Source organism: Psittacula echo, assembly GCF_963264785.1.
Source record: "Psittacula echo genome assembly, chromosome: 17".
NCBI lineage: Eukaryota > Metazoa > Chordata > Aves > Psittaciformes > Psittacidae > Psittacula > Psittacula echo.
In genome coordinates, this window is record NC_137753.1 from 4,565,244 (window position 1) to 4,626,191 (window position 60,948).

At 46.3% G+C, this 60,948-nt stretch overlaps 2 protein-coding genes across 2 annotated transcripts in view; both read left to right on the plus strand.

The window, feature by feature from the left end:
• LOC308228124 (solute carrier family 2, facilitated glucose transporter member 5-like) overlaps positions 1-2,128 on the plus strand; it is a gene marked incomplete at both ends in the record, with an annotated part of 9,269 nt that extends 7,141 nt beyond the window's left edge. The window contains 3 exons of the mRNA XM_080631246.1: positions 24-99; positions 1,113-1,240; positions 1,895-2,128. Coding sequence (XP_080487372.1) covers positions 24-99; positions 1,113-1,240; positions 1,895-2,128 — 438 coding nt within the window. The remainder of the gene's footprint in view (positions 1-23; positions 100-1,112; positions 1,241-1,894) is intronic.
• Positions 2,129-28,004: 25,876 nt separating this feature from the next.
• Positions 28,005-42,284, plus strand: ENO1 (enolase 1). The gene is made up of 12 exons (XM_080631283.1): positions 28,005-28,071; positions 32,231-32,324; positions 33,658-33,753; positions 36,317-36,375; positions 37,257-37,326; positions 37,507-37,640; positions 37,800-38,022; positions 39,568-39,765; positions 39,996-40,197; positions 40,562-40,670; positions 41,390-41,448; positions 41,832-42,284. Exons 2-12 carry the CDS (start codon positions 32,240-32,242, stop codon positions 41,899-41,901), a joined length of 1,305 nt encoding a protein of 434 aa, XP_080487409.1. The 5' UTR covers positions 28,005-28,071; positions 32,231-32,239; the 3' UTR covers positions 41,902-42,284.
• The last annotated feature ends 18,664 nt before the right edge of the window (positions 42,285-60,948 follow it).

Genomic DNA, 60,948 nt, shown 5'->3' on the forward strand with positions numbered 1-60,948 from the left:
ATCCGTAATTAATTTCTTCACAGGCCACTATCCCATGGATGTCTTACCTCAGCATAGTGTGTGTCATCATTTACATCACTGGACATGCTATTGGAGCCAGTAAGTATGCACAGTCTGGTCCTGTCTCCTCCACAAGATGGGGAAAGCCAAGTGTTACGTTCAGTTTCAAACCAAAAGCTCTTTGGAGCTAATCTAAGCAGATGGAGATAGAATTTCTTCTCTGTGTGGCCATGCACTGTGTGGCTTGTCAGCTAGGCTTATTTATGTTCCAGAGAGTAGCTGCCTGTGTCTGTGGGGCAAGGGAGGATCTGGCTGTCAAGAGGAAGAGCAAAGGCACAACAGTGCTTGTGTCTGATATTCCCCAAGTAAAACCTGGAGCAAAACTATGCCCAGCTAGTGAGCCCACAGCTGGGCAGGGATGTGGCATGCTTGCATCTGTGGGCAACCCATCAAATGAGAAGCAAAGCAAATTATACCCATGGCCCTGCAGATGGCTTTGCAGAAAGGAGATGTGCAGATAGATGTGGATATTGGGAAGGCTTTGTCCTGACTCAGCTCCTCAGCGTGGTGGAGTGGTCTGGTTAGCTTGGAAAGCCCTGCTCGGGAAGGATGCAGCAATGCAGTATTGAAACTCCTGTAGAGGTTTTATAGCAGAGGGAATTGCATACAACCTTTCCTTCTCCATTTATGCCACCAGGCAGATTGAAGCATGGAGGGCAGGGACATTGCTGGAGGGAGAGCACCAGGTCGTCTGGACCTGTTAAGGAGAACACAGTCTGTTTCATGCTCAAAAAGCAAGTCTTGCTTAGTTGCTGCTCATGGGGTGCTCTCTGGAGAGACAGTTTGCGTTCATCAACCTTATTTTACACCTTAGGCTGGAGATGGGTTCATGGCTGAGGTGCAGCCATAGGAGAGAAGAGGTTGGTTGCTGTGTGTGAGCTCGTTTAAATGCCTTGTATTTTCTTAGTCTCATCCCTTATTTGATGTATTGGGTGTTTCTGAACACTAGGACTTTAAAAGCTATTGCCTGCCAGTGAAATGCACGGTGTCATCTGGGAATTCAAAGCACGGGAGTTCCCTTTGTGATTTCCAAATGTGCAACTCCCTTCCAGGTCCCATTCCCTTTGTGATGATCACCGAGATGTTCCTGCAGTCATCCCGGCCTGCTGCGTTCATGGTGGGTGGGTCTGTGCACTGGCTGTCCAACTTCACTGTGGGGCTTGTGTTCCTCTACATGGAGGTAAGCTGCAATCACAACAGGGCAAGACTTCAGCTTAAAATCAGTATCTTCACCCTTGTGTTCTTACAGAGAGCCCTTTAATCCTGACAGCCATAAATGTCCTAGTGGGTTCCCAGTACCTTTATGCAGGATTACATATTAAGCACAAGAAGGTGATGTTAGTCAGCATTTTCTTATCACATCTGTCTGTTGCACGTGGTTTAAAAGAAAGCAGTTACTTTTCCACGTGAATGTCTGATCTGGAATTCAGGAGCATGCACAAGACTGTAAATTCCCAGTCTTAGCTTTTGCTCTCAAGGTCACCAGTTCAATCAGATCCCCAGCAGTAGTGACCCATACACTGCTGTAGTTGGTGATTTTAGCTTGTGCAAAGGGTGAGTTTAGCTTGACTTCTCTAACAGACCCTCACCTGCCTTTTCCAGTAAACCAATAGTGGTTTCCAATGAATCCATGGTGGCAACATGAGAAGACAGAATCTAGAACCACTCCTAACTTCAAGTTAATTCAATTGTTTAAGTCATTCAACATAAAATACGTGCACATCACTGTGGCTGCTTTTTTTCTAGCTATTGCAGAGCTCAGCATGTCTAAATCATGTGAAGTACACCACTGGAATGTTGTCCTGATCCATGCTCTCTTCTTTCCCTGCCCTAGGCTGGACTGGGGCCCTACAGCTTCCTCATCTTCTGTGCTATCTGCCTGGCCACTATAGTTTACATCTTCTTCATTGTTCCTGAGACTAAGAACAAAACCTTCATGGAAATCAACAGGATCATGGCCAAGAGGAACAAGGTGGAGATTCAGGAAGACAAAGAAGAGCTTAAGGATTTCCAGGCTGTCCCAGGTGGGCAGGCAGAGAAGAAGGAAATCTCCAGCCATGAGCTGTGACCCAGCCCACTGTTGGCCTGGACATTTTCCAAGATCCATTCAGTGGGAGAACAAATACATGGATTAGTTTTTTGATACTGATCTTCATTCAGACCTTCTGCAAGCTTCCCACAGCAGGAGTTTCCACATAACCCATTGTGTCTTGAGAATGTTCTCATTAGGAGTAATCCAGCCCAAACCATGGAATGGTTTGGGTTGGAAGGGACCTTAAAGCTCATCCCGTTCCAACCCCTGCCACGGGCAGGGACACCTTCCACTAGAGCAGCTTGCTCCAAGCCCCTGTGTCCAACCTGGCCTTGAACACTGCCAGGGATGGGGCAGCCACAGCTTCTCTGGGCACCCTGGGCCAGCGCCTCAGCACCCTCACAGGGAAGAGCTTCTGCCTAAGAGCTCATCTCAGTCTCCCCTCTGGCAGGTTAAAGCCATTCCCCTTGGCCTGTCCCTACAGGCCCTTGTCCCAAGCCCCTCTCCAGGTTTCCTGCAGCCCCTTTAGGCACTGGAGCTGCTCTCAGGTCTCCCCTTCAGGAGCCTTCTCTTGTCCAGGCTGACCCAGCCCAGCTCTCTCAGCCTGGCTCCAGAGCAGAGCTGCTGCAGCCCTCGCAGCATCTTTGTGGCGTCCTCTGGACTCACTCCAACAGGTCTATTAGCAAGACCATCCTGCTTCATGGTATAGGCACTGCCAAAGCAAATTACCCATTGAGAGTATTTGTAACATGGAAAGGGCAGTATCCTTAGCCAGCTCTGTTTCTGTGATCAAATAACCTGTGCCATATGGTGATATATGTTCCTGGTGTTCTGATACATCTCAAGTGACGCAAGCCAGCTCTTGGACCAGCTCTTGGGTTTTGGTCAGTTGTGTGCAAGGGTTGTACTATATTTCTGTGAGGAACCACCAGGCCTTTGCTCTGGGGTAGAGAAAGTGTCAGTTGTTCTCAGGTACTTTGTTAGGTGGGCTGCTAATGGCATTTACCCTGTCAACACTTGTCCTTTGTGTGCTTCAAAGAACCACTACTTGGGAAATGCGTATCACTATAGCCTCACACCCACCCTGCTCACCCAGCTCCCTCCTTCAAATCAAACCTAGTCCTCAGCTGTTGCTGATGAGTCCCTCCAAAGCCTTATTCTTGAGGTTAGGAACCATCCACCTGGCTGGTGCTTATTCAGGACCAGTTTATACCTGTTTGTTCCAGTGGCACTCAAGTCTTTGGGCTCTTTAGCTCATTGCAGTCCCTAGTGTTTACACTTCAGTTGCCAAAGAGTGATCCTTTAATAACCCCCATATCACTACTCTGTATGTATGAGTCAGCTGAAGCTCAGTCAGCCCCACAAAGAGATGACATTGAACTTCCCTGCTGCAGGAGTCAAATTCAGGTTGATTCCTGTGCAGTGAGCTACAGGTTGCAGCCTGTGCTTGCAAACAAGTCCAAGCTTGTCTTTAGCTTCTCACATCGAGTTGCTTAAGTCTAGTTTTTGAAATAACTCAGCTGTCAGGTACTTGAAACCACTTGAAAAAGTCTTCAGGTGGTTTAGAGCTTGGTCCTTCTACTGGTTTCTGGTTATGTTCCCTAAGGCACCATTCCACTTGGAAAAGCTTTGAGTCTAAGGACTAGTGCTGACTGAGAAGAAAGTAAAGTGCACACAGATGAAAACTGCATGCTTCTTGAAGTATTTCAGTGTAAGGGGGTTTGGGGTTAACTGGGGCATAATTTACCATGGGAAATGAATTATTACATGTGATGGCTGCCCTCCGTTGTGAAAAAAGCAGAATAGTTGAACAGGCTGGCATGGATTTTGTGGTGTTGATGGAGAGTCCTTCACATGATTGACTTAGAAGATGAGTTTTATACCTGCCCTCCAGCTTGTGATGTATTCCTGTTGAAGCAGCTGTTTCCATGCTTTGTCTCTACATCCATTTACAGAAAAGAAGGCATGCCACTGACCAAAGCTCAGTGAGCGCAGGAGCCACATTCTGTCCTGTGAGGGCTTTACTTGCTTTTTCCTATGTGATGTCTGCCGGGGAAGGGGTGGTGATTTGGTGGTGAGAAATGGGAAGGAAGGATCCATGCGGGCAAGATGGTGAGAAACTGAGACTGGGTGAAGGATGAGAGAAACTTTATTTGATAAAGTGGCTCCTTTGACCCAAGAGAGCAGCTCTTTGGTAGGTAGGAAGATGTGTATGGGGAGCCTAAATCTAACTCCTGGGAGGGACGTGACAATGCAAGGTGTTTGACTGTGCCAAGTTCTGTCTGTTCTTTGCCTCTATCCCACTGCTGGAGGCTTTGCTCTCTTGGAAAACCAACCTGGAACACCAGCAGGGGCATAGTGAGCCTATGCAAAGCACAAGGAGAAACAAGCAAAATCATCCAGGTTTTAACGTTTCCTCAGCCAGAAGTTTGGATTTTTCTGCTGCTTTAATAAAAAAGGGAAAAAAAACCCCAAATTTGGGGTCATTGACAGCTGGTGTCAGGCTCCAGAACCACCCCCCCCAAGAGGGTCATGGGGGTTTCTCCCCATGCTATGATGTCTCCCTTCAGGTGCCCTGGTTTGCACAGTGCAAGTGCCCGAATATCTGCAGGACTGAGAACTTGGCTCCACAGGTTCACGTGAGTCATCCACCCTGCAAAGCCATTGGAGAATGTCCCAAGAAGAGTGTCTCTGTCTTTCCCAAGGACAAGTGTCCCTCCAGCCTGGTTCACGTACCCCTTCTGGATACTCTTTGCTTTACCAGCTGCTCCATTGAGCCATAAATTCGCTGTTCCAGACCAGGAAGCCCATGTCATGCAATAGTGCAGCCAACCTTGTGCCTTGTGGTACAGGGGGAAGCTGACGAAATGGCCTCCTATCCACAGTCCCACATCTGTGCCCACGGTCAGCACTAGCTCATTATCCCTCTCTTGTGTGGAGTAGGAAAGAACAGTCTGGCTGCCAGCATGCTGGGCTTTGATCCAGAAGCATAAGGTGAAGGCTTGGAGAGACATATCATGGAGGGGATGAATGTTCACAAAACTCTCAATGTTTTCCACAGGGAAGTAGAAAGATGGAAAAGTGCTGGATTTAATACCTGAAATGACCAAAAAGCCAGATGTTACATCTCCAGCTGTGCCTTTAAATAAGCCTGGATCCTAAAGAATACACCCATAGGAACTGGCACTTTTAGCTGTCTTGAGCCACAGTTACTGGTGTGTGTCTTACCAACATGGAATGGGCTTGAAATGATGAAGAACTTAACAACTTCACCCAACTATTTGGGAAAATAACTTCTTTTTTTTCCCCTTCTTCCTTTTTTCTCATCTTTGTGTAAAATAGAGCTGATGATTATTTATCCCAGGGGAACTGTCAGCTTAAAATCTTCAGTGTTTGTAAAAGTGTGCTTACATGTTGCAGGAGAAAGCTGCAGTTACTGTGACAGTAGCTAGATTAGGGCCTAGAAATTGGACAAAATCCTGCCTGCACATACCAGAACCAAACCTGTTAATGATTTAGGCCATCATGGACAGGAGAGTGTGGATTCTTCATTCTTGCAAGGTAAGCTCGGCTCAAGAACACATGTGTGTTTCTTACCTATGTGGCTCCCTCCATTCAGCAACTCTCTTTTCATGTCTTGGAGCTGCATCTGGATTTGTTCCAGCCTGAGGTTGAATTCTTCTAGATGGCATTGTTCTAGAGCAATCAGACAGCTGAATTTACAGGAGGCCAGTACCTGCACATGGTAGAATTTTCCTGCTTTCTAGTTTGCAGGAGGTTTGGGGAAACCCTTTGTTTTAAAATGCAATGTCTCACCTCTATGTGGTGCCTGGTTAACCAGCCATGCCAGGGCTGTTTCTGCACCCACCTGGGTGCAGACACACTGAACCTAGTATGCCATTTAGCACCACTTCTCCTGGGAGATGTGTGACACCTTTGTGGTCAAAATAAAGGGCGGGCACACAACCTGCAGCCACCACTGCACCATTAGGAACAAGATGTGTTAGCAGGGGGCAAAGAGACGCTGGACCTGTGTCTGGACACTGAACCATTAGAAACAAGATGTGTTAGCAGGGGGCAAAGAGACGCTGGACATCTGCTGTGCAGGGATGCTGCTACTCCTGGGAAAGGTGAGCTCCAGCATGCTTAGCTTGAGTGATTTGCAACTTAACTCCCTCCACACTGACTTCTTGCTCCTCCCTGGGTAATGCCTGAGTCCTGCCCCTTGACTCCTTTTACCTTGGGTGGGTTTGGACCTGAAGGAGGCCTCCACCACGCGCCCATGGAGGGGCTGAGCGTGCCGGTAGTCGTTGCGCAGTGTCCTATTCTGCCAGTCCAGCAAGGTGTTCTCCAGGAGGCTGATCTGTGAGCAACATAGGCTTATTATGGAGGGCAATGGGGACCATGGTTTTACCAAGAAGGGCAGTGCAGATCCTGCAGCTCAGGAGTAAACCTAGGGAATAGTTACAGGGGAACCCACAGGGTCTCTTGCTATGTATTAGCAAGGGAAAGGAACAAAACATGAGGGGCTCTTATCAGTTAATTCATGGTAAAGGTATTTGCCCGAAGGAAGTTTTTAACACCTGATGGTATGCATGGATGGAGATTTTGCTGCTATTCCATAGCATACTGTGTTCTCACAAGTGCCTATTACCCTTTCTCCTGCCAAAAAGAATGTTTCTTTTTCAAATGAGAACACACTGTGATCCTCCGCTACTGTAATCTCCATTTTATCTTGTTCTTCTCCTAGAAGAAAATGTTTCTAATGCTTCTCTTTCATTAAGGAGGAGGAACCACTCTGCAAGTCACCGGGAAGATAATTTTCCCTGCTAAAGCCTTTGTCCCGACAAGGCAGACAGAAAAAAGGGGATCCTGCCATGGGATGGTAATCAACTGCTGGGAGAAGTGGGGTTACTGCCCAGTGCTCCTGTGCACTCAACAAGGTCCTCTGTAATGCCTGCACTGGAGCCTGGATGAACCCTCTCCTATCACAGAGCCAAAACTCACAACAGGCTGCTCCTGAAATGACCCAATCTAGCTGCACAATGTAAGTGTAGACAAGAAAAAACCTGAAATGCTCTTTAAAAATGTGCCAATTATTCAGTAGTTATTTTAATGTTATGGATGGCTCTTTCAGGGGTTTTGGGGGAGGGCTGGACTTTCTTTCATTAGTTTTTGCCTTGTTGATTCTGACTTTTTTGTCCTTTTGGTAGTGCTTCAGTATGGTTGAGCTTAACTGAGCAGAGAGCTTTCTTATTGCTCACCAGACCTCAGGTAAACTGCTGCTATACAGAAACTGGCTCTTGCTCTGATGTAGCATTGCAGTGTCATTCCAGCCACCTGCAATTCCAGTTACTTAGGAGTCAATCCTCAAAAGCCTTGTAGGAGAAGTGCCCCATTAGCCTTTCTGTCAGGCTGTTCCCCAAATCACTGGAGAACAGAAAAGCAAGCTTGTATGAAAAGGTGAAGTGTGGAGGAAAGAGAAGCTGCTCTGTCTGGTGAAGCTGTCACTTACCTGTGTGTGTGACAGGAGAATTGGAGAATGAAAGATGGTCCAGATCACACTCTCAGAGCAAGGTGGGGTTGTCAGTGAGCCCTGGTACCTGTAGAAGTGCGAGAGGTTTTCTGGCAGCATGGCTTGGACATCCAGAGAAAGGAGCTTTGTCGATTGACCTCAAAAGGAAACCGAGAGGGAATATTAACAACTAATGGGGAACAAAGAGAAAGGTGAAAGCAGGGTTAGAGCTGGGGCTGGCAAATCACTCTGCCCAGAGCACCGGTATATTAGACTGTTGGCAGAAGTGGATGAAGGAGGGAAATAAATGGTCCTTTCAATAGATCTGTCATTCAGAACTACGTAGGGTCCTGGATGTGGTGGGGAACTGCACCTCAGTGCTCTGCCAGTAGCTGTTAGTCCTCCCAGGAAGCAGAGTGTATTAGTGCAGCAGAGCATCTGCTATCTGGGCTTATGGATTGAAGGATCATAAGAAGTTATTTGATGGTGCTGCAGTGTGATGCGTAGACCTACCAGGAGGATGTTTATTGCTGCCTTAAGCATCTTCCACACCACCCTGCTGTGCGGGCTGATGTTTGAGCTGCATGGGCAGGGACAGTGTGATGTTGTGCTTGGCTATGTAACAGCAAACAAAGCAGCAGTAAAATTTTCCCAGCCCCAGTACACATGTACAGGCTTTGAGAATATCAAGGATGGAGAAAAGCATTCCCGGGTCTTACCTGCAAACCTGATTTTTGCCAGTTTGGAAATGAATTCACTGTAGTAGGTATTCTCAAAGTGTCCATCCTAAACACAGCATAGCAACTTGAACAGGTTAGTGACCTGCCTGTGCTTCCATACTATTAATCAGTTTGGGGGGACTAATTGAGGGATTGGAAGACAAAGAGAACAGATACTATTTCAGATATCTCGGTATGATATAAGGTATGTAAATGTAGATCTCAGGTAGAATGGCGAACTGTAAGGATCCCTTTTCACCACTTCTAAACAAAATGAAGTGCTCCCATTTGCAAATCAGAGCAAGGCCTTGAAGTGCAGCAGGGAAAACTCTGCTGTCACACCTGATATTCCATGTGTACTTCTTATGGGACAAATTTATCTGGGGCTCCAAAGTTGCATTGGCTGGTATTGTGGCATAAGGGAAGAATAGTCCTCCTAAAGCACAGCTTACTCAAGCTGGTGGCAGATATCATCTCTTAGGATAGACGTGCAGACCTAGCACAGGCTGTTTGTGTCTGGGCTGTGAATACAGTATGAACAGTGGTCACAGGCTGGACTTGCTCAGCAGCCTGGGCATCAAACCTACCGCGTACAGGAAGGCAAGCACAGCCAGTCCATTTGGTTTGTCTTTGGCTTCTTCAAAGCTCAAGTAGTCAGCTGAGTTGTAATGGACAATGTGCAGCTGTCAGAAGAGAGACAGGGTCAGCAAGAAGTGATAAATGGCTTCCTCTGTGCTTCAAAGGACCTAGTGCAGACTGAAGGGGGAGTCACCATCCCAATTCCTGCTGCTTGTGCCTTACGGCACAGCCAAGCAGACCTTTCTAGAGTTTTTTTTTTAATAGGTTTGTGATGAAATGTGGAGGAACAACTCCAGACTTGAAGGATATCAGTGCTATGGGGTTTCTTTTTGTCTTTTATAGCAGCACCATCAGGCTGAGCTGTTGCATTGCCCCAACACCTGCACTGGTGAGAGCCCTGTTTCTCCCACTTGCCTCTGCATTGCTTATGCAGGCTTTGTGGGCTGCAGCTTCCAATTTCCCAACTGGCAGACCCGCAATGCACCCTCCCTCCAGCTCACTCCATTCACATGCACCTCTGCAAAGTATCTCATCCCATCTATGGTGTGTTCAGAGCCGCTGGTCTCCAGGTCTAGGCCACCCCAGTGCAGATGCATCTGTACAGCTGTGTAGAGGCCAGGGAGCCCTCTGGAGATGTGCATGGTGGGTGGCAAGTCAATCTGAACTGAAAAAAACAGGATTGAAGACAGCAATGGGTGCAGCCATGCCCATTCTTGTAGTTATGCTTACAGTGCCCAATGCTTTCTGCCAATAACTCTTGAAATAAGCAGGAATAGGCACGTTCAGGGAACTAACTCCAGTATACAAGGAAAACTACTGAAGCATAAAGCTAAGTGTGCATAAAATCTTTCCTGACCTCAGGCTTGTGCACCTCAAAGGCTAAACCAGGCACCAAAATGACTGGACACTAGCTGTGCCTGCAATCTTTCCTATCTAAGCAGCTCTGGGTTTTTAATTAGGCACTAAAAGTGCTTTAATGCTCATCTCTTGCATAGTACATCACATCTTGCAGGGTTCTGCATAGATTTAACTGCTTTCTTTCCAAGGAAGAAAAGGAGAATGGAAATCAACAAAGTGACTGGCCTCCTCTAACCTGTCATCATCATTTCCGGTATTCTGGAATCTGCATCTTCTAGGAACAGGCATAATGGGCCAGAGCCCTCTAAGTTTGAAAAGGCTGTGTTAATGCTTGAAGGATTTGTAGAGACAAATCTCTTTGCTTCTCCTTGCCAAGGGGTATTCACAAAGAGACTATGAACCATTTGTCTTCCTGCTAATATACTGCTACAAATCATATATTATGTTAATAAATATGCCAAACCTAGGGGGGAAAATGGGAATTGCCTCATCCTAAAAAAGCCCACGGCATGTTATGAAAAATAGCAACTATCCTTGCAAAATGTGGCACATTATATGATTCATTAGCCACAGATTCTGTTAGTGAGAAGCTTCTTTTGTTTGTAAACTGTTTCCAGACAGCCAAGATGAAAACATCTTTCTTTGTAATATCCTGAAGAGCCTGGAGTGTGTGAGGAGGAAATCTACCTTTTTATACAAGATCCCTGCTGACTGCCTTCCAGAATTAGGCTTATTTGCCTCAAGTACCTCACTATGGTTTCTGCTTTCTACAAAACACAGCTAGGGAATTGTGCTCTGAGTTTATGACAAGCTCAAGTCTTCTGTAAGATATTTAAAGCAAATATTTGCTGACAGCATGAAGGCAGGTAACAGCCCACTTGTCTAGGTGTTATCAGGTGGGATTTAGCCTGGTAATTATACAACTAGAGAGAAAGTGTAGCTGGTTTCTTAGGTGAAACAGTTGATCTTCAGCTTCTCAGAGCCTGTAAGGAGAATCTTGCTGATAAATCCATCTCCTGTCCTTTCAGATCTGCTGAATGGTTTCTGCTGTGGCCCAGTGGAATATTTTCCCTGAGAGATACTGCTACCATGTCCCATCCCACTGATGCCAGTAAGAAAACGCTGCCTGACTTCACAGGAACTGTGAATAAGGACAATCATTTGCCTTTGTGCTTTACCAAAATGCCCTGCATGGGAAAACCATTGTTTTGATGTTAACAAAAGAATAGGAAAATACACATGCTCAATCAGATCTGAAAGCTACACCTGCAGGAATTCATTTGTAGGCAGTCAGAGTAGCAATGATGACATGAGAGCTTTAACTGAACGCTGAGCTTGTGAGGGCGACAAACAGGAGTTAAGGTTTTAAGAAACACAACCACCACGGTCTTTCTCTGAAGGCATTATGTGTCTCATCACTTCATTTCCCTGCCCTCACACCATATTTCTCTCTGTCTCTGTTACAGAGAATAAGAAAGGACTGTCATGCAGGATTAAGGAGCTACCAGCTTTGTGTTCCAAACACCTTCCCAGAAACACTCATTCCCTCCCCACTGCAGCTATTAGAAAATCCTCTCATTGCTCATCTGTAGTCCAAAAGCATTATCCCAACAGTACCAGCTGATGAATTATTTAGGCAATGAATTACAGACTGCAGCAGGGGAATCCAGGACCTCTTAATTTATAAACCTTGCCCCAAGACTGTGTGGCCAAAGGCAAGGCTTTTAACCCATGCTGTGCTTCAGCTTTTCTTCCCGAGACCTGAAATATCAATTCTCTGACTAGAAGGGAGGGTTTCTCCTCTGTGTTGTACTTCGTGTGACCTGCATCTAACCAAACCTCAAACACAAACCTGCTACTGAACTATGGTTCTCCATTCCTATAATTTCTTAGTATTGCAAAAGGTGCATTTTCTAAATGCCGAGAGGAGTCAGTATGCCCCAAATACCACTCACTGCTGTAGACCTGCAGTCTTGTAATACACTGAATGAAAGGGTCAATCTATAATGCTCTATCTGCCTTTTATCCCTTTTTGATGTCTAACAGGGAGAATATCTTGCAGAAACATAACTGGCTTTTTATTTCTCTGGTTTATACATGTGTTTCTGGAGAGCCTTTCTGTGTGATTGGGGAAAACAGCAGAACTACGGGAGCAGAATGAAGCGAGATGCAAAGCAAAGTAAGGTGAGTTCAAAGAAAAAGGGCATTGTGTGTGAATAGCATTTCAAACAGCTAAAATGAATAATCTGTTCCTGCACTGTAACAAGCCTGACATCCCCCCAGGATATTTGAGCTAGGGAAGAAAATACTGCCTATTGCTATGGCAAAGCTGGCTCCTTCCACCCCACTTCAGCCTAGTGACACTGGCTGGCCAGAAAAGGCTTATGGCTGTGTTCTAGTTAGGGTAAAGTGCTGAGATGAACACACAGGAGCTCTTCCCATATCCTGTGTGTGCTAGGACTGCCAGGTGAAACCTCCAGAGGATATGTCTCGGCCTACTTTATAGCTTAAAAGTTGAAAGTTGTCAGGTTCAGGCATCTCTTCCATTAGGTGTCCCAGCAGGAAGGTATGTGCTTTCTCCCATCAAATGCACTGCAGGACTCAAACCGGTATGATGCAAACCTGAACTCATTGGGATGCTAACAAAGAGGTTTGGATAAAAGGGGTGAGTTTTCAGACCTACCATTAAAGACCTCTACCTTTTAAAAACGTAAGGCCTTTGCTTTGCTGCTGCTGACCTGCTCCCTGCGCTGTTGGCTGCCAGCATCACCCACTGTCATGGAAACAGTGCATGGGATGCCCCTGGATGCTGCGTGTGCAGTGGTGCATGCATGTACAAAGCGTCAGCCCATTTTGCTCAGGGGGCAAAATGGGACTGATGGGGGCAGGCAACACTTGCTTCTTTGGTGCTTTGCTTCTCTTTCTGACAGAAAGGTGACTGACAGCTCAAGCTGCTGCAGGACCAGCTAAATTCCTTGCGCTCTGTGCCCTGAGTTCTGTTTCAGGCTGTTTCTTTGCCAGCAATGACCTTTTGGCCAGCTCCTGATTTTTAGGCAGGTAATGAGAAAAATCCCCCTGGTCTTACCAGAGTGACCATTGTTGGTCATGGTGAAATCCCCCTGCAAAGGCCCATCGTAGCCACTCAGCTCCAGCTGCAGCAACTGAGGGTTGTACCTCACTTTTTTCCTCTGGATGTCAACTGGAGATTGGTGCTTGCCAGCACAGTCTGCAAAGTGCTTTCCCCAGTGCTCTTCATCCAGCTCTCCTTCTGTGTGGAGGAGAAGCAAACCAGGTTATTAGGACATGGTGAGAACTGTTGTTAGCTCAGAAGTCAGACGACTCTCCTCATTTGCCAGCAGGGCATGTCAATCTAATTATTATAACACCAGGAGCTGCAGCAATGAAAGGCTGCTGTGCCTTCCCTAGAGTGAAAATATACATTATTCTGTCTGCAGGACACCTGTGGTGCAAAATAAGAAGCCTGCATTGCAGTAATAGCTTGCTGATCACTGGGGACTGAACCTCCACCAAAAGAGAAGCAGTATTTATACAGAAACGGGGATTTAAATGGGTCTCAACTGCCAGAGATGTGGAATCAGGTTCTTAACGAATGCGAGAGTGAAGAGGACCAGGGCTATAGGTGGAAAGTCAGGAACCAACAGCAAATTTGCTGGTTTTAATTAAAGAGAGCTAATAAAAGAAGAATATAAAAGCAGAGTTCAAACCATTTCAGGTTTAAATACATTTAATCTTTTGTATGTTTTGGGGGATAGGAGTGGCCTGGGGTGGCTTTGATGTCCTGGGAGAGTTTTCATTGACAAACCCACCCCTCTCCTGAGCGCAGAGCTATGCCTCTTCCTGGGGCCACCTTTGCACACACAACAAATAATAAGTGATTCACTTAGATAGTGAATCTAGTATAATCTTACTATCTAGATAGTAAACCCCAGGATAGGCAGATCCTGGTGTGGAATATGACCTGGGTGTCCCATTGTCAAGACTCAGTTTGTTACTCTGAGCTCTTGGTACCACTTCATCCCCGAGGTCTAATAGCCCCTAAAGGTCATGCCAAGTGTTAATACCAACTCCTTTTGCTGCTCAGTGTCACTAGCTCAGACACAGACCTCTGACATGGGACTAAGAATTATAGGCCACAGCTTCACCTGCACATGCTCATCATCTCTGCAAGTATTTAATATTAAAAACCTCCTCTGGTCACTTTATAGAGGAAATAAATGGGTAGGAGACCTGGCATGCTGGATGCTATCCTTTTTCTGATGGCTCTAAGGTTTTTAGCCCTAATGTGACTCTTTCCTGTGGAGGACTGGGTGCTGTTGAAACTGAGCAAACACTTGAACCCTTCAAGGCTATTTGCCCTTTCCATAGTGCTATATTTAGGACCTTAAGTAGAAACGTTGATGCCATCTCTGTCATGGCTGTAACTGACAACCAGTAAGGAAACCTTTTCTTCTTCAGCTCAGAACTGAGATATATTGATTAATGTCAGAGTAATGTCTGTCTGAGACAAACAGAGCTACAGCTGAGGAATAATCCTCCTGTGACTGTGGAACTCACAGACTTCAAAACCTGCAAAGATGGGTTGGAAGGCAAGGTGATTGCTGTAAAAAGGGAAATAATTCAAAGCTACTTCCTCACCTCCCTAATTTTCAGTTACAATAAAAGCCACACCTGAGGAGTGGTTACTATTTGTTAATCCTTTTTATTTCATTGAAGCAATGCCAGTTTGCAGGTGTTTGTTTCCTGGCATTGATTAAATATGGGGGAGTTAGGACACACAGACAGCCCGGCCTAAAGAAAACCCAGAGAGAACTACTGCAAACAGCTTAGTGTCCTAATTGCACTATCTCATCTATTCAACAATATCCTTTGCTTTATCTCGATTCCCAGCCCACTGCAGATCATAAAAGGACTATCATTTACTTCAATGAGCTCTGCAAACAACCTCCTGAAATGGAAGAAAATCAGATAAAATTTCACAATGAATATAAATACATAAATAAGCACTTCCTAGTGATCTGCACTGCATGGGATATGACAATAAAACAATAAGTAGGCAGTATTTAAAGCTTTTCCTTCCAGGATCATCCAAAAGGCAGCTTTTATTTAAGCACATGTGAAAGTTTCCCTCATTGTTTGAACCTCCTTGATCTGCCAACTCTGACAATGTGTTCTATCCACACAAAGGAGTAAAAAGGAGTAACACTGAAGAGAATCACTTTCAAGACACACAGGCATCAATAAAGTGGATTAAATTAGGTGTTCTGTGAAGATGTTTCACTAATGGAAAGAGAGTCAAGCTGAGTGTTGCTTCTGCAGCACAAAAAGCATGGGAGTGTCTTAAGCAAGCAGTAGAGATCCCAAACCAGCCTCATTTTTCATTACCTTTGTATGTCCAATGCACTAGGTGAGAGCAGCTCGGATGTACCAGGAGCAGGTAGAACAAGGCAGCTGTGATGCACATCTCTCTCACTGTATCTGCTGTAAGAACCAAGGGGAGAGTGAGCTCTTTACAAATCCTCAGGAAGCACAGATACCAACTTAGTCCAGGTCTGGCCCTTCCAGCACCCATCTTGCCCTTCTACCCATCCAAAACAGTACTAGCAAACAATGCCCCAGAGAGATTTTATTTAGACAGTCAGCTTTAAAGACTGAGGGCACTTTATTGACCCTTTGAACCAAGCTCTGTGCAAATGGAACAAGTTTCCCTGCCAACAGCCAAAGCTGGTGGTCTCAGAGCTGGTGGTCAGTACACACTTCTGCCCACTTTTCCTGTCCATTCATTCCTCATGAGCAGGTTGAAAGGCTTCATTGCAAGTATCCGTAAAACAGTGCTTTGTAAGCAAAGATGCCTAATACAGAGCTCCAAACACTGTCCTGAGATGGCAAACTGTTTCCTTGTTATGCAAAGGAAGGAGCCAAGGCAGAAGGCATTTAAGGGACTGATTTTCACACTCTTTCTAGAAGTCAAAATCGTAGGCACTTAGCTCCTTTGAAATTACATTTCTGAGGCCAGGTTTACAAATGCTCACAGCTTAGTATTTCAAAGCATTTTGCTTTCAACACCATCTCTAGTCACTGAAAATCTAGTTTTGAATGGGAGAGATTTGCAACCTTTGGAGAATTCAGAGTTGTGAAAAAGCATTTAGGCTGCCGGAAGACACAGGCATGACACAAGATACTGAAACCCTGATGGCTTTTTAAAACCATACAGGAACTCAAATAAGAACTAGGGGGTATCAGATGTCCAGATGTTCTTCTGGACTTCAGGAGCTGCCCTGCACATCTTCAGGCACTTGATTTCCCTAAAAATGTGTCCTGAGCAAATAACTGCCCAAGATCCAGTGAAAGAGTAATTCAGCAGACCAGGGAACAGGCCGTGGATCTTCTGCCTGCCTTTTGTATCCTGTTACTAGGCAAATGTCATTCTCTTTGAATAGCCTTCTCTTCCCTCTAAGAATGACACACACTGAGCAACAGCCCTTTCTGTCCAACAGTGCTTCCCAACCCTTAAAGCCACCTTAAGAACAAAAGGGGAGCAGAAATCTCCCCAGAAATGGGATTTTCACCTGGTGCTGAGAAGAGCACAGGCAGTACAACTTTGCTGTTGATTGTGGGTGACAAGCAGCAATATTAAACACTTGGCAAGAAAGCTGACATCAGTGAAATCGCAGCACTTCTGATTGCAGTACCCCTGCCACTTGCAATGATATTTGCAGTTATTATTTTCAGCAATAGGGTATGTAATAACAGCAATTGAACAATAAGAGCTGCAGGTGAGTTGCAGATGTGAACTCGGGTTACTAGGATTAGGCCTTGCTGAAGAACAGAAGCAGGTTTTCTATTCAAAATCTGACTCTTTGCAAGGGAATTGTTAATATTAAAAGGCTTTGCTGGTTTGTGCTGTGCATATTTAATCTTTGGAATTATTACTGCTGTAATATTGGTGATTAACCAAATGTGTATTTTTTCCCCTCTCTCCCCTAAAGAAGTCATTTATCCTGACAGTTGTGCTGAACTGTGTAAGGACTAAACTAATCAAACATGCCCTGCAATGCTCTTCATAATCCTTGTGTATCCTATTGGGTAAATAGGCTTTGAAATTAGCTGAGGGAGAAGTTTTGGGGGTTTATACTGTTCATACTCCAGGATTCCACACAGCGGCACAGGAGAGTGTGAACAAGAGTCAAGAAGAGGAGGTCAGTCTTGCATCACAGCATCCCTCCTGTCACCCTTCCTGCCTGTGTGCCAAGAGTGTTTAAATGGAAGTCACTTAGGGACAAGCTGTGCTTTATCGATCAGCCAGCCCAGTCTGCACAAAGGGTTTGAAATAAAGCCCATTTGGGAATTTACTGGCGCCAGGAAACTGGAGATGACAGTGAATTAATTTTTAATGGAGCTTTTGCAACATGCTAGAATTGTGACATTTTAATTGCCATCAGCAGGAGCCCTGGGTGCTCAGCACAGCCAAAACCAACATCTCTGTTAGCTCAAGTTAGCTTCTTCCAGATTAGTGGTTACTCTGGAAGGCACAGCAATCTGGGGACAGGATTTACTAAGGGCACTAATTTACTAATTTGCTTAGGAGTTAGGACAGAATAATTGTAATTAAACTCATTAAATGGATTTTAATATTAAGCTTCTAACTACAAGTTGAATAATAAGGGAGGAGACCTTCTCCTGTATGAAGTATTGCACATATCTATCATTACTGGTTTTGGAGCTATAGCTTTTTTAGTGTCAGGGTGTTGGTCAATGAAAAAATGAACATGAGCCGGCTGCAGTGTGCGCTCGCAGCCCAGAAAGCAACCGTATCCTGGACTGCATCAAAAGGAGCGTGACCAGCAGGTCGAAGGAGGTGATCCTGCCCCTCTACCCTGCTCTCGTGAGACCTCACTTGGAGCATTGTGTGCAGTTCTGGTGTCCTCAACATAAAAAGGACATGGAACTGTTGGAACAAGTCCAGAGGAGGCCATGAGGATGATCAGGGGACTGGAGCACCTCCCGTATGGAGACAGGCTGAGAAAGTTGGGGCTGTTCAGCCTGGAGAAGAGAAGCTGCGTGGAGACCTCAGAGCAGCTTCCAGTATCTGAAGGGGGCCTACAAGGATGCTGGGGAGGGACTCTTCATCAGGGACTGTAGTGACAGGACAAGGGGTAACAGGTTCAAACTTAAACAGGGGAAGTTTAGATTGGATCTAAGGAAGAAATTCTTTACTGTGAGGGTGGTGAGGCACTGGAATGGGTTGCCCAGGGAGGTTGTGAATGCTCCATCCTTGGCAGTGTTCAAGGCCAGCTTGGATGAGGCCTTGGGTGCCATGGTTTAGTGTGAGGTGTCCCTGCCCATGGCAGGGGGTTTGGAACTGGATGATCTTAAGGTCCTTTCCAACCCTAACTATTCTATGATTCTATGATTCTATATTACACCTGGCTTGAAGCTTGTCTTTTTTAGTCATCTCTTTTGCTATCTCAATGTAATTGCTAGAGAGAAGTATGGATGCAGTGCCCAGGAACTCCAGATATCACAGCAGGACCATGCTTGAAGTAAACTGGTGTTTTACAGGTGAAGAAGACTGTAGGTCTAACAGGACTCCTCTCTACACCCAAATTTAGCTAGTGAGAAAATCTCATGTCAGGTTACCTCAGCTGTGAATATCCTTGGCATGGTTTCCTCACAAAGCCAGGCTGCTTTCACACAGATGCAGTTACACAGAGTTCAGCCTCCCCAACCCCGCCTTGACTACATTAGGAAATAAGCCTTTTATCCCACATCATTGGCTTCCATGCACTTCACTTTTATCTCTACAGTTTCCCCTGACTTTTTGCCATCTTTTAAACCCTGCTTCTCCCAGGCTTTTCCCTCTGTCCTCACTGGCCTAAACCTCAGCTCAAGTCTGACTTTCAGATCCACTCTGAGTATTGGTAGCCACATTAAAACCTTACCATTGCATTGAAGTAGCTGGCTCAATACCTCAATGCTCTTTTGACTCAGAATTTGAAAGGTTAACTCCTTTCCCTCTGAATCAGCAAGAATTCCATCAGGGGTTGCAGTAATAGCTGCATCACTCCCAAGCCAACAAATATGTGACCAGGAGCAGGCTGTTTGATGTAAGATGGATAGATTGCCTTCAATCAGGCTATCTAGGTTTTCATAAGTGAGTCCAAAACCTCTTCAAATAGAGCTCTCTTTGCTTAACTCAGGCTGGATGAATGAGCCTACACAAGTTTCATAAAGACAAAAAGCAGCTAGTGCTGCTACCCCCAAACCCATGAGTAAAGATGGCAATAGCTGTGCAGATTGGAACACGAAATCCTTTTATTCAGCAATTCCTGTAATGTTTTTACATCTCCCATCCAAAACTGGCCCTTGCTTCTTTGAATTTTGTCTATGCTTTATTTCCCCCCCAACCTCATTTTTGCCCCCTGGCTTCCAACTACATCCAGAGATCACAGAAGTCAAAGCACTCAAATTCATTTCTCCAGTTCACACAGTCCCTTTAGGCCTCCTTCCTCTTCTGTAGTATTTGGATGTGCTTGGCTAAATTTACCCACTCCCACCATAAATTCAGCCACATTTGTTGATTCTACAGAAGCTTTGTGATAGAAAGGGCTCTGAGGGAGTCAGGGATAGACACTGGAGGTTTACACCAGTGTTCCTAAAAGCAGGATTTGCCCATTTTAAAGCAAAGAGGTTCCCTCTGGAAATTCCATTTCACGGTCTAACAAATCTCAGCATTAGCTACCTGCAGTTCATTGTCAACCTAAATGTTCTTTTGCTCAGTTTCAGCCAATTACTCTTAGTCATAGGTATAGCTCTTGGATCATCTTAAAGCACTTTTCCTTCTTTAATGCTCACATCACTTCTGGGGTGGTTATCACCTCACTGCACCATGAGCAGCCTTTCACTCACCATTTCCCCAAGGTGGCAAAAAGGACAATGTGATGCTATAAAAAGAAGAGAACATGGTCGAATAATCCCTTTTCATTTTCATTTCCAGGAAATGTAATTACAGTTCTTGTAATGTCTTTATAGGTCTGCTCTACAGACTTTGCTGAAAGTGACTTACGTCACTTATGTGACTTACATGAAGTTATGTTCTGGATCTGTACTTGAGACTTTGGAAAATAAACCCAAAACATGCAGGAAGAATTAGGAAGGGCCCATCCTCCCCCTGTATTTAGTGTGAGGTACATAAGAACATGGCCTGAGTGCTGCTGAGAGCTGGCCTAGGAGAAGTTTTTCCATCATACCAGGGCTCTGTGCTGTGGAATAGATGGTGGTAGGAAAAAGAAGGAATAACTCAGTGACAAGACAGCTTGTCAGCCTGTGTAAATACTTGTCCACCTTCTCAGACACTGTGTTAGTAGTATTTTATACATATCTGCACGTCCTTCCATAAAAACTCATTTTTGATCCTGATCTCCTAGTGTGATAACACGCAGAAGAAGCACAGTTGCTGCTCAGTCTCTCTGACACTCAATATTAGCAGTGCCTAAACACAGGAGAAAACCCTAAGCCCCTCAACAAACAAACACTCCTCACAGAAAAAATAAGGGTTCTGGAAATGTGGCTGTTGCCCATTGCTGGGTGAGCACTTTTCCTTTCTTATTTCAGCTGCATTGTGCGTTGAGCAGCTGTGACATCCAGTGGCCAAACACAATACATTTGGGTCTAGTCGAGAACTCTTCATACATGGTAACAATAACAGAGCCCTTCCATTGCACTTTTCATCTTCAAAGAATTATATAAGCAGAATTTCATTAATCCCTACACAGCTCAGTGGGGCAGATGAATGTAGTGACCCTAAAAATACATATGAAAAAGGGTTACCACTTGCCAAGCACCGAAGGCAGCCCTCTAGGCAGGCAAAGAACCTGCCCTAGGGCCAGAATGCCAGACCATCACCACCACTGTAGGGAGCAGCTGCTGAGAGGCAAGGGATAAGAAAGGTGCAACTCCTTCAGCATCTGATGAAGATGCCATACCTGAGGAAAGGGTTGTGCTTGTTTTCCCTGGAGCAAGAGAGTTAATGCTAATGGACTGGGCAAAGCTCTATTAGAGGACATGGCAGGACCAGAGTTGTTTTCAAGAGGTGCTTTGTCAGGCGCCTGTTCAAAGGAAAAGGCTTCTGCAGTGATTTTCTGGAGACATCAGAGGGCTTTTCTGATAGATGTAGAAAAGAGGGAAAGGAGTGCAAACACGGATTTGGATTAAGAAATACGGTGGTGGAATCAAAGAAATGTGACTGTAATAATACCCCAGTGGTTAACTGGGATTCCTGTTGTGACAGGTAAATTGGAAGATGCAGAAAATAAGAAAACAAATCAGAGGAAAAGAGGAGCTGGGTCTTGCCCATGCAGCACAGCGTCCCAGTTCGCTGCTAAAAACATCTATTCCACAAAGAAAGAAAGAAAGAAAATGATGGACCAAGAGATGGGTTTTCATAGGCCTTTGTTAATGGGGAGGATTAGTGGATATAAAGACTCTGACAGAGGTTTAATGGTTGCTTTTAGACTTAGGCATTCCAGACTTTTCTTAACCCTTTGTCCGTGCTTGAGGTATGTGGTGAGGGAGCCGAGGGGGTTTGCTGAGCTGCTCACAGCCTACGAGTGTTAGCTTTCAGTGAGTTTTAATGGTGCAATTACTCCATATCCCGTGGAGTGCAAGATTCAGGAAGACAAGTAAAAGTTCTGTGTCTTAAGTATGAGTTTGCTACCTTAAGGTTCTTTTCTAGCCCGTGCAGAGAAACACCCTTAATACAGATGCTGTGTTTTATATGGGTATCTTTGAGGTCAATTCAGACATGACTGTTTCTTTTATCCCTGTTTCCTTTTGATTATAAAAGCACACTTGCATGACTCAGAGATCCAAACTATGGACAGATGTATTCAGTTTCAGAGCTCAAGAAATCAGTCCCTGCTTTCCCCAAGTTATCTGTGCCTCAGTGGTTGCTTGCTCAGACCTGCAGTGGATTTTTGCTGCAGGCAGTGTCCATGCAAGGACATTCAGCATGAGCAGAAGCTCCCACAGTCCCTCCTCTCTCGCTTATCACCACTCTCTGCCTGTGCAAGGAGAGGGAAGATGATAGGAGCTCAGATTCCCATGAGAAAAAAGGTCAATTTTTAAGGCAGGAAGACAACATAAAGGGAATTTAAATCCTACAGTCTGTGCTGTACCTGTTCCGTGGCAAGAGAATCCTGCTTGATAAGTCTTGTGCTTTACATTAAGTGCTACATGCTCATTAAGAAAACAAATGAGTTGTTACTGGTTTATTCATACTGGGTTTTGGGTTTTTTTCCAGGTTTCCACTCTAAAACCCCCTAAATATCAAATATAATTCCTTAATGGCTAATCGATTCCTAGTTTGCTTTCCCCTTTTTTGCAGAATGTATTTCAAAGTGAGAGGAAAAGACATGCTCAGCAAGGAGTCTCAAACCCCCTGTAAGAGGCAATGTGAGATTGCCCACTGGCTTCTATGAAGGGGATTACTTAATGGTTTCATCATGGTTTGAATGAGCAGCTGTGGCCTTTGGATGCACAGTCCTGACAATTAATATCCAGCTGGTTTAAAAGCTTTTGGTCTCACCTCAAATCACCATAACAAATCATTAGCTGCTGGGAAATGTACCCCATGGTATTAGCACCCTGATTTGTGCATTGGTTCACTTCCAAATACACTTCACCATCACCTGGAAATGCATGTAGTAGTTTCATAAGTAGGTTAGCATTTACAGAAGTTACAAAGTAGTATATTTTTCCTATCCCAGCCATCTTATCTGTATCTTTTGTAGTTGCCATAGTTGTTCCATCTTAAATAAAAACAAAGTACTCTGCTTAGTACATAGCTGTCTAACACAGCTCTTGTATACTCATGTAGACTGATTAACCCATGCTATATATCCATAGCTGCACACAAACCTGTGTCCATAGTACCACTGTCAAAAATGGCCAGTTAGTTTAATGTCACTTGCATCTTCAGCATCCATTAAACCCCCTTTAGGACTGAACCTGAGAACCTATTTCATAGAAACACAGACATAAAATCCTCTGGCCAAGGTCTATAAGCTCCCTGCCCTGTGTCTGCTGGCTTGGAAACTGGGGGCAGTATTTTCCATAGAAAATTCAAATCCCAACTCAACTGAAGCCAGCTGGAGTTGGAGAAAGACAGAAATCAGACTGTCAGGTGAGGTATCAAGATGGGGTCCCTGCAGCCATGCAGGGTTGGTCACTCCAGCAGCAGGTCATCACTGAGAACTCTTCACTTAAGTTTTGTGCTGTAACTGTGAGGTTTTTCTATTTGAGGATCTGAACAGATCTAATTCAGTCTAGGTTCTTCCCTTACCCCAGTCACTGTACCGAAGTTACTTTCAGACCAGCTATTAAATGCAGGAACTGGTGGCTTTTAAATCGTATTCAGGATGCTAACCAGTCCATCTGTGAAATCCTGGGAGAAGACAGGAGAATTAAGAGAAGTGGTGGAAGTTACAAGCATTAACACATCAGGTCTGTCTTCACAAGTAATTTAATTACTCATGTGCCTAAAACCTGTGCTGTTTAATCGGAGAGTTAAGCTGTAAGACAAAAGCATGACAGAAAAGGGGGATGAGAAGCAAGAGAGAAGGCTGTAAAGTCAGAGGAGGTTTTGACTGCCTGGAAGATAACATCTCAAACAGTCATTCAATAATTTAATAGATGCCAGAAACAGCATTAGTCAGACTCTGCCATTACCTTTCCAATGAATGCTCCTTAAAAATACCAGGATCTGCAGGTTGAATGAAGAGAAGAAACCTGAGCAACAGAGCTGTGACTCCTGCTTTCCTCCGGAGATCTCACCTCGAGTGCAGTGGCAGAGTCAGGAAGCCTCACTCACTTTGATGCAGGACTGCTTTGCAAAAAGACACTTATCAAAACATGAACAGGTTGGCACTTGCAGAGCTGTAGGATAGAGGAGATGAGGGTGGCGCATACAACAGAGACCCAGACACATGTTCCTCAGGTGTTTTGGGAGGCACTGGGGGGGAGAAAAGAAGTCCCTGAGTATTCAGGAAGTGCTTTCAAGCTAAGAAAGCTCACACCCTGTAATGCACCCTACACTGCATAATGGTTCTTTAGCATACTAATGCACCAGCAAACAAGTCCTGATCTGTGGTAGTTCTGCTCCCTGCCTTGGCATCCTCAGGCATTTGAATCAGTGATTTCACACTCTGCAAAGATCCGAACTCTCCTACCCAGCCACTTTAAACAGGGAAGGGAAAGGCTGGCCTCATCAGCTTCTATGCTCATGAGCATATTGCAAGCAATTAAAAACCTTACATATATTACACTTAGAGTTTTCCTATGGTCTGTAGAGCACAAAGAATGACTAGGCCTTGCAATGCAGGGGGATGTGGATCATGAGAATTGTTTTCCCTTGCTGGGTTGTGGATGCCTGTAAGCCTGAGCTGTGTTGGTGTTTCTTCTCCATCTGCTCCATCAGCATGTTATACCAGCGTGTTACTGTACTTGTGTGGGCTGTCAAACTGCATTACTAGTTACAGTGGCTTTATGTTTCCTTAAACTCTCTGTTCCCAGTGTCCACCCCATTAGGCGTACATCCCGCTCTCAAACCGTGAAAGAAGTATTTTAAGAGAGTGTACTGAGTATTTGACTAGCTGGTAACAAGCCTGAATTCCCACAGAAACTCATGCTGGCTCCGTATCTCATAGCCTTAGGGATGCTCAATTTTGAAGAAAAAATAAAACCAGGCAGGATACATGACTGAGCAGTGGCATTTTCATTTCATATTAGCATGTATTTTACAGTGCCATTTTAAATCTGCTGATCCAGGAAATATTATGCCAACACCTGAACAGTGCCAGGCTTCTGCTCATGGATGCCTGATCAACGCTGCCTCTAGCTACCGTAGTGCCAATGTCTTCGGCTGTGCCTTCTCTTGCAGACACACGACTCAGTGGAGCGGACACAGCTCTTGGCACAGCATCTGTGGCCAGAACCCCACGTGAGTCCTGCCTGCCAGGAATGGGGCCGTGCAACTGCGGCGGGGAGACGCAGGTTCTCAGCACACAGCTTTTTGCTCACACTCCAGCAGAGGAAATTTGCTTGCTTTGTGCTGGTTTTGTGGTCACAAGGAAAGAAGAACCTCAGCAAGAGACCAGTGGAAGAGCTTAGGCTGGTATTCTACAGCCAGTCCTTTCTCACAGCTTCGGTTTGGTTGAACAGAAACATAAAGCTGCAAGAAGCTCAGTGCTTAGCCGCCCAGGCCAGAGGGTTCACTTTACACTCCACTTCTGCCTGCCAGCAAGTTTTGACCTTTCAGAATGTCTTCTATTCCCAAAGAGCACCCTACCATACTTCACCATCAGCCTTTTGCTCAACTACTACAATGTTCAATTTCCCTCGGCTTTAGACTTTCTTGTGCTCCACCTTCCCTAGCTCATTATAAGATTCAACACCTCTCTGTGATTTTTTCATGCATAGCGATTTTATGAAGGCAAAAACGGTGGAGCATCTCTAGCAGCTGTATAGCATAAAAATCCAGTTGTATGATTTCTGCCATCTGATTGCTCAGGAGCACGTTTTTGGCCGGGAATGCTCCCTTCTCATTCATTTGCACCAGTAAGGGTAAGGCTCCAGGATAAGCAAAGAGCTACTGCCAAAGACACAGCTATAAAGGGTGTAACATGTAGTTTTGGGGAGGTTGGCACTGCAAGGAATCATCTACCTATAAGGTGACAGTTTAATTCAAGGGCTTTTTGTGACCAGTATTTTTTCTCTCAGCTGTGTGCAGCCCAGCAGCATTTCAACCTGATTCATGGCCCTGCAGCCCACATGAATCTGTGCACTCAGCAAGGCAGAAAGAGCACCAAAAAATGCCGTGGGCATGTGGGCCATACCTCACTGTCACAAAGCAGCTTGGGTTTCAGATGGTGTCTCCTTGCTAGGAGCCATGCAGGGGGGCCTGGCGGGGTGCTGTGTCCACACGGCATGCTTAAGGGAAGGAATCAGTTCAACTGATTTCCTTTGCTTTTTATTAAGGCTTAAAGCTTGCCCTGGGGGGATGTTCTCAGGAAGGGAAGAAAAATGTGCCCGGAAGAAACAATCAGTCATAGGCTGGAAGGGTGAGGCCGTTCGTGAGCAAGCACAAATATTACTGACTTTGCAAGCAACAACATGATTTTGCACAGTGCAGTGGAAAAGGGGGCACTGTCAGACCCCTGGAGCCCCTAGACCTCAACTCCAGGCTTGGGGAACTTCATTGGTTTGATGTTGTGTACTTTAAATATTACAGAGCCAGGCCCCCATCAGTGTCAGTGAAATGGAAGGAAGCAAGCCCAGGGGAATTGGGAGTCCCCGTGGGATTACATGCATGGGTCTGGGTGCTGCAGTGTCCCAGCAAGGCAAAGCACTGGTCCCTGGTCGGGGCTTCTGGCATGGGTTCAGCAGTAGCAGTCATTTTTCTCCTTCTCAGTAGCTGCTGCAGTGCTGTGTTTTCGACTTTAGTCTGGGAACAGCGCTGATAACACCGATGGTTTTCATTCTTGCTAAGTAACACCCTCACTGCTGCGAATGGTGCTGTGCCTTCAACAGCAGCAATCGCATCCAAGAGTGAAGGCTGAGGACACGAGAAGGTGAGAAGGAACAAGACCATGTCCATCGCAAGTCAGCCTATGGCCTTGTTCAAATCTTCGGACCTGTCAATGGGATTCCTCTCACTGCAGCCTCCCTTCCACAATGCAATGTCCAACTATCCCTTGGTTAAGAAGTCCTGGAAGAAAAACATGCTTATGGGACATGGTGCAGGGCTTGCCAAGCTGGTCACAGGGGGCGGCTGCTGTGGGCAATTGGATAAATAAGCAGGAAGAGGATCCCTCTGCATCGCCACAGCAGGGAACCACTCATGTTCTTACTAAACACCATCACATGTGGTTACCGCTGGGTACATAGAAAGTTGAGTATTACTTTCCAGGGATGGAGGCTTTGCCCACTGCACCCAGTTCATTCAGTGGTGCATGGTTCATACTTCACCATTATGCAGCAGACTAAATAATTATCAATGAATAGTTTGATGGGTTTTTTCAACATCGGGGCATGAATCACTCCATTTTGGCAAAGTCTTTCTATTCTGTGGCCTGGTGTTGAGCTCTGTTCTGCTCCATTGGTTTTTGGTCCCAACACGGTCTTTGAGCACATCTTAGGGCACCCTTGCGCAGATTTGGGCAAAACACTTGAATAGTAGTCTTAGTTCCTGTCGGCACACTGGTGTTTGAGGTGTCAGAACTGTTGGATGAGTGCTGCTCTGCACCAGGAAGCTCACAGAATCACAGAGTGGTTTGGGTTGAAGGGACCTTAAAGCTCACCCAGCTCCAACCCCTGCCACAGGCAGGGACACCTTCCACTGGAGCAGCTTGCTCCAAGCCCCTGTGTCCAACCTGGCCTTGAACACTGCCAGGGATGGGGCAGCCACAGTTAACAGTTATTCACTTAAAAATCAGAGTAAAACTTTATTGTGTTATTAATTAACCTTTTCTAGTACTAATAAGCCTTCCTCTCGTCAGCATGCCCCCTTCTTGCTCTTTTTGGCCACTGTTCCTACACCCACCTCACCCGGAAGCCTGGCTGTACCTGGCATTCCAGCAGCACAGCTTCCAGTTTAAGGACAATAAACACGTTAAACTCCTTCTCCCCTCACGAGTGTACGTGTGGGGGCCTGTTCACCCAGTGGCATGCAAAGTCGATGTCCCCCGCACAGATGTCTCCCGTCACCGTGCCCCAATGTCTCCCTGCACAGAGGACATGGCTCACTGTACGTGTAGGCAGCATCCAGCACCCAGTGGATGCCGCCGGTGACGGGGTTTGTCGCCGGTTCACGGCCCTGCCATAGAAGGTGCCAAACCCCCTCACCCCGTAACCCTCCCCACCCGCCATGTCCCGCCCAGCGCGCGTGCGCCGGGAGGGGGGGTGGTGGTGGTGTAGAAGATGGCCCCGCCCCCTCCGTCCTGGGATTTTCCACGAGGCGAACGGCGGAACCGAGCGGGCCGCCGCGGCACGTAGCGCACGCACCCGAGCCCGCCTCTGGCGCGAGGAGGCGGTAGCCAATAGAAGAGCGGAGAAAGCCCTGGCTGGCCAATAGAAGAGCGGCGAGGGGCTGAGCCGACCAATGGAGGACGGGAGGAGGGGCGGGACATGAGCACGGGTTGGGTATAGCCTGGCGTCTGCGCGGCCGATCGGTCTCAGTGTGAGGTGAGGCGCAGAGCGGTGGGTGCTGCTATAGTGGGGCTGCTGGGCCTAAGGTGAGTGTGCCGACGGGGGTAGGGCCTTGCGGCCTCGTGGCTGCGCGGGCTTCAGCGGCCCAGTCCCTCCGCACTTAACCGCGGGATGAGGGGTCCTGGGCGGCCGCGGTTTCCTCTCCTTGAGCTCCGGAGCCGCTACCGCCACATTGAGATGGGGCCGCGTGAGCTCTGCCTCTGAACCCGGCCGGGCCTAGGCGGTCTATGAGGAAGCGCTAGCCGCTGCGTGTACTTCCAGCAACACGACACTGCAGCCGCAATCGCGTGGGGAAAGCCTACGCCGGCCTAAGCACTGTCAGCGTGGGCAGAGGAGTTAAAACCTTCTGGGGTATATGGTGGGTCAGAGCTTCTCAAAAGCAGTGTTTAACTCTTATCTCTTAATCATTAACAGTTGCTTTCGGATTGTGTGTCGTGATTTGGACTTTCCCCTCTGTAGTTGCAGTGGATGTCCTTCAGCTTCACATCTCAAATATTTTAACGTTTGATGTCAGCACTCAGATGGATTCTCTGTCCCTGGAAATGTTCAAAGCAGGTTGGATGGGGTTTGAAGCCACTAGTGGAAAAGTGTCCCTACCCATGGTAGAGTGGTTGGAATGATGATGTTTGAAGGGTCTCTTCCAGCCCAAAGCATTCTGTGATTCTGTGAAATCTGTGCCTTAGGCCTCCCAATGGCTTTGATTAAGTGCTGATTATCTCAGGGCAGCACTTGTGGAGAGTAGCACATGGCCACTCAGTGTGGATCTGTGGATATTATGGTGTGGAAAAAACCACTGGTTTGCCTCGTGCGCAGCTACTGGAGAGGCTTTTGGGTCTCTCTCTGGGTCCGTTACATGCCTGCTGAGTCACAGGGCAGGGCTGTGACTTTCTCAGTCTGCCAGGAAGTAGTGAAGTTTGTCATCCAAACCCACAAACTGAGGCAATGCAGTTTCAGGCCTCCATCTTCTTAAATAACGAAGTAGTTCAATGTGTCTGTGCCTTACTCCCTGCCAGGCATTACTTAAAATACACTGCATCATGTTGCAGATCATGGGGGTGAATTAATACCATGTGGAACGGAGAGGAGTAGGGTTGGAAGGTGGCCTGGTTGGTCCATGCTTGTCCAAGTACTTTTTAAGTTGGAGTAGTCTGCATTTTTGTTAGAATACTGTATTCCTTGTAGAGAACACAGGTTCAGATACAGAGTAAGTGTTTATATCACAGAATTTATCACAGAATCATTAGGGCTGGAAGGGACCTCTGGAGAATCATCTATTCCAACCCCCTTGCCAGCGTTTGGACTTCAGTTAATAGTGAGGCTTGTACTCAGAACTGGCAGTGGTCTGTAGCTGGGCCTTGAAGTAGGTAACAGTGTGTGCTCCTGTGGAGGACAGGAAAGCTTGTGTGTGCGTGTGGTTCCTCCATGAAGGGAGACACTGACCTTGCCAGCAGATTACAGTGCAAAACAATGTTTAAGGCAATGTGTACATTAAATATCACTCTGGTATTTGCATGTTTGTCTAGCTCCATCACTGAGTGCAAAGGTCTGGAGTGCTACTGATGAGCTTTCTTGTGTTTTGTTAGCATTTCCACAGCTAGACCTGTGCTAACTCTTACTTTCTGGATTTGACTGAATTGATTGAGGCAGAATATGTAACACTTGGCTTCTGATGAGCTAAACAGCATCAGATTTTTACCCAGGAATAGCTTGGGGGAAAGCTGTTTCTTGGATCATGTGAGGGGGTTGGGAAGATGAGCCAAAAGAAGAGGAAAAAAAAAAAAAAAGGTGTGAGGAATTTCTGAAACACTGCAGTGCTGTGAAATGCCTCCTCCTAAGGAAAAGGGAGGGACTGTTGGAGGAGGTCACTTGTCAAGGGTGTTTGAGTAATGTTGGACCTGGCAGACATTACCAGTGGAAGCTCTTACAGGGTGTATTCCTGAAGTGCCACCTTTGTGAAGGTCAACAGACAGTTCTTGCATTGCTTACTTACTGTGAGCTGGCTGGCTGTTCAAAGAATCAGACACCTAATGGTTTGTTGCAAAGCTGTGGTTCTGAAAATGAAAGTAATGCATAGCAGGTGCCAGCATAATCAGCTCCAAAACCCCTTTTCAGATAAATGGAGATTCTTCCTATTAGCCACTGCTCAGTGCATGTGCAGAGAGATAAGTGTTAGCATGGACGGGACTGATAACTGGAGAGTTGCAGGGATTTATTTCTAGCTTGATATTTACTGATTCAAGTTTCATAGTGGCAGCATGAAGGCAAGCTTGAACTGAGTTGTGTTGCTTCTTACATTAGTCATATCGTCTGTCAATGTGTGGGCTTTGCTGTGGAGCAGGCATCGAGTCTCTCAAAATCTGTCTTATACTTATCTGCTTAGAGGCAGGACAACTGGAAAGGGCACTTAAAGCCATGGTGACAAATCAAATGGTGACCCATGTTTTTAACATGGGGTGTGTGGGTTTTTCAGTGAAGGAAGTATAAGTGTATGAAGGTAACCCCCACACATACACACTCAGTATGAACAGCACTGTTTCCAAGGTCCAGGTTTTTTTTAACTTTGCTCTAACTACAGAGAGATTCATGACCATTTCTGTAAACAGGGTTACCACCCACAGTGGCTTGCCAAAGAGCCAGCTTCCAGATAGTTCTGCTTCTGAGTCTGAGCTTTCTTCTCTGCAGATGAGCTGGGTTTGGTGCCAGTCGGTGGGTTGCAGGCGTGTGTATGACTTGGTTTTTAAAATGTAGCTAGGCTTACATAAGGAGTTCCTTATTGCCTTTTTTCTTTAAGGAAAAGTGTATAGATATATGAGAAGGGGGTGAAAAAGTATTCAAAAGAAGAAAAATCACCACAGAGGAAGAGCTATTCCTGTAAATACCCCAGATAAGGTATAACTATTAATGCAAGTTCTTAATTAGAGCCCTGGCTGTCTGTTTCTATTTTGGGATAGGTTACATTTGGCTCTGAACAGCTGCTGTGCATACTAAGCACTGTTGCACTTTAGCCTTTTATCAAAAAGAATTCTATCTGGTAGCAGAGATTTCCTGTATTGGGAGCGCTTGGCTGCTCTTACATGGTAAGGTGGTATTCCTTCAGATATCTCTGGAAACAAGGCTTCTGGTTTTAGACTGTTCATCCCACCTAGGTTAAAATTTCTGCCTTACCAACATATGACTCAACTCTTGCTAAGTATTATAGGTTTTCCCAGTTGAAGTAGTGTAAAGCGATGTTTTTGAACTGGTCTCATGCCTGAAGGTGTTAATACAGGGTATAAATGATGTTAAGCTGATGCTGCTAGCAGCAGCTGTTGCTGCATGCTGAGGGCAGTGCAAGGCTTGAGGTCTCTTTTGGGTGGGGGGTGGGGTGGAGTGGAGGGGTTCTCTGCTGACCCTTTGGCTGTATGGGAGAGGGACCAGTTAGCAGGTCTCATGAGGGAGAGCTGGGTGGTAGTGGCTGTTCCTGTGGCTGGTTCAAGCTGCCAGAGGCCACGCAGAACCAGCCTCCCAGGAGCACCAGCAGCCAGGGTGTGGGAGCAGAGAGTGGAGTCTGTTGGAAGCAACATCAGCAGGTTCCATGGCAGTTCTGGTGGGAAGGGTGTGCTGGTGATTTGGCTGCTGCCTGCTCTGCTCAGGCTTAGGCTGCAACCTGTTGCCCCAACTCAGCTGGTGGCTGTGGCAGCCTCCCCAGAAGTTTGAGGTCTGCAGGGAATTTGAAGATATCTTTCAAAAGAATGACCATTTTATGAGTGGGTTCTTTTTAAGAGCTATATGGAGACAGTTGCCTGCTGAAAGAATATGGTGTCTACCCACTGCAACTGCAAGGCTCTGGCTGAAACCCAAACAGAAGCAATACAGCTTACCTATGATGATGTCTCCATCCAAACAGTCCTCCCAGGAACTGAAATAGTTGCCCAGACCTTGGGTTGATGGTATCTGGATTTAGTTTGGATATAAGGAAGAAATTTTTTTTATGATGAGGGTGATGAGACACTGGAAGAGGTTTGCCCAGAGAAGTGGTGAATACCCCATCATTGGAAGTGTTATCAGGTTGGATGACACTTTGAGCATCTTGATCAAGTGAAAGATGTTCAACCCCCCTGTGGCAGGGTGATTGAACTTAGATGATCTTTGAAGGTTCCTTTCCACCCAAACTATTTGTGATTAATGCTAAACTCTTCTTTTCAGGTGTTAAAGATGTCTATTCTCAAGATCCATGCCCGTGAAATCTTTGACTCCCGTGGGAATCCCACTGTTGAGGTAGACCTCTATACCAACAAAGGTGAGTCATTGCAGATGTTAGTTTCTTCTATTTATCTGGCAGAACTGAAGAGGCAATTAAAAGCATTACAAGCTGTCCTGTTAAAACACTGGAATTGTGCTTGCTTTTTCTTGCATACATATAACTTGTTGCTGAGCTTGCAATGGAACTTGCAGGAAAAAACCTGTACCTTGCTCTACTGGGATGAATTTGCTGAGCTCAAGATACTGGCCTGGACAACAAAGTGTTTCATACTGTGCCACTTCTTACAGTGCAAGTGTTAATCCAGAACTGTCTTTCTTCCCTTGTCCTGAGCAAAAACTGGGATAGCACTTGCAAACTTGGAGTTAAAAGGGCTTTGTTTGTGTCCGTAAGCAGCTGCTAATGGCCGGGTCTTGGTTTTCTATGCTCTCTAAACTCTTGACTGCACTTGAAATTTAATTCTTGATTTGTCTAGCAGTCACTTTGTGTACTGAAACACTCTTGTGCTGCAGAATTGAATCTAGGGTAATGGTTTCTTCTCTGTGTGAGTGCTCAGGCATGACTAAACATCTTGTCTAATTGGGTTTTCAGATCTAATGTCTTATATTTTTAATAATTGCAGGACTTTCCCTTGGTTTGCTAGTTGTTCATCCCACATCCGATAGGATCTGACAGAGGCATTGTGCAAACACATACCAGTGTGGTTTGGTGGAATGAGCAAACACAATAGCTGTAATACACGAACTAAATAGCTGATCTTTCTGCCTCAAAAGATTAATGCAGTCATTTAATGAGATTGACCCTACTAAGCTCTTTGCTGTAGTGGGATAAGGGAGAGACCGGAGGCTGAAGCTGGCATCTTGAACCACAGGCAGAACAGACTCCAGTGGACTGATTTGCTCAAAGTCCAGCATCCTTGGCTGGAGGGATGGGCAATCTGGGTGGCTGTACTGTTGCTGGAAGAGCTTAGAGGTCATATTAACAATATAGGCCTCGTAATTGTTGCTTTTATGCCGTATCTTGGAAGAATTCAAGAGCTTGCCTGCCAGACTGAGCTCAAAGGAGGATTCAGTAATAAAACCATGGTTTTGGGAGGGAAATATGTGACTTTCTGAACTTACACACTTGAAATGCACAGTGGAGAATGAGTCAACTTGCTGTTGATCAGTGAGGGAGATGCTGTTGAATTGGTGGTGCTATAAAGGACTACAGAGTTCTCAGGATGGATGTTGAGTGAGCAGAGATGCTGTTCAGAAATGACCTCCCCCATCTCCAGCGGTGGCAGTGTGTGATAGGTTGGGATGGTGTTAGGGTGGAGAATATTGTGTGGGATTGAACATGCTAAGACAGTTCTTTTTCCTGTTGGAAACAGGTCTTTTCAGAGCTGCTGTTCCCAGTGGTGCCTCAACTGGGATCTATGAAGCTCTGGAGCTTCGTGACAATGACAAGACACGCTACCTGGGGAAAGGTAAACCTGAATTTTGGTACTTAGCTTGGCCTGTTACAATGGCTGTGTTATTGCATATGTTTATGCCAGATTGGAGCAGAGGTCACATGGGCTCCCTCACTGCTGTCCACGTTCTGTACAAGGCATGGCAATTAAGCAAAAGCTATGGAGATTAACAGTAAGATGCTAGCAGTGCATACCACATGTAAGCTGTGTGGCTGGGGCCTAGATAAAGCACAGGCTGCTGGGTTTCCCGAGGTACCATGTAGAGAGTGACTGCCTTCAGCATGTATAGTGGTGGAGATAAGTGTACCTCCGTAGGTGGGTACATGGAGCTCAGGCATGCCAGCTAGGTGGTAACGTCTCTATTATGATATGCCCAAATGGACTTTGTTATGCCACTTCTGTTGCCCTGCATGTTGGTGCATGTCAGAGTACAGAGTGTGTTAGTAGTGTGTTGTAAGAGCATCTGAATGAACTGCTCCAAAAGGCTTGGTGATGCTGCAGCTAGTCACAAGAATTCTTCACAGACCAAATTTTCAAAGAACTCTTAAATGTATCTGCTCTGACACCACAGACTCCTTAGAAGCAGATTAAATCCTGAACCTGAGGCTTATGCTAACTGCTGACCACAGCTAATATGCAGCTTCACACTGATCATCATGGAAGATACTATTGTTTCAGATTGCACAATAGCTAAAGCCACTTTATTTTTCTGTCTGTTATTACAGGTAGCCAGGATACTTAAGTTTGTGTCAGTGGCATATTATTTTAGTTGTCTATTTGTATGTCCTGAAAGGAAACTAAGCACAACAGTCACCTGACTGGCTTGGGAACAAGTGTGTGGAAAAAGAATACCCATATAAAAGATGGCATTATCTACTAAACATCCTAATAGTAATTCTTATGATTACTCTGAGAGCTTGGACAGCCAAGACTCCTTTTTAGCTTGCTGCTGTGAAAGCATTGGTGGTACCTTCTAAGTATATAGATTAACTCTTAGCTGGGAAGGAGATTCAGTTGTCTTCAAACTTTTCTACCAGTCAGGTGAAAGGAAGCTAGAATGTTTTGTGCCAATTCAGAAAGGCTGGTTAGAGTAGGTAACTACTGAATTGAACTTTGAGAGCATTGTCTGAGAAGATTCAGAGTTGTTATTACTTAAACACAGGATAAACTCCTAGATGACTGAACATCCCAAAGAGCTGAAGAGCTTATGCTGTTTACCTCAGGCACTTTTACTCGAGAAGAGTAAATGTGTACTTACCTCAGTGTGCTAAATGTGTGAGCACTTAGACCTGTTAAGTCTGATCCTATGGACAGTTCTTGATGGCACTTAACTAGACAGCAGCCTGAGCTTCCCCAGCAGGCTATCACAGCTGGGAGTTTTTGTCAGCTGGGGAATAACATGAGTTACAAAAAAAGAAAATCACCAAATGAGATGAGTTGCAGATAGCCGGTAGGGCTTTTGTAACAGAAATCTCCAGCCTTAGACCACTTAAAAGGCAGTTAATGTGGTTCAGGGTGCACTTAATGAGCATTCACTGATACTGAAGCTGAGGTCTTTGGAGGTCTTCAAACTGTGTCCAGGGATGCTCCTTAGGCTGATATTGGTAGCTGGCTAATGATGGCCTCTGCCTATGGGGAGGAAGCAAGTTCGTGCTGGAGCTGCTGGTTTACACAGTGGTGGGTCCAAATGATTAAAACGATGGTGCTGTGTTCATGCTTTATTCTCTGCCTGAAGCCAGGGCAAATGATTTTTATGCCTACATACCGGTACAGTGACAGCATCCTTTAGCATTGTATCAAGTGTAAAATGTGCTAAGCTGATGCTTTAGCAGTGTTACATAACAGCAGATAGTGAAGTGCCTGAGCTGCTGCATGCTTAAGTTCTGAGCAAGATTTTTTCTTTCCCCTTACTCATCCTTTCCATGAATGGATAGGAGCAGCCTGCCCTAAAACCTTTTCCAAGTGCTGTCATTTAGCCACTTGAGGTTTGAGTCTGCAATAGGATGGAAACCTGGGTGGAAAGACCAAATAGAGCCTTGCTGACTGATGCAGTTTCCTCTACCCTTTGAATCTTCTTGTTTCTATTCTGCTGCTCAATATCAGACACTTGGTGACTTAAAGGTCTGTTACCTATTTGTGTCCTTTTCTTTCTTCCATGGCTGCCTTTGTTCTTGGCTGTGGGTCTTCATCTCTTCCTTGATTGTCTTTGTCCATTTCGCTTCTGTCAGGTGTATCCAGAGCTGTTAAATATGTTAACGAGTTCCTGGGGACAGCGTTATGTACACAGGTAATGGATGTGCTCTCAGTGCAACCTTGTCACTTGGATGAATTTCTCCAGGGCATGGTCTTGCAAACTAACTTTGCAGCAGGCATTCCTAGGTGATGCTTACTTCATGCAACTTCTGATTCAATCAAGATGACCTCTGGAAGTGTTCACATTTGGCTGTAAGCTGAGGATGGATTGGGGTTTGAAGAGCATGAGATGATACCCTTGATGTTTCTTGTAACTGAGATCCCTTACTAATGCCTACATAACCAGTGTGGTTGATCAGTGTCCCAATTTGCTTGTTCCTTACAGGTGTCTCAAAAGCTGTTGAGCACGTCAATAAAACAATTGCACCTGCACTGGTTAGCAAGGTAGGAGCAATGTGTTGTCTGCTAACATCTGCTAATGCCAGTCCAGTGTGTCCTAACTGATGGGTTGTCTCTTGAGACAATTGCAGAAGCTGTCTTGCTTAGGGGGGGGTGTTAGCTGTGTATTGGAGTGCATGTGAACAAAGTGACCTTTTGGCAGCAGTTGCTTTACTTGATGACTGCATATCTAACAATGAGAACAGTCTCTAGCAGCCTAGTGGTGTTGTGTGCCGAAATACTTAGGCATCTGTGAACTTCACTGGTGTGCAGTTAAGATACTTTATGCTTAAAAGGGTGGCTAAATGATGGAGAGGGACTGAGTTTTATCCAAGCTGGCTAATTTGGAAGGGAATCTGAGGGGATCTTAGTAAAGCCTGCTTGAGTGACATTGCTGTGCATTTCATGGGCACTGAGCCCTAACTAGAAAGGGGAGTGCAAAACTAAGTGGTAATGCATGAAGTGATTGTATGTTCTTAGTGACAATTCCAAACATTAAGTACTAAGCTACAAATGGGTGTATGTTTTGAGCAAGCAGATAATCTTTGAGCTTGCATGAAAGTGGCAGGAGGCATAAACCGGAGCTTTCTCCTATCCTGTGCCAGGCTGATAGCAGTGTAAATGTCAGGAAGTCAAAGGGACATGATAGCCTTGTAGCTCTGAATGTGGAGAACAAAACAAGCTTCTCATGTGTCAGCCTTAGCCTGCTGGAAGTGACCAGAAGATGCTGCTGTTTGATAATGATGAAAATTAGTCTTTTCAACTGTTGGTAGTTGCTCTTAAGTAAGTTTTGATGCCTGCCAGGGAAATAAAAAAGCAGTGGGTAGGTGAGAGTTTGTGGAGCTGTATTTGGTGTTAAGCAATGCTTTGTTTGCTTTTCTCTGCAGAATGTCAATGTTGTGGAACAAGAAAAGATTGACAAACTGATGCTGGAAATGGATGGATCAGAGAACAAATGTAAGTGGGCTTTGCTGCAATGAGGTGTGAAAAAATAAGACTGATACATAGATTTCTAGCTTGTCAGAAACAATTGGTATGGCATATGCTGTGCACTTGCACAACCAGGACCATGGTGCTGGTATATCTGAGTCTCTTTATGAAGACAATGTTTTTGTAAACAATTTCTTCCTGTTTCAGCCAAATTTGGTGCCAATGCCATCTTGGGTGTATCTCTGGCTGTATGCAAAGCTGGTGCTGCTGAGAAGGGTGTCCCCTTGTACCGTCATATTGCTGACCTGGCTGGAAATGCAGAAGTCATTCTTCCAGTTCCTGTAAGTCTCTTGCTAGAGCTCCCTAGAGGCTTGATCTAAGCAGGTGCTACATGGTGTCTTGTCTTGAATCAGATTCTCTAGAGAATGAAGAGTCTTAAATGCTGTTATCAATTTACCCTGAAATGTTCTAACTTACCTATTCTTTTTGGTTACTCCAAGGCTTTTAATGTGATCAATGGTGGCTCCCATGCTGGTAACAAGCTGGCTATGCAGGAATTCATGATCCTCCCTGTGGGTGCTGACACTTTCAAAGAGGCAATGCGCATTGGTGCAGAGGTCTATCACAACCTGAAGAATGTAATCAAGGAGAAGTATGGCAAGGATGCAACCAATGTGGGTGATGAGGGTGGTTTTGCCCCCAACATCCTGGAAAATAAAGAAGGTAAGAATGAGCTAAGTGTGGGAGAAGATGTAACTGATAGAGAATGAAGACCATACCTAGCCACTATGAATGGAAAGCAGAATCAGTAGGTTGTAGGACTTGCTGCTGTTAACTTGTTTTGTTTTGCACTGGTGTGATCCAGTGTAGTACCACAAAGCTACTCCCTTGGACTTCAGGTAATGCAGCTTGATGGGATTGCTCTGACTTGCATGTCTCATTACTGTTTCATTCCTATAGCAGCTTAAGGGAATCTTACCTCTTTCCAGTTGAAAAGTGGTGTGGGAATATCTCATTCATTACAGTCTTCTCAGATGGCAGTATTTATGTTTAGTGGAGTTTTTCCTCCTTTGTTAGGAGGAAAACAGTTTGAACTGTGCCTGGTAACACGTGGGAGTGTACGAAGACTTGCCTGGGAAGCGGAGGCATTTGCTGCTTCCACAGCCAAACAGTTCTGTTCAGAAACCTGTGGGGGGAGGGAGGCAGTTTGTCTTGTGTAGAAGGAAATACCTGTTCTTGCAGAAAACTGTACCAGAAGAGCTGATTTTCTGCCTCTTTTGCAGAAATGGAGCTACTAATAAGCCAGTAGAATACTAGAACTCTGTGCAGTTGTTATTTTAAAGCTGTTAGTTCTGTTATTGTTGAATGTAGCCTCTGAGCTGCATTGCCTTTTCTAACACAGCAGATCATGAGCCAGCACCAGAAATCAGGGCATTTCTGAATCCAGTCACATGCAACTCTTGCTAGGTCTGTACCTTAGCAGACATCAATGAACATGACCTTGAAATGGCCTTTACACTCCAAAGAAATTGTGTTGCTGACAGCAGCTGCTTTTGCAGTTTGTACATTAACATCTTGTTAAAAAAACACCCCACAACACAGGAAGATCAAGCACACTTGATCTGAGCTTTCTGTCGTAAATAGCCTGTCTGATCCTGATCCAGCTGCTTGGCTTAGAGTTAGGGGTGATGGAGAGAGTCTTACTTGTTGTGACCAGGCTGAATGTCCTTGACTGGACTCTGCCAAACAGGGTAGCATAGTGGGTTGTATCCAGAAACCCTCTTGTACATATAATTGTGCAAGTGAAGCACAGGTAGAGGCGAAGAGAGTGTGCCCTGTGTGGAGGCAGGCTATGTATCCCAGTGTTAGGCAAGGCTTGAATGTTGCCCACTTCCATGGTCCACACCTGATCTGGAGCTAAAAGGTAATAAAGTGCAATCACTGCTTACTACCCACATGCACAAAGCTTGGAGCATGTAGTATCATCTAGTATTAAGCTTTCTGGGCTGAAATGTAGTCCTGCCTGAAGAGATTCTGAATCCTTTAATAGTCTCTCAAGGGTATTACAAGCTAAAACCAGTATTAAAGTGATATCTTGTTCAGTCAGTTCTGAAGTGGGAGAGTTTAAGAGCCTTTTCTGTGTGGCCTTTGGGCTTTCTGTAGGCGTAATGGCTGTTCTTTGCCAAGTGGAAGTACATTTGCTGATCGATGAATAGCTTTTGAGGCAAGATGTTTAGGGGAGATCTCAAACTCCTTGTTGTGTTTCAGCTCTGGAGTTGCTGAAGACTGCTATTGGTAAGGCTGGCTACACTGATAAAGTTGTCATTGGCATGGATGTGGCTGCTTCAGAGTTCTACCGCGATGGAAAGTATGACCTGGACTTCAAATCCCCTGATGACCCCAGCAGATACATTTCTCCCGACCAGCTGGCTGACCTGTACAAGGGCTTTGTCAAGAACTACCCTGGTAAGTTGTTTGTTAATAAGAAGCATGGAAGTAATGGCAAATAGGAATTGATTGCTGAAGGTATGAGTTAGGATGCAGCCTCTTGTAAGAGGGATCAAGAGCAGAATGTTTTAGGGGTCTGAGGACTAATTGAGGAGGGTAGTACTTGGCTGCAGCACTTTGGAAGCACTGCTTTCAAACAAGACCTTTCAGGGGAGTATTGTCTTAAAGCTCCTTGTATCTCTTTACAGTGGTGTCCATTGAAGACCCGTTTGACCAGGATGACTGGGGAGCCTGGAAGAAATTCACTGGCAGTGTTGGCATCCAGGTGGTTGGTGATGATCTGACAGTGACCAATCCAAAGCGTATTGCCAAGGCTGTGGATGAGAAAGCCTGCAACTGCCTCCTCCTTAAGGTCAACCAGATCGGCTCCGTGACAGAGTCGCTGCAAGCGTAAGTTCACCCATCTTGGCTGTGCCAGGGAGGGGGGTTGTCTAATTGAGAGAGATGAACATATAGACCAGATCTAGTGGACTAGAAATGTGCTGAGTGGGCAGCTGTAAGGAAAGAATAGTTACTATTAGAAGATGCTGGCAAGTAAACTTGTACCTTCATTCCTGAACTCACAGGTACATAAAGAAACTTCACTGGGTCTAAGCATGTGTAAAAGCAGGTCTTTGTCACTGTGTTATCACATGATCCTAACCCTGACGCTTGCCAAAGGGCAGTTCTATCATGGCCAAGCAGGGAGTACTGCTATTGTAAAGGCTGCAAGCAAATAGGCATGGTGTGAGTCTTTGTGTCTTATCTCTTCTAGCTGTAAGCTTGCCCAGACCAATGGCTGGGGTGTGATGGTGAGTCACCGTTCTGGAGAAACAGAAGATACCTTCATTGCTGACCTGGTAGTTGGTCTCTGCACTGGTCAGGTTGGTATCTGTACCTGTGTATTTCGCCTTTCTGCCTGATAAGATAATATGCTGATAAGATAATACGGTGATAGAGCCATGCTCTCAGAGCATGCTCCCATTCAAAGCTGAAATTGGAAGTGGGGAGAAATCAAAGACAAGACAAAACTTAAGATTAAAAAGTAGATGTGTTCTAGAAAGCAAATAACCTTATGCTAATGCTCTGCTAACATGCAGAGAGCTGGGGATGGTCTAGTAAAGCAAGAAAAGCAGAATGCCTTCATGATGGCTTGCCTGCTGCAAATGGAGCAGGGCACTGAGTCTATTCCAACAAACTGAGAATACAAAGCAACTCCTGAAGTCTGTGTACTCGGTAGACTTGTAGCTCTGGCCTGCTTTTCTCCCCCAGTACTGAGGGCTCTTTGAGGTCTGTGCTTGCTCGTGTTGTAGCTTTGCTGTTCCTGTATACATGAAGTTGATTTTTGTCTGGTGGAAGTGTGACAAGGGGACGTGTTATCTTGTGTAAACTCACCTTTAACCACCCATCTGAAAAATCTTCGTCAACTCCAGTGGATGTACTGGGATTTCCTGAAACAAGCTGTTAGCAAATGAACAATCTTTATTGCTCCCAAGCCCTATCCTGTCTGAATATACAGATATTTAAAGCTTGATGCTTGAAATATATGCTCTCTAAACAGAGTAGTGGTGGCCTTATTCTAACTTCCTGATTTCCCTTTCAGATCAAAACTGGTGCCCCTTGCCGATCTGAGCGTCTAGCCAAGTACAACCAGCTGCTGAGGTGAGACTTGGGGAGGGGGGAAAGAGTTGGGAGTGAAGCCTGACAGAGAATTGATGCTCCACTAATGCATACAGGGCACAGCTTAGTCTTCTGCATCTTGGAAACACTGCAGCTTAAGGACATAAGCTGGTGGAGGTGCATGATGCAGACCCCTTGAGTGAGCATGTAAATAATTTGGGTGAAGCTATGTAAGATGGGTGATCCTGAGCAGTGCAATTAAATGTTTGTGTAACTTAAGTGGCTTAGTGGGAGCCAGCTTGTGGCTCTGGGAATATCTCCTGTGTTTAGGTAGTCCAGGGGATTTGATGTAAGGCCAGCAGCTGTGCTAATGTGGGAGTTCTGCACTGTCTGCTGACACCCAGCACTCTCTTCCCTTTCATTAGAATTGAAGAGGAGCTTGGCAGCAAGGCCCGCTTTGCTGGAAGGAACTTCAGGAACCCTCGTGTCAACTAAGTGTGGATCAGTGGACCCCCGTTCTGGTTTAGAGCACTAGTTATGTACTTAGATCACAATTACCTGTGCTAGAGAAAGATAAGGGCAGCTGGAAGGAAAAAGACCAGTTTGCAGGTCCTCTAACCCCATAGACATTTCCTTCACCTAGTGTTTCCACCAGCTCTGATCTGTTACTTGTAAGGCTCTACTGCTTTTGTAGAACAGTCCCTGGGGGTTCTGTGTATCAAATACCCGCTGGGATCATGACCCTGTGACTGGGCATGAACACTTGAATTCCTTTCTCTGCCTGTCTGATCTTCAGTGTTTGGAGCTGTGACTTGCAGTGCAGCCAGAGGTACCTGCAAACACAAACAGTAGTGTTTTTACATGTGGTAAATAAAAGCATCAAACAACCCAACAAAGTGTGGCTTTGAGTTACTTTGGAGGAGGCTGAGGTACAGGGGTACCTATCTCTGTGTGGTTGTATCCTGGTCCGAAGCCTGTTCTGCAGGGAACAGGACTTCTGTGGCTGTGGGGTGGACTTGAGTTGCTTTGTGAATTAGCCAAATCTATGTCCCTGCTCTCAGGAGGGGACCCTCAGGGGTATGTTTAGCCCTTTGGAAGAGAGACTAAGAATAGGTTTCTACTCAGAGTTCAATTGTGATCCTGCAGGGGAAGGGAGAAAGCTCAGTGGTCTGCCTTCATTTCTCAAAGATGAGGGGTATCCTGACAACAAGCATTGTGATTAACCTTTATCATGGCTTGCTGCAGGTATCTGCTTGTCAGTCTTGTCACAGCATAGCTGAAAAATGCAGTGATGGCCCTGGCTTTTAGTGAGAGGTTGGCACAGTGTTAGCTGTGGGGAAAGTGGGTTTGCAACCTCCTGTCTTCATCTCTTGCTGTGAGAAGATGTAGCCCACTGGGCTGTGAGCTGTGGCACAGTGCTGCTCCTGAACCCTTGTGCTTTGTTTACTGCAGTCTAATAGAAGGTGTAATTGAAAGTTGATCTGATGGCTGCACTTTAATTTCTACCCATTTAGTATATAGGTACCATATTTCACATGGGGGAAGAAAAGACTTGAGGGGATTTCCAGCTGTGTGAGAGCAGATGGCCATCAGCATAGGGCTTGGGAGCAAATACTTGTGTTTCCCAAACCCTTTGTGTTGCTCGGTTGGAGCTGTGCTGGCTCAGCTAGGCAGGGGCAGGACAGTGGTGGGAGAGATGGCAGAGCACGTGCTTGCTCTTTGAGATGAGGAGGAAGAGTTCCTTCTCCTGGGGCTTGGCAAGATTGTTTGGTGATGCTGGCACTGTTGTGGCTCTGTTGCTCTGTGTAGTTGCTGTTGGAGCAGAGTTGTAATGTTGGTCCCTTACCAAGCAGGAAAAGGCCAATCATTGCATCCTTGAGGGAGGGGTTGTTTAAGCCTGTCCTTGTTGTTTATAGGGTTTGGTTTGTGGGTGTGTGTTTCATAAGGGCAGATTGGCAAGGAAAAGATTTATTTCTGATTCGCTTCAGTAACTCTTCTACAATTCCAGGAAAAGGGATTACCTGTGTCTGGAAATGACTGATCTGTGAGGAGCACAACAGTGCCTCGCTGTGGGCCTTGCGTGTGCTGCAGCGTGGCGCTGGAAGTCGGTTTTGTCTCTCATGGTTTTAAATCACCAAGATAGAAACGGCACGTTTAAAGCTACTGATGCTGCACCGTGTGTGTTACCATTTACCTCAGAACCTGGATCTTGATGAACATCTTCAGTTCGAGGTTGGGAATAAAACCCCCATAGATTTGATTTCAAGAGCTGCCGTTAGGAAGTACAGAGCTATAAAATGCCAAGGGCTGAGGATGGTGTGCTACAACCAACTGGTGTAATAGTGCTGTGCCATTGAAAGACAAGGCTGTGAGATTGCTCTGGGAGGAGTGAAGATGCTTGTGAACTGCTGGGGGATGTCAGCACTGCCTTGTACTAGTGTAAGTAATAGCTGTGAAAGGGTTCAGTACAGAGAGGCCTGCTGATGGGGAAAACCTGGCTTCTGTAGTGTGTATTGATCAATACTCTCGAACTAGAAAGACTCATCTGTAATCTGTGTTTCCAAAGTACCTCATCATACATAAAGACTGGAGAAGCTGCAGCACTGAGAATGCTAAACAACAGGGGAGAGGAGTTGTGACTATAACTGAAGCCCTGGACTGTCCTGTTTTCTGATGCAAGTAGCCCCTAGCAAGAAGCTGTGGCTTGTCCCTTGAGGCAGCATGGCCTGCAGTCCTACTGACCTGCTCACACTGAAGGTAGGAAGAGCAGTGCCCTCCTGTCACAGCAGCTGTGAGTGTTTGGATCCAGATCTGTTTTGCAGTGCCCAAATGAGCAGGGACTGACCCAGTGAGAGCACAGGGATCAAGCCCTGGCTGTAGCGTGTCCCACTCAGCAGATGGAGCCTGAAAGCAAATGCAGGCACAGCTGGGGATGGAGCAAAACCTCCCTGTGAGGACAATACGCACTGCAATGAAAACATCCCTTTGTGAGCAGCTGGCAACTGCTTCTCCTCAGGAGATTTATCTCCTCTGTCAAGCTCCTCAGAAGAGCTTTGCTGTAAATAGTGAGTTTACTAGCCCCAAGCTCAGCACTGTAAATGCTTCCTCTTACACATACCTGTCCTTTCCTTAGGCATCAATCTAAGCTGCTTGCACTCTATGGAGGTTTGAAACCTGGTGCACTTTTCACACATAGCTGATCTCTGAATGAGACCTGTTAAATGAATTAACTGGCTAATTACACAGAAATCCCATCAAGGGATCTTTCCTCTTCTGTCGAAGAGGTAAGCATGTACTATATACAGAAGGGTTTAGAAGGTTGTTTAGCAGAACTGTGTTAAGGAGCAATAACATTTTCTCACCTGGTACTCCAGAAAGCAAAGTACAAATTCACAACCCACCTTACTTGTATTTTCACCTGGTGATTTTCCTTTCATGAGCATCAGAAAGGGAAAAGGGCTGGGACATCAGCTTGGTGGCTGCCATCAACTGACAAGACCCTGAATATAGTGGTACAGCTGTGATGAGATGACTGATATGAGGAGTGGCTGTGCAGCTCCATAAACCCAGGGGAGAAGTAAGGCAGTGCACTGAGCTGGGATCCTCTGCTCTGATGGATGGCTTAGTCTCAGCTCTGGCAAGAGCCTTCTGCTGCTTAACACCACTGCAAATGAAGCCCAGCTATTAATTCATTCTCATTCAAACCTCGTTGTCAGTGCAGGGTGAAGAAGTGGCACAGGTACAATTACCACATGTCGTGTGTCTTAAAATAATTAGGATGCAAAATGGCAGGGTTAGAAGAATGATGCTTGGGCTGTAAAGTCAAAAGCTAAAGCCGATGCTGTTGAACTGTATGCTCCTTCCTGCACCATCAATCAATCCCACAATGTCAGATGCTGTGCTCACCTGTCCCGTCAAACCAGAGCTATAGAAAGCTTTCAAGTTAAATCTTAGAGAATATTTGGGCCAGATCAGCAAGGTGCTTCCAGCTGCAGAGAATTCAGGCTCTACCTAATGAGGCGAAAGCATTGAAAGGAGTTACTTGCAAAGGAAGAAAAAAGACCAGACCAGGTGAGTACTGAAACATGGGGCTGTGGTTTGTAGATAAGAATTTGAAGTGTGCTAGAGAAAAGTGAATGATTGGTAATTCTGTGTGTTTGGAGTGGGGGGAATGAGTGAATAGGGAACAAGATCTGATTGTTGAAAATCCAGACCTAAACCTGCAGTGCTGGAGAGGGGGGGAGACATGTCTGCTCCTTAATCAGGGCTTGAATCCTGCTGTATAGTTCCTCACTTTCCTGTACTGTCCCTGTGGAGCTCCTACTCAAAAGGCTGTGCTTTATAACAGTGCAAATGTAGCACACCCAGTGCCTTTATTACTGTAATAATTTGCAGGGATGGCACTCTTTGGAGCAGAAGGAGGCACCAGCTTAGCAAACACTGGCTGGGAGGCTATTCTGAGCAGAGCAGGCGGCCTTGAAAGCGGATCTGAGGCACGAAGCGGGCAGAAGAGATGACTGATGAGCAGAGAGGAGAGGCAGGTGGTCCTTTCGGGAGCTATTCAGGTAACAGGTTATATAATGGAGTGATACAAAGGGCTGAGTGGGAAAGATCTCCCACTCCCCACTGGCTCTGTCTCGAAGTCTGCAGAGGCAGCTTTTCTGCTTTGTAGCTCAGCCTGCTCTTCATATTAATTTCCTGGTATCTTGGCTTCTATGTCTAGTACAGGCCCTGTCTCAAAGATTTGTTCTAGACAGAAAGGAACGTTGGCATTCCTCTGTAATCAATGGGAAACCAAATGATTCAACATTTGTTTGTCTCACCAGATGTTAGCCCCTGGTAAGGAGTCAGCAGATCAGTCATAACCTTCACTGGAGCTGGCAGCGTAAGGTGTGTTTTCCAGTCCTCTGGTTATTTTGAACCAGACACAGAGTCTCATCATTCATTTTCTAGCATCAAAACTGGACCCTATCTCCCAGCATCAGTGTCCAGCACAGCCGTACTGCAACCTGAGTGCAGTTTGGTGCTGTCAGATCGCCCACTGATGAGGTCAGCTTTGTCCCTTGAGTAGAGGGACCTGACAGTACATGTGTCCGTAACACAGTGCTGGCTGGGATGATGATCTGGAGTGCTCAGTGTTCCTGTTTGATCCTGTTCAGTTCTCTTCCCTGATTTTTGTGCCATTCGACAATGTTAGAAATGGTGTTTTTTCTTAGATCATTGATCTGAAAAAGAAACAGAATTTCAATTGAACATGGGATCAGCTCTCCTCCTTGCAGGAACTGCTCAGCTCAGTGGAATCTTCAGACTTGCAGGTAGCAGATTTTACTGCCTCTAACATGGGTAAGAGCAATCTGAATACCCAGAGGGGTGGTTATGCCTCTGGCATGAAATCCTGGGCACAAAGAAGCCAGAGTCTCATTGCGTGCAGCCAGCAGGATCACCCTGGGGGAGCCTGTTGCATGCACCCTGTGCTCTGCACACTGTGCCATGTTTCCCTGCCTCTGGAGAGGCAGAAGCTGTGGGAGTGAGCCATCCTTTGAAGGAATTCATTGACTGCAGAGCTCCATCAACACCCACTTGCTCATTCACAGCCATGAAGACTCATGTAAACAGCCTGACACAATGCTGGGGGCTTGTCTGCTGCAGCTGAAGGGAAAAGCCTCACAACAGCACATGGGACCAGCAAGAGCAGATGAAGGGAATGCAGCTGCTGTGTTTTCCCCTCTGGAAAGAGGATATTTGGCTTTGCTGCTGTGTAGACTACAAGGAGACTTGAGGGTGGATGGTGGATGCAGGGAGAGAGGATCTCTGCCGGGCAGCCAGCCAGCCCTGCCTGCCCTGCAGCAGCGTCGCGGGCTGTGGCCTCATGCTCCCTGTCACAGCAGGATTCAAACAACTGTGCCAGGCACCAGCTCAGTCCCACCGCTCCCTTGGAGAGCTTTTATTACTGCTCTCTTTGTATTGCTGGTGAAGTTATTTCCTTGTAGATAGGAGCTGTGGGTGGGTGTGAGAATGACATGTGAGAACCCTGCTCCTCTCTGAGCACATGGGAGGGAGCTTAGCCTCTCCCTGCCCCCGGCTGCTGGGTCACTGTGATGGGGTTCAAGCTGTCCTATACCAGGGAGTCCAGGTTTAGTCACATCTACAGCAAGAGACCTCTTTGTTTGGGTCCCCTCTTTCACTCCCCGAGAAGGACTGCACTGCTACCAGCTCTGGCACGCTTTACATGTGCTTTGTGCTCCGTGGATAGAGATACAGACACAAGAAGTGCAGGGTGTGGAGGATGGCAAGAAGAAATGAAGCCAAAGCAGCTGCAGCACTCAACTGTGCTAAGAAAAGCTGAAGGGGAAAAACACCCGAAGCAAAACAAGGAAGAGAACTGAGTAGGGAGGAAGCAAAAAGGTTGAGTGGAGAATTCAGGTGATAAAAATGAGATGCAAGATAAACCATAAGGAAGAAAACAGTCAAGAGGTCCAGATCACCTCCTTGTGCCACACTTGAAGAGTGTGGTGAGATCTCCTGTCTATAATACAACGAGCAGGCTTAGCTCTGTCTAGAAACCCATAAGTTGAACCATCCTGGGTGGCAGTTACAGGCTTAAATTACAGGAGAGAGAAGAAATACAGGCAAGTTCTGTAGAATAAAAGCCTTGGACAAAGCCCAGGTACAATGACACCTTGCTGACAAGGGAGGCTGCAGCAGAGGCTCTGAGCAGCCCCAAGCCATCACCTCCTGCTTGTAACAGGGCTGAGCCCCTTCTCCTTGGCTGTGCTCATGGTTCAGCTCTCGTTCAGCGTCTCCCCTTGCCGATGCTGACTGTCAGCAACCAGCAATTCTCCTGTTGAACAAGGTGTATGAGGTGAACCCAGTCATCCAAAGAGTAATGTGAGAAAGAGGGAGCTCAGTGATGGGCAGGGGTGTAGTGTTGCCCTGGAAAATGAGCTGGGAAAGCACCTGGCTCGGTGCATTCCGAAAGCTGAACATGAAGTGTTCCTTGGTTCCTTTTCAAGGACCAAGCTGGCCCAAGCAAGCATCATCCTGTGCTGTCCAGAAAGAAAGGGTTTCCTTACAGAAGCAGGGAAACAGAAGCTGATTTTTGTGTGCATTTAACTTACAGCACAGGAGTTGCCCAGCCTCCCTACTGACAAACCCCACTTTCTACGTTGATCTCTGTTTAATAACAAGCATTTTATGATGTGTTTCAATCCCAGAAGCTATCCAACCCCACCAGCTGACTCTTGCTTATGAAATGCTGGCAAACAGCGTCAGTCACGAAGGCATTAGTGTCCTATAGCAGCTGCAGCAGTCAAAGCAAAAGGCACAGATAGAACTTTGTACATCAAGATGCCAGCACGCCTCGGCTGGTTGCTGTGGGTTTTATCCATCTCTCTTTGTAAGTGCTTGTTCTCACTCCCTGAAATCTGCGCAAGGGACTTGAATAATATGTATTGTATTAAACAGGCATCCAGGGCTGGAAAATAAGGGCTGATTCTGTTAATCCAACATGCAGATGTTAAGACTAAAACCAGGTTCAAAAGCTTTTCAGTCTAAATTCCTGCATCCAAAAGATGCTGGAAAAAGCAGTGTTTGCTAAAGCTCCTGAGCCACTGCTTTGGAGGGTAGCAGACAAATCCCTGCTTGCTAACCAGGGCTTTGGTGACGGCAGGTTCCAGGATGTGCTTCTACCTCCACACTATTATTTTTGTCTCCTCATTGAAGCAGGTCTGCAAACAAAAGCTGAGGGAAAACTCATGGGCTGCTGCTCTGCTGTTCCATTGCAAAGCAACTGATCCATTTAACTGCACTGCTTTAGGTAAGTCCTGACCTGTGGGGTTTATGCTCTGTAGTATTCTGGTTTTCCTCCCATCTCCTGCAATAAACAGTGATTTAAAGACGTATATTGTGGCTTTTATGTAGGCTGTCATGTCACTGACAGTGGGAATAGCTGGATTCAGAGTCTAAAAGTCCAGCGTCCTGCGAAATCCAAGGAGCAGATGTTTCCAGGTATGCACAGCCTAAACCCGGCTTTCTGAACAGGAAAGGTGTGTGTCTTCGGGAAGGCAGATGGGTTTCTCTATTACTGATACTAAAATCCTCCTGCCCAACTGTTAGGGATGAAGAGCACTAAGAACAGCGCAGAGAGTCCCCAGGCAGGAGGCCAAGAGCTCTCCTCAGCCCCAGATCTGTTCTGAGACCTCGGATGTGTTGTTCCATTTCTCTATTGCTCGCTTGTCTCATCCGTCCCATGGGGTGGATGACACTTTGCAGCAAGGTGGGGGGAATTCATCAGTCAATTTTGTTCGGTGCTTTGAAGATAACAAGTGCTGAGGGGAAAAAAGAGACAGTGCTTGAAATGGAAATTTCCACGCTCCTGCCACTGTATTTTCTCTCCCTTTAAAAAAGTACATTCAAATGTGCCATCAAAGGTGGTGGTGTTGCAACACCAGGGAAAGAGCCGCTACAATGGAGAGGTGGGAGCCAGAAACCTCCTCCTGGAGGAGCAGATTTGCAGTGGGAAGGACACAAATGCAAATGTGAAATCAATCCATCTCCCTTGAGCGCTTTGGCCATTTGTATCAGCTTAAAGTGGAGTCAGTCACTTAGGACAAGAAGGGAAGCTTGTAAATCCATTTACTACTTTCTGCACTAAAGGGGAAGCAGTGGATTTATAGTGGGGATGCAGTAAGTGAACAGATGAGGTGTTTCATGTTAGAGGTAGAGAATGGCTCAGCCTTTGAATGAACAGAAAGCATTCAGGCCTTGGGACCCAGACATATCAAACTGCTTTTTGGACTGATCTTCCCTCAGCCCTGGCTCTGAGCTTTCATCAAAGGCACAGAGGTGTCTGTGACACATCCTTCTGATTCCCATTTTGTCTGTGGTCACGTTGTGCTGGCAGCACAAGCCTTATTGTGGCTTCCCTGCCATTGCAGGCATGGACCGCTGCATCCCAAAAATGGGGGTCCTTCCCAGCATGGTGAATTTGGCCTCTGCAGGCAGCAGGCAAACCCGAACACAGCTCATTGTAAAGATCTGAATTCCCCTCCCAACAACCCTTGTCTCTATTGCAGAAGGAAACCACTTTCTGCCTGGTTTAGCAAGACCCTGTGCCTTCTTGAACCAATCCGATCATTCCAGAGCTCCCTTTCCCGCCAGGCCAGCGAGCCTTGTACCAAACCCATCCTGATTTGGGTGTATTGGAGGCAGACAGCTTCCCAGCCTGTAATTCCAGATTCAATTGGTTTTTGCATATGCCTCTCTTATGTGCAATCAGTTGCTGTTAACCGTAAGAAACATAGAAAGGAGCCAACTCCATGCATGGAACAAGCCTGTTGCTGCCGGTGAGGTGCCTTTACAGAAGACCAAGAGTTTAGATGAAATTGGAAATACACCCACTGTGGCTTTCACAAGGTGCCTTGTCCATGTGTGTGCATCTGCAGGATACCCCCCTGTACAGAGCTGCACTTTTCTACTGGGAAGAAGAGGCTCAATATGCATCTGGTTTTTCCATGCGTGGCTACAAAAGCTCTAACCATGCCCATGCATTTGTGCGTGCAGATGTGCTTATACTCGGTTACAACCTGATGTCCAGTGGCTGCTACTTCTCAGACACAAGGCTCCGATACTTGGAAGTGAAGAGGTACCAAAACACACAACAGAAACACCCACAAACCTCTGGTGCTTAGGATCCTTTTTACAGTGCTCTTAAAAGGCCTAGGGTCAATTTGTGATGTTATAATCTCAAAGCTGGTTGGGGTTGAGAGTAAGTTTGTTGTATTTTCCTTCCTTACCAGATTTGATCTGCTATGGAAATCATAGAATTAATTTCCTTGCAACTACCCTTAGGTATAACCAGGATACAGAAATAAGCATCAAGGGGTGATGCAATTAATCCCACTCATGAGGAAAGCCTCATTAGTCATTTGCAGCTTCAGCACTGGTGACTTTCAAGGTGTACAAATCTCTCGTTAGATACATCTCGTGTTCTGCAGATGGCCATTTTGTCTTCTCGCTGCATGCCCTGGAACATGCCCAAGTATACAAGAATGAGAGGAATGAGTGCTAGGGCTAAAATCTTTGTGTTCCTTTTCAATGGGGTTTCTTTTTTCCCCTTGCACGGTGCACATCCTAGGCTTTGATAAATGACTCTCACTAGACACTGTGGTAAGCCAACCTCTGCTAATATTCATTATGCAGAACCCACCAGGAAACGGTCTGAGTCAGGGAAATGGAAAACCTTTACAAGAGAAAAAAGACTTCTTCTTGGTTTAATTCTTTGTTTTTAATGAGGTGTCGTGGTTTAACCCCAGCTGGCAACTACGAACCACACCGTCACTCACTGCCCCTGTGCCAGTGGCATGGGGAGCAGGACTGGAATGTGGGAAAACCCCTGGGTTGGGATAAGAACAGTTTAATCATTGAAGTATAATAATCATAATAATAACAATAATAATTGTAATGAAAAGAAGGATGACAAAGAGGAATAAAACTCAAGCAATGCAAGTGATGCCTGATACAACAGCTCACCACCTGGTGACTGGTACCCGGCCCATCCCAGGCAGTGATCGGTCCCTTCTGGCCAACTCTACATCCCAAGCATGATGTGCTATAGTATGGAATATCCCTCTGGCTAGTTCGGGTCACTTGTCCTGGCTCTGCTCCCTCCCAGCTTCTTGTGCTCCTCCTCACTGGCACAGCATGGAAAACTGAGAATTCCATCGTTTAGGGGAAGCCCTACTGAGCAGCAACTAACACATAGTGTGTTATCAGCGACATTCTCAGACTGAAGCCAAACCACAGCACTGCACCAGCTCCTGGGAGGAAAATGAACCTATCCCAGGCAAAGCCAGGACATGGGGAAACTAATCTATAACACTCCACATTGCTGGGATGTTTTAGAATATTAAAACCAGAAATTTCAGGGTTGGAAGTGCCTGGAAATAGTCACATTAGGGATTAGGGCTTCTCCCTGCCAAAAGGTGGGACCAATACCCAACTGAAGTGCATCTGCACTGATGCATGCAGCACAGGCAACAAACAGGAGGAGCTGGAAGCCACTGCACCAGGAAACTATGGCATAGCTGCCATCATGGAGACATAGTGGGATGATTGGTGCAACTGGAGTGCTGCAGTGGATGGCAAGAAACTCTCTGCAAGGAAGGCAAGAGAAGGTTGAGTGGCATCTATGTGGCCCATAAAGGACAACCAGGCAATCAGATCCAGTCAGCATGGGCTTATGAAAGGCAGGTCCTGCTTGACTAACCTGATCTTCTGCTATGAGAAGGCGACCCACTTAGTGGATGCTGGCTATGTGGGCTTTAGTAAAGCCTTTGACACTGTTCCCTACAGCATTTCCGTGGAGAAACTGGCTGCTTGTGGCAGGGATGGATGCGCTGTTAGCAACCTGTGCCCACCATCCTCAGAGTGAAGAATTTCTTCCTAATGTCTAATCTCAGTCTACCCCCTTTCAGCTCAAAGCCATCACCCCTTATCCTATCACTACCTGCCCTTGTCAAAAGTCTTTCAGATAAACAAATAACATGAATTTTTATCAGATTCTGTTGAGCCACTGTAATTTTGTGAGCACTTGAATGTGTGAATGTGCTCAAACTGATTTAAATCTTATTTACATGAATTTTGCTGTCATTGCCGCCCATACAGCCAGTTTTAAATAGAGAGAGCTATGTCCAGGAGGAGTTTACAACCATCCGTTGCCCTTCAAGTGGTATGAGGCTTCTAACAAGTTCTCTAGTAATATGGGTGAAAATGGGATTTGAAATTCCTGAGATTCCTACAGTAAACAAACCAGGAGAAGCCCCAAAGCAAAGAGTTTGTAGCTAAAGGGCTGGTATCCAGATATTGCAAAGGGAAAGACAGAATCTAATCCTTCTCTGTGAGTGGAGTTAGGTCATCTCTAAAAGCCTCTCAGAATATTATCTTCTGAGCTAATCGCTGTATTGACATTTGCCTGTTTCATTAGAGCCGAGTTTTTACTGCATTGCTGAGGTTAGAACCTGACTCATCTGTCATGGTCAAGGGCTGGTTTGGAATTTCATGACTGCAGAAGAAGGTCTCTCCCCCTTATTTGAAGTAGTTGGGTTGAAACGGTGGCCACAGCATTCCCAGTATCGGTGGGGTTTGACTTCCTGCTTCCCAGTTATCGCTTTTCTCCTGCATTTTTGTTTCACCCACTTGGCAAAGTGACAGTTCTTAAAAAAAGAGCCATGTTCAAGCATATTTGTGAAGAGATAATTTACATAAGTTAAATATGCTGCACACACTGAGATATAGATGTCAGCTAGAACAGATGCAAGGGCTGACAAAGGGAGGAAAGAAGAAACGCTATCTAAAACTACAAATTAAAACCAATTTAGGCCAGAACTGAGTCACTTGTCCATATAACAAACTTCCATGGCACTGAACAGGTAAACTCCTGGTCTCTGTAACACACTGACAGTAAACTTTGCACAGGAGGGAAAGTTTTATGCACATGCAGGAAATACATCAGCATCTGAAAGGAGCCAGGAGTTGTCTGCAGAATCCTCCCGTACCCAGGGTGAGCATCCTTGCATCACACTCGTAAATCCAGAAATGCTTCGTGTCATTATTATACAAATGCATTTATCCCCTTTGAGAGTGTTTCCAGGGTTTGCTGGATGCGCTGCAGATGCTTTTCCCTACACCTGAATGCTATTTGGATTTGGCAGCAAAATTGTCACGAAACGTGTTAACTCTTCACTCACTGATGATCTGTTTTGTCTGAAAGAGATTCTCCTTTTGCACCAGTGCCTGATTTGTACCCATTCACTGAGTTCTGGGGTTTTTTCCCCTGTAATGAAGAAGATGGAATGGTACCAGACAGAGCACAATATGATTTTCCCATAACATAAGAATAATACTTCTATACACTTGGAGTTTCTGAGTTCTTTTGCTTCAGTGGCTGTGGATGCATGAGCAGCAGAACAGAACTCTGGAGCTGAAAGGCCCAAAAGGGACTTGGCAGAACAGCCTGCAACAGGAGGTTTGTAAGAGCCTGGAAGATGGGAAAGCAGCAGACGAGGCAGGAGCAACGCCATGTGTCACTCTAGTGTGACCCTGCTTGTGATGAAGACAGAAGCGTTTCCAGTTGACAGCAGAAACTGTTCCAGGTACAGAACACTCAGCAGAAATGCTGCTGCCTCAGATCTGTAGAAATATCCAGGGGGAAGGAATGGGATTCTGAGGGTTAACATTTTGTGTGTAGATACCTTATGTGGCACGCTGGAATTTAAGTCTCTTTGTGGATTTGGCCAATTAGCCTTTCTGAGCATCAGCAATTTTACACCTCCCAGGAGCTCTGCAGGGGAGACGCACGAAACATTGCAAAGATGTCAGAAACTGTCTTGTTAGAGATGTGCCAGGAGCTCCTGTGGACAATCTATATGTACATAAAATATTTCACGTGTAGAACGTGCCCTGTCATTTCACCATCAATCTTTCTCCACTGGGATGCGAACCATGAAAATCTGCAGTCACCAGACAGGAGCAATGATCTCTCTGCAGCGTTGGGGTCTGCCTTGATCTTCCTTGTGTTAACTAAACCTTGTAGCTTTAGCAGGTAGAAGGTTACAGGACAAGCTTTGTGGTTTTGTTTATTGTTGTCTATAGGGAGGGCTGCATCTTTGCCACAAAGAAAAGCCCAACCCAACCAAAACCCCCAGCATTTTCAAGCGCTTTTCCTGCAACAATCCTCCAGTTAAGAAGCAAACTTACAATTGGATCATTCGGCTGTGGTATGAGGATGTGGGTATGTCTTCTAGAACTGGGTGTGAATAAGCACCTAGTGCAGTTCAACTTGTATGAATTTCAGGGGGTGCACACATATACATTATACAATATAGGAGGAAATGCCCCCCCAACATGCTTATTTTTGTCTAACAACAAAATAGGACATCCAAATGTGGAGTGAATACTTTTAATCCTTGTGTGGTGACGCGATGATCACCAGGAGTTAGTGGAAGAGGGAGAGAAAGAGGCTGCTGTGATTTTCCCCATCACGGAGACAGTGACTGGAGAAAGCTGTGGCGATTGGTACGGTTTTTAGTGCATACACCCAGAGACCAAGGAACATGAAATTGTAATTAGCGGAGCAAATAAGAGAGATGGAATCAGACTCCATCAAGGACAGCTTAAGTGGAGCCTCCAAAATGGCTGTGTCAGACATTTAACTGATGTGCATTTTTAGACGCTTATCTAAATTAGTTATTAAAACACAATTAGCTCCGTGTCTCAACCTCTGGTGGTAACGTCCCCGAAGTTATGCTAGGGATAAGTTCGTCCTGTATGCTCAGGGCAAAGAACGGAATTCCTCTGATGTACAGACCTCAGATCTCCTTGTGTGTGCCTTTCTCTTCAGTGAAAGCAGCTCCCACTCCCCTCTGCTAAAGGCAATAACGTTAACAGCCTCGAACTTATCTCCTGCGATAGACTAGAATCAGCCATGAAGACAGTTTACAGAGATGGCAAACAGTTGGGGTTAGAGAAGTGTAATTGAGGGCAAAATCTGTCCTGACATAGCCTAGTGCTTTTTGAGGAAGAGGATATAACTCCACATGAGATTCCTCACATGCCCAGAAGAACGTGTGCCTTTATTTACAGCCATGGGGTTTATTTTGCTGGCCAGTGCTCTGCGGATGAAAGGTGAGGTTAATGTTAAGTAACAAATTTGCTCTATTTTCGGCACTTCCTCACTGTTTTCTAGCCATGCAATAGCTCCGAGGTGTGAAGCAGCTTAAACACCTCCTGAGCGGCCAAGGGCTTTATTAATTGCTATTCAGTAATTTGGAATGCTGCTGTTGTGACAGCTTCTTCACCACACAGAGCATAAGCAGCAGCAGGTCTTTATCTAGCGATGCACTTACACATGATCCTAACTTTCTGTGCAACATCAGGAGCAGCGCCTTAATGTGGGTAATATGGAGCGTGGACCTAAAAGCTCTATTGGACAGGAGCCACAGCGCAGCCAAAAGCTTCTGACAGAGCCATCAAATCCTGCACCTCGCCTCCCATTTGAAGACACTTCAAACACATTTAGGCATAAGGCTGATAGCTGGTTACTTATTCATGAGAATGACAGCTTGGGAGAAGCACTTGTATGGAAGATGCACATTGAACACGTACGACCATAGAGCCAATGTGGAATGAATGGTGCCATGGGATTTATGGACTGAGTAGTCCAATACCAGGGCTGCGCTGCCTTCGCACCAGGCCCAGTGCATCTCTACAACTGCCTGACAGGAGGATGGAGCCGGGAGGGAACTGGGCTCTGCTCCCAAGGGGTGGCACGAGAGGAACCGGCCTCAAGCTGCACCAGGGCAGGTTTAGATGGAGCTGAGGAGCAATTCCTGCCCCAAAGGGTGCTCAGGCATTGGAACAGGCTGCCCAGGGCAGGGCTGCAGTCATGGCCCTGCAAGTGTTCCCACCATGGAGACGAGGCCTCAGTGCCATGGGTGAGTGGTGGCCTTGCCAGTGCTGGGAACGGTTGGACTGGATGAGCTTAAAGCTCTTTTCTGACCCGACTGATTCCATGGTTCTGTGATCTCCTGCACCAGCCTGGCCTGCATGCCCAAGGCCCATGCACCTGCTTGGCCGGCGGCACAGGGCTGGGACAGGCCATGCTGGAGGTGACAGCAACCTATAAACAACCCCTCCAGCACGTTGGACGTTGGCAGTGCTCAAGGCCAGCTTGGACACAGGGACTCGGAGCACCCTGCTCTAGTGGAAGGTGTCCCTGCCCATCGCAGGGGCTGGAACCGGGTGAGCTTTAAGCTCCCTTCAACCCAAGCCGCTCCGCGGTGCTGCGATTCAATTGTTAACCGCCCCCCGCCAGGACAGCCGCGGGCCCCGCGCTCTCTGTGCGATCTCCCCCCACACCGCGGCGGGGCGCAGCGCCCAGGGGGGGACACGATGCGGACGCCTTTGTGCCGCCGGGCCCGGCGCCCCTCCCGCGGCGGCAGCGGCGGCCCCAGCCCGGCCCGCGCCCCCCTCCGCCTTCCCCCTATTCTTTTAAATCACTTCCATCCACTTTGCCCATTGGCTCCAACCTCCTGCCGGGTCACGGGGTATCCCTCCTCCTCCAATAGCGAGGCTGGATACTAGCATGCGGCTCCGGCCTGGCTGCGTTGCTGGGTGCCCGTTCGGTGCGTGCGTGCGTGAGGGAAGGCAGGCGGAGGCAGCGCTGAGCTGCCCGGACCCCGGCCCGCCGCCGCCCCTCCTCCTGCTTCCTCCTCCTCCTCTTCCTCCTCCTTCTTCCCCCCGCGGTCGCCGCCCCGCTCCTTGTCTCCCCGTTAAGATGCCCCTGGGCTGCCGCCGCTGAGGCACCGCGCGGGGACCCCGCCGCTCGCCGCCGCCTCCCCGGGTTAGAGGGGAGCTGCTCCTTCGCCGCCGCCGCCCCGCTCCCGCCCCACCGCCGCCGCCGCTTTGTCCCGGCAGCGACACGGAGCCGCCGTGGATGGTGTAGCGCACCGCCGAGGTAGGAGGGCGCGGAGCGGGGCCGCTTGACCGCGGTTTTGTTGTCGCCGGGGGGCGAGGCCCTTCCGCCGCGGCGGAGCCGCGCTCGGGGGTTCGGTGTCGGGGAAGGAAGCGGGAAAGGCGCGGAGGGGGTTGAGCCCGCGGGCGGGGGACGGGGGTAGAGCCCCCCGCATCCCTGCCGTCGCCTGGGGAGGAGGGTGCGTGCGGGGGGCTGGTGTGTGTGTGTGTGTGTGTGTGTGTGTGTTTGGGTGTCTTCTTGTCTGCGGGAGAGTACTGTCTGTAATGCTCAATGGAGAAGGGTTTAACTTGTTAACCTGAATAGGCGTGGGGTTGGGAAATACCGAACTTAAATGGACGCAGGGAGCAAATGGAGTTCGGTGTTCGAAAGAGGCACTTGTTCGCCGGTGTGGTAGGTATGGAAGGGTGAAATGGAGATTTTATGCAAATTAATTTTGGTGGCACAGGGAGGGGTGGGGTTTCTTCTTTTTTTTTCTTCTTTATTTTCATTGTGTTCTGTTCCCTGTTCTAACGCGTGAAAAGAAGATGACCGGAATCAGCAAAGTAGTAGGAGAGGTAGACAACGTTAGAGGCTTCGTTGCTCAAACTGGCTGTTCAGGGAATTGCTGGGGAGAAAACAATGTGATTCATTGTCGAAGTGAATCCCTCAGATTTATTTTTGCATACTGGTTGCAGTTATTTTGATTTACGGACTTCTTATCCCGAGTTTTTCCTCGAAGCATTAATGTCTGTGGAGACTGGGAGCTCCATCGTTTGTATGCAGTCAGCAGGCGACTGCCTGATGTCTGTTTACTCCCGAGTTACGTTGGCCAGCTATTGAAATCAAAGGTATTATTATGCTTGTGCACCAGTGTAGCTGAAATGAGGAGCCTCAGTCACTGGTTCTTACTGTCATGATTTAGTGGAAATCCTTTCTCAGCACAAGTCTGAAGTGTCAGGATTCAAATAGCGCGTCTGCTGTTAAATACGGAATTTAACCAGATAAAAATGAACACGGTGTCAAAAGAAGTAGCTGTTGGTTGTCAAAGGCTGTGTCAAATTGCCTTTTAATGTGCAATGTGTAATATTTCTGTGTAGTTCTACTATTACCAGGCACACATTTTGGGTTTTTTTGTATTCTGCTCCCTCAGAATTGAGAAATCTATGGTGGTTAAGAGGGGTGGAAGCGTTTCTATAATAATAAAAGCACTTCTGGTAAATCCATCTCATCTTGGTTTTAGCCCTTGAGTTTGTACCAGAAACTACGAACTGGGGTTGATTTCGGTGGCCTGGTTTGGATGAATAGGGATTTTGGAGGTTTGCGTGTTGGTTCGGAGGTCTGGGGGGAAGAGGAGGAGGTAGATGCACACAATGCCCAGGCTTGGGAGCTCATTGTTCTTTGCCGTATGCTCCGCTGTGTTTGGGACCGTGCCTCACTCAAACACGCTATCTTTTGAGAAGTGAAAGACGGGGAATGGGAAGCTTTTTCTACCTCTTTTCTCCTTCCCCAGAATGGCCTTTTGGTAACCCTGCAAAAAAAACCCCCAAGTGAAATAGTAAATGAGAAGCTAAAGGGCGCCAAAACATTGTGTATGTTCTTTCTCCTCCCCTCCCAGTGCTGGCTCTGCTGCTTTCTCTGTCTGTGAGTGGATGTATAAAGAGAGAGGGAGCACATGAGGTGAGCCTCGGAAGTACACTCTCTTGAGCCCCTCTCAACTTTCTTTCATGTTCTACCTTTCCCCCCCAAAATGAGCCCCCCAGCTGGCTTGAAATAAGAATTATTGTGCTTCAGATATGTGTATTGGCTTTGGGATGTTTGGTCTGGAGGCATGTGTGCAGGAGAGCTACTGTCAGGGGAGAGCACTTCGTTCAGATAAATGCATTGGGATGGCAAATATAAAAGGAAGTGTGCAGAGGTCTATTTTGGTGTATATATGGTTTCCTTTCTTGATGATTGTTTAATGTTTCTGTTTATACAGCAGCATCTAAACCAAAAAGACCCCAAACCAATTGTAGAATCACACTTTATCTTGAGATGGAAGGGACCCAAAAGGATCATTGAGTCCAACTCCCTGCTCATCGCAGGATGACTACTATAGTGTGTGCTGAAGCTCTGGAAGCTGCACCAGGGCTTGAGCTCTTGAGTTGTTGAGGGATGGTAAAATCTCAGCTCACTGATAACTTCAGCTGGCTGGGGAGATTGAGGTTTACAGAAGGGGGTAAAAAATAACATGTGGGTGTTGTGGAGAAGGTGCCATTGTGCTTGATCCTTTGGAACATAGGCAGCAGTGACTGTCAGAGTTTAATTGTGAGGCCTCTAAGCTTTGTTTTTGACTCTTCAGCATACTTCAGTATCTAATTGGCATAAATGACTTCAGTTTCCTTATCTGAACAAAATGTGATGATTGCCTCTGGACTGAGGACTTGATTTGTATTTCTACCACTGGTGTGGCTTTGGTGTGGCCAGCGGTAAGTTTAACCTTATTGTAGGCTATTGTCTGCATGAATACCAAGATGTGAGTTTGCAGAGAGGTGCAGTGAAATGCTTATGCTGCCTCTCTGTGGCTTTATGATTCCTGTGGATTTGTACTATAGAGTGCCAGAGAAAGGGGTAACTCCATCTGGACGAAGCTCTTGATATCCATATACAAAATGGAAAGCATTTATTGTGCATAAAAGGGAAGTGGAGCCGGGAGAGACAAACCTGCCTGAAACAGTAATTACATAGCTGGATTAACAAGTAGTGATTTCTTTACATCCAGGGATTTGTTTTACCTTCATGGGGGTTTTGTATGTGCACAACTCCATCCTGGAGGCATGGATGCTGCGGCAGCAAAAGGCTAATAATCTACAACATTCAGGAATGTGCAGAGATACGGTGTGTGTAATTCTTAATGCTGATTGCAGCTGAGGTGAGAAAGATGGCATTCGGGTGTTGCAGTCTAATAAATGACTTCTTTAATAACACACTATTTGTAAATTTACTATCATAGCTGCAAAATGCATCTCTCTTTCCTAACCATACTGAGTAGT

Bases quoted from the DNA above. Each gene is read 5' to 3' on its own strand.
- ENO1 (XM_080631283.1), top strand. From the start codon at position 32,240: ATGTCTATTCTCAAGATCCATGCCCGTGAAATCTTTGACTCCCGTGGG. The intron at 37,327-37,506 runs GTAAGTGGGCTT...TTCCTGTTTCAG, and splicing joins GGATGGATCAGAGAACAAAT to CCAAATTTGGTGCCAATGCC. The intron at 40,198-40,561 runs GTAAGTTCACCC...TATCTCTTCTAG, and splicing joins GTGACAGAGTCGCTGCAAGC to CTGTAAGCTTGCCCAGACCA.